Source organism: Ixodes scapularis, unplaced genomic scaffold (genome assembly GCF_016920785.2).
Source record: "Ixodes scapularis isolate PalLabHiFi unplaced genomic scaffold, ASM1692078v2 PGA_scaffold2__306_contigs__length_199485367, whole genome shotgun sequence".
Classification (NCBI taxonomy): Eukaryota; Metazoa; Arthropoda; class Arachnida; order Ixodida; family Ixodidae; genus Ixodes; species Ixodes scapularis.
This window is the reverse complement of record NW_024609857.1, coordinates 133,219,627-133,282,533: the sequence shown is the minus strand read 5'-3', so window position 1 is coordinate 133,282,533 and position 62,907 is coordinate 133,219,627. Positions and strand designations below refer to the sequence as shown.

The window sequence follows — 62,907 nt, the reverse complement described above, 5'->3', positions numbered from 1 at the left end:
TCTGTCAAAAATATCGGCTAGCCAAGTCGCACGTTTAGTTGGAAACAAAATTTAAAAAAAATGTTGCGTAATGGAGTTACAGTATAAGCGAACATCAGCATTATGAAAATATAAATATAATTACCTGCATTACGCGGACGATTGTTAATTGATGAACCGGCGCTCGCGGCTTTCCGGAAACTGGCTGCCAGAGCTGAAATAGGCGTGCGCACGCCGACGAGCTGTACGTTCCGTATCAAACGCGCTCCGGAGAGTCGTTTGATTAAACCGGTAGTTTGCCGGTCACCGGTCACGTGTCTGTGCAACATGGTCAGTGGTTTGTGCAAACATGCGACAACAATGCCAAAACGAGTGGCTCATCGGCCTAGACGAGTGACCCGTTTGCCAAACGAGTGACCTGTTTGCCCAAATAGGTGCCCGTTTTGGCTCATACGGGGGACCCTTTTGAGACATACGGGTGACCTCTTTGACAAACTGGTGACCGGTATGGCTAAACTGTTACCGGTATGAACCCGTTTACTTTCATATGGGCGCCAAAAGTTCTTTTCTTTTTAGTAGGGCCACGCAAGTTGCTTAATACCTCCTCCTTTGCAGGGAGTTGGTATGATGCCTTTTTTGTTGCCTCATTCACTGTACTACTATAATCCCTGCAGAGATTTAGGCTTCCATCTTTATGCGTACCAACACCAGCGGAGTGGCCCGATTGGAGTGTTGAGTTGGCTGCAAAATCACTTACATCTCATGTTGGTCGATTTCCGCTTCAACTGCTGAGCGAAGCGCAAATGGCACGGACCATGCTTTGAAGAACTTAGGCTTCGCCTCACTTGTCAATTCCAAATGTACGGCTGCTCTGGTGTGGCCCGTGATCTCCTCGAAAAAAAAACTGACTGAAAATCCTGTAAAAGTTCTGTAACGTCGGAGTCTCCAGTCATCTGATGAATGCGACTGACCTCAATGTCCAGCGTTCCGAACCAGTTCCGTCCAAGCAAGCTGCTTCCGGCTCCTTGGACGAGCAGCAAGGGTAGTTGGCGCATTTTATCCTTGTGTCATACGGTCACCATGGTCGTTCCCAGGACTTGCAGCTCCTGACCGGACCAGGTTCGCAGGTGTATGTCGTCACGTGTCAACTCCGGTTGGTCTGTGGGCTACACTGTTTGAAAAGTGTCATTGCTGACCATTATGCAAGCTGCCCCGTACGGAAATGTCAGATCGGAGCGGTTCCAGTTCGGATCCGCGCGGTTCTAAACTTGTGAACAGTTCGGATCCGCGCGATTCTGGGTGTAACCAGTCAGATCCAGTGAGACGCAACGCACTGGAATCGCACGGTGATACGGTGATGGGTGGATGCGATCCGCTCCCTTTGTTCCAGTAGGGTCTGCTCCCAGCCAGCAGGCGCGCATATGTGTGACTGGAGGAGGGGAGGGAAGGGTGGTTGGGGGTGGGGGGTCGAAGGCGAACTTCCGCGGTCTCTCGCAGGTCACGTGTTAGGGACAGGCACATCCGCTACGCAGGCGCTGCGAGTGGGCGTTCTCCGCGCGCGCGCCTGGCTTTCTTGCAGTCGACAGCAGCGCTTCGAGAGTTTAGTCTGGTTTAGTCAGTTTAGTTTCTTCTTCGCTCTTGTCGACTGTCGGTCGGCGCTCGCCCGGCGGCGACGTTCGCGCTGCGGGCGCACGGATACTGACGTGCCCATCGTTGTCCTGGTGGATACCCATTGAACTCGGCTTTGAATATTTATATAGTGTGAAGCTGCCGACCCATTGCACTTTGGCTCAGCATCTGGATGCGCCTGGCGCAGGTGTGCTTGGTGACAATACTTGGACAACTCGTATACCGCTTGCCCGCCGGAACTTCCCGATGCACTCAACACTGGATACTGTGCTTGTTCGTGCTGTGTGTGTGTTCTGTGACGACGCGCGCCTTGCATTGTCTGTTGCAGCCGGCCACAGCGCTTCGAGAGTTTAGGTTCTCCACTCCCGTCGGACTGCCGGCCGGCGCTCACCCGGCGGCGACGTTCGCGCGGCGGGCGCACGGATACTGACGCGCCTATCGTTGCCCTGGATGGATACCCACTGACGTCGGCTTTGGACCTTTGTATAGTGTGAAGCTGCCGACCCATTGCTGTTTGGCTCGGCATCTGGATGCGCTGGTGTGCTTGGTGACAATACTTGGACAACTCGTATACCGCTTGCCCGCCGGAACTTCCCGATGCACTCAACACTGGATACTGTGCTTGTTCGTGCTGTGTGTGTGTTCTGTGACGACGCGCGCCTTGCATTGTCTGTTGCAGCCTGCCGCAGCGCTTCGAGAGTTTAGGTTCTCCACTCCCGTCGGACTGCCGGCCGGCGCTCACCCGGCGGCGACGTTCGCGCGGCGGGCGCACGGATACTGACGCGCCTATCGTTGCCCTGGATGGATACCCACTGACGTCGGCTTTGGACCTTTATATAGTGTGAAGCTGCCGACCCATTGCTGTTTGGCTCGGCATCTGGATGCGCAGGTGTGCTTGGTGACAATACTTGGACAACTCGTATACCGCTTGCCCGCCGCAACTTCTCGATGCACTCAACACTGGATACTGTGCTTGTTCGTGCTGTGTGTGTGTTCTGTGACGACGCGCGCCTTGCATTGTCTGTTGCAGCCGGCCGCAGCGCTTGGAGAGTTTAGGTTCTCCACTCCCGTCGGACTGCCGGCCGGCGCTCACCCGGCGGCGACGTTCGCGCGGCGGGCGCACGGATACTGACGCGCCTATTGTTGCCCTGGATGGATACCCACTGACGTCGGCTTTGGACCTTTATATAGTGTGAAGCTGCCGACCCATTGCTGTTTGGCTCGGCATCTGGATGCGCAGGTGTGCTTGGTGACAATACTTGGACAACTCGTATACCGCTTGCCCGCCGGAACTTCCCGATGCACTCAACACTGGATACTGTGCTTGTTCGTGCTGTGTGTGTGTTCAGTGACGACGCGCGCTTTGCATTGTCTGTTGCAGCCGGCCGCAGCGCTTCGAGAGTTTAGGTTCTCCACTCCCGTCGGACTGCCGGCCGGCGCTCACCCGGCGGCGACGTTCGCGCGGCGGGCGCACGGATACTGACGCGCCTATCGTTGCCCTGGATGGATACCCACTGACGTCGACTTTGGACCTTTATATAGTGTGAAGCTGCCGACCCATTGCTGTTTGGCTCGGCATCTGGATGCGCTGGTGTGCTTGGTGACAATACTTTGACAACTCGGACACCGCTTGCCCGCCGGAACTTCCCGATGCACTCAACACTGTATACTGTGCTTGTGCGTACTGTGTGTGTGCTCCGTGCGCCGTGTTTGGTGACGACGCCTGGACGACTCTTTGCGCTGCCTTAATTACCGCTGCGCTCACCACTGGACTCTACAAAAGTATTTCGCGCGATGCCTTTAACCGTTACAAGCGAGAGATCGTCACGATTTCAGACCCAGTCCGGCTGCAGGCGGACTGGGTCTGAAATCGTATGTCGTTGGCCTCAAAAAAAAACCGAGAGATCGTCGCGATTTCACACCCATGGGTGTGAAATCGCGACGATCTCTCGGTTTGGAACGACTAAGGGCATACCACGAAATTCTTTTGTAGGGTCCAGTGGTGAGCGCAGCGGGAATTCCGGCGGTGCACCGCCTGGATCTAAAATTGGGGCTGGAAATGCGCGCTTCCAGGCTGGATACAAACTGGTGCCCCAATTTCAGGTCTAGGCGGCACCGGAATTTTTTATTCCGGCCTGTATCTTACATTTTCCTACGGGGCACCAGAGTCAACCTCAAATGTAACTGGTCTGGCATTCGCGTCAACGGTTACTGTGATTTTCGGGGCGGTAAACTCATTTACCGCCGTGCGGAGATCGTGTAGCGTTGATAGCTGCTGCTTAGCATGGGCTCCAGTTATGTATCCACTTCATTGCTGCGTTAGTACCTTTCCTTTGAAGCTTTTTCCTTTGATATGCAGGCTTTCTCAATGTGACCTCGCTTCTGGCAGTAATGACACTTTGAGGCCTCCAACTCTCATATCATCGGGCTGTGCTATTTGTCACAGCGCCAACAGCGTTGTCCTTTTTTAGCTTGTCCTCTGTAAAAAAAGAAAATAAAAAAAGAAAAAAAAAAAAACCCTGTTGCCTTCACTGCCGGTTGCCTTGTTAACTTCCGAGTGATCGCTTTTTATCTTTTGTTGCTGCTGGACGGCTCTCTCGGCGCGTATTACAAACTAATACCCCTTGATGAACGTCAATTCCTTCTCCGTGGAGAGACGCTGTTGCACTTTCTCGCTCCGTAGGCAGCACACGAAACGATCCCGCAACATTACATTCCAGACGAAGGACCGTTGGGTCTGTCGCTTGTTCGGCACTGTTCCGGTAATCACAGTCGGCAGCGAGCTTCTTCAGGGCTGTCCCGTAAGCGCTGACCGTCCCGCCGAACTCCTAGTCGCGACGTTGGAAACGGGATGTGCAGTAGACTTTGGAAGGCGTCGGGTCAAAATGTGCTTTCAGCAGTTGAACGATCTCGTCGAAGTTCACTTGGTTAGGCTGCTTGGGTTGTACAAAAGCGCAGACTGTATTGTATGTCTCCGCCCCGCACAGCGTTAGCAGGTGCGCACATTTCTTCGAAGCGTCCTGTATGTCGTTGGCCGCGAAAAAAAATTGTAGCCTACCGTACCGTGATTTCTAAGAGATGGAGCTGCGTTCGAAAGCCAGAATTCGGCTGAACTCAGGCGTGGCCGTGGCCATGGCGTTGCTCTGGTTGCCGCCCGCTGTCGAAGTGCCGCCTGTCATCCGGTGGGACCTGGTTCTCGTCGCCAATCCTACAAGTAGTTTAATTAGAACTTCTAGCAATAAAAGTAAAAGGAAAACATGAGTTAGGTATCCCAGCTGCCATGGTGGTGTCGTGCGTTCGTCTCGCGATGCTCGGGCCTCGTGTCTTTGATCGCGCGTCTTCGCAACGCGCAGGGTTTGTGGTTGACTGTCACAAGAACAGATGGAGGTACATTCCAGAGTGTACATATGCACTTTAGCGGACATAACAGTAAACCAATGTTTACAATGTTTATACCGAAATGGGGCTCACCCAGGGTCTCACGCCGGGGTCATTTCTGACGTTGATGAGCCGACTGGAAACGCAGGCTCGTGTTAACTCCAAGCAAAGCGGACATACATAAGGGCAAATTCCGGCCGATGCTCCTCTCTGTCTTTGACTACTATGGTTGGCACCGTCGCTGACAGTGCAAACGAACAAGCGAACAGGGCAAGTTAACACAAACCCATCAAAAAAAATTGAGCGAAGGCTACCCTTCGTGGATTCCGGATTGCTTTCAAGCTCGAAGCAGGCACCGCAAACTGCTCAGATAGGAGTGAAGGTCTCTTGTTTTGAAGAGAGCCCTCTGAATGTGATGCATGTTGTTAGGGCGCCGTCTGCTTATGCGCAAGCTTCATTTTTTTCCACTCGTTATTATATATTCTGGTGCTATGTCAAAAAAATAACACGTCGAAGTGTTGTGCACAGAGTTGTATATGTCAGGTTGTATATGTTTCTGGAACGTTGCCTTCCATTGTGGAACAAGGAGTAGCCGGTAACTATGCGCCCATGGCTGGAAAGTATCAGAACAAATACAAATATTGTCACGGGTGGTGACAAAAAACCAATGAATAAACAGGAAGAAATAAACGTTTGATGTGGCGAACTTGTGCCAAAAATAAAAGGGTACAAACGATAATAACAGAGCGTCGCGGGCGTCGAAGTCGGCGTAACAGCAGAGTCGAACGCTGGGGCGAGACTGAATGCAGATCAGCACGCGGAGTCCCTTACGTACGCGCGTTGGGTTCTGGAACAATCGGCCTAGATTGTTCGGCGACTGGAACATTGGGAACTCGATCATACGAGAATGTTCTCGAACACACTAGAACGCAATGTTGAAAGAACAAATAAAAGATCATCCCACTAACTGGAATCGAACACAGACTTCCCGCGCCGCAGTCAAGCACGGTAACCACTCGGCCACGCACGCGGTCGCTCGCCGACGAGCGTGGCATTACTCCCCCCTTTAAGAAGGCATCGTCTCAATGCCACGGAAAAGGCAATAAAACAGAGCGAAACAAACAAAAGAATGGGAACACACGGAGGCTCGCGAAACACAATCCTATCAAGCGGTGCACAAGATCACAGTTCGCAGTCTTATCGCGCGTAGTACGGCTTGAGGCCCGCGACGTGGACGACTTCCGGTCGTGGAGCGCGGCGTGATGAAGTCCATGTTCCGTCGGGCATCACCTCGTAGTTCAGATCCCCGAGTCGACGAAGTACTTTGTAGGGCCCGAAGTAGCGCTTTAGGAGTTTCTCACCGAGACCACGGCGGCGGATCGGTGTCCACGCCCACACCCTGCCTCCGGGTTGGAAGTGGACGTCCCTACGACGAAGGTTGTAGCGGCCAGTGTCGACACGTTGTTGGGCTTGAATACGGTGTCTGGCGAGCTGGCGGACTTCTTCTGCCCGTTGGGAAAGCACCTGGGGGTCTTCGCTTCCGCCGACAGCCGGTTCGTGGGGTAACATCGCGTCCAGCATTGTCGTTACTTTGCGGCCGTGAACCAGTTGGAAGGGTGTCACCCCTGTGCTCTCTTGCACGACCGTGTTGTAGGCGAATGTGACGTACGGCAACACCTCGTCCCATGTCTTGTGCTCCACGTCGACGTACATGGAGATCATGTCGGCGATGGTCTTGTTGAGTCTCCGTCAGCCGATTGGTCTGCGGGTGGTACGCCGTTGTGCGCCGATAGCTGGTGTGGCTGAGACGAAGGATTTCTTGTGTAAGCTGGGCCATGAACTATGATCCACGGTCTGAGATCAAAACTTCGGGAGCGCCGTACTGCAGGACGATGGACTCGATAAATAACTTGGCGACTTCCACAGCAGTCCCTGCAGGAAGGGCTTTCGTTTCGGCGTACCGTGTGAGATAATCTGTGGCGACAATAATCCATCTGTTTCCTTGCGTCGACGGGTTGGAAAGGACCAAGTAGATCCATTCCGATCTGCTGTGACGGTACGGTCGGGGGAGCGATCGGATGCAGGCGACCTGACGGCTTCGTCGGCTGTTTTTTGCGTCGCTGGCACTCGTAGCAGGACCGTGTGTAGAAGTGGACGGTCTTCGGCAGCTTGGGCCAGTAATACCTTTCACGAAGTCGGGCCAGCGTACGGCTGTAACCAAGGTGTCCGGACGTCGGGCCGTCGTGGCAGGCTTGGAACATCTCCGCTCTAATGTCGGTAGGGATTAGCAGCAGCCATGGCGTGCTGTTGTCTCCGAAGTTCTCCTTGTAAAGTACACCTTGTCGGAGGACGAAAGTCGGCAGGACTCTTGAGAAGACACGGGGGACAGTAGCCCCTCCTCCTTCGAAGTGCTCGATTAACGCGCGCAACTCAGGATCGTCTCTTTGACGACGTGCCATGTCGTCGGTGTTCACTGCACCTAGGAAGCACTCGTCGTCATCGTCGTTGCTGCTGCCGGAAGGTGTTTCGACGGGGGCTCTGGACAGGCAGTCGGCGTCGCTGTGCTTGCGGCCTGACTTGTAGACCACAGTCATATTGAACTCTTGTAGTCGTAGACTCCATCGAGCGAGGCGTCCTGACGGGTCCTTGATGTTCGCAAGCCAGCAGAGCGAGTGGTGGTCCGTGACTACACGGAACGGGCTTCCGTACAAATACGGACGAAACTTAGTGATTGCCCAGACGACCGCAAGGCATTTTTTCTCAGTCGTGGAGTAATTTTTCTCCGCCATGGGCAGTGTCCGACTTGAGTAGGCGATAACTCGCTCGGTGCCTTCTTGCACTTGAATCAGTACCGCGCCAAGTACAGCGTTACTTGCGTCCGTGTGAATTTCGGTTTCCGCATCTTGGTCGAAATGTCCTAGAACAAAAGGAGTCTGCAGTCGTCGCTTCAGCTCGTCGAATGCCTGCTGCTGCTCCTCGGCCCATTCGAACTTTTCGCCGTCTTTTGTGAGGTTTGTGTGCGGCTCGGAAATCCTTGCAAAATCCCGGATGAAGCGCCGATAGTAGGCACAGAGTCCAAGAAACCTTCGCACGGCCTTCTAGTCTGTCGGTACTGGGAATGCTACGACGGCGCGAGTCTTCTCTGGGTCGAAGCGAACGCCTTCGTTACTAACCACGTCACCTAGGAACTTCAGTTCGTCATAGGCGAACCGACACTTTGACGGCTTCAGGGTAAGTCCGGCAGTCCGTATGGCTTGGAGAACTGCTCGGAGTCGTCGCAAGTGCTCGTCGAAGTCGCTGGAAAACGCTACGACGTCATCGAGGTAGACGAGACAGCTCTGCCACTTCATTCCTGCCAGTACGGTGTCAATGACACGCTGGAAAGTTGCTGGAGCCGTGCACAGTCCGTAGGGCATCACCTTGAACTCGTACAGGCCATCTGGCGTGACGAAAGCTGTCTTCTCTTGGTCCCGTTCGTCGACATCGATCTGCCAGTAGCCATTCTTCAGGTCCATGGATGAAAAGTATCGGGTGTGGCGCAGCCGGTCTAACGTGTCGTCGATGCGGGGGAGTGGATGGACGTCTTTCTTCGTCACTGCGTTCAGCTGCCGGTAGTCCACGCAGAACCTAAGCGTTCCGTCCTTCTTCTTAACCAGTACAACAGTAGAGGCCCACGGACTGCTTGAAGGTTGGATTATGTCGTCGTTCAGCATCTCTTGCACTTGCTCCTATATCACCTCCCTTTCTTTAACGGAGACTCTGTACGGTGATCGATGCACAGGGCGCGTCGTCCTCGGTAATGATGCGGTGTTTCGTAACGGCGGTCTGGCGCACCCTCGACAACGTCGCGAAGCAGTCACTGTATTCGGCGAGGGGGTCACTTAGTTGCCGTCGTTCCGGGCCTAAAAGCTTGGGGTCAATGTCGAGCTGCGCTGGCGGCGTAATGTGTTGCCTGAGGTGGGAATGATTCTTCAGCAATCGCGGTGATTTCAGCGGAGTTCCGAATTTCTTCGAATGGCCTCTAGCGGCACCTTTCGTGAGGTGTTGCGCTTCTTGTCGAAAGTTCGTCACGAAGACCACGGTGCGCCCATCCTGAAGTTCAGCCACTCCTCTTGCGACGCCTATTCCTCTTCGTAGGAGTAATTGAAGGTTGCCTTCAAGCACAACTTCGCCGCAGGTAGCTGCATCGGCCACTACGGGTACGATAACACTTGATCGCGGCGGCAGGTTCACGTGGTCGGCAGCGACTCGGACGGCGGCTGACGGTGTTCGAGGTTTCTCTGAAGACGGAACAGGCTTGCGCAGCGTCAATCTGTTCTCACCAAGGTCGATGACGGCGCCGTATTCACACAAAAAGTCCATGCCGAGAATAACGTCTCTGGAACAGTGTTGTAGAACGATGAACTTCACAGGGCACGTCTCACCGCGGATCTTGACGCGAGCAGTGCATCTCCCGATTGGTGTGATGAGGTGCCCTCCGGCGGTTCGTATTTGAGGTCCATCCTACGACGCCATGACTTTTCCAAGGCGGCGGGAGAGCCTCCCACTCAAGACTGAGTAGTCTTCTCCGGTGTCCACGAGTGCTGATGCGTCGTGGCCGTCGATGACGACTTTTAGGTTATTGGACACCGTCTCTAGTAACGTTCGAGTGGTGGCCCTCCGACGTTCGTGGAGGATCTTGGCGTCGGTCGTCTTCGGCAACTCCACCTCCAGTGGTTGCCGCGCCTAGTTTCCGCGGCGTGGAGCGAGGGGCGACAGGCTTTCACGTCGGGGTCGGTGCATGGGCGAAGCTGGACGTCGTGGCGACGGCGACCGGAACTCTCGGCGGGACGCAGGCTCGGTTGACTGAGGTCGTCGCAGGTACTCGTCGATCTCAGTAGGGCGTTCACCATGACGGGGGCGCGGGTCGTTCGGGTGGAAACCACGTGGCCCGAGTCGTCGGTTTGGGCATCGGCAATAGGTGTGGTCCGCTTCCCCGCAATGGAAGCAGAGAGGGCGTCGGTCGGGCGTCCGCCACACGTCGGTCTTGCGGGGTGCGAGGCTGCGGGCAGGCGTAGTGAACCTGGTCGTCGTGGCGTCGGTCGTGCTGCGGCGCAGGAGACTGACGTCGGGGCGGCGAGACATAGGTGCGACGAGGAGGCGGTGGCCTTCGGGCCACTGCGACGTAACTCAACGTCGGTGGTTCCGGAGCGGTGCTGACGAGAACCTCAGGCTGGAGCGCTTGCTGGACTTCTTCCCTGACAATCTCGGCGATTGAGGGCGAAGCTGGGCTTGCGGCGGCAGGTAGAAGCTTCTTGATCTCCTCCCGGACGACGTCCCGGATTATCTCGCGGATGTCCGTGGTGTTGCAGCCCAAAGAAGAAAAGAAACCGACGCCGGGAACTCGGTGATAGTGGGCGGCTCGTGCTTGAAGGCCACGTTCGATGTTGGTGGCCTCCGTCATGAAGCCTTTGACTGTGGTAGGCGGGCTTCGCACAAGACCGCCGAAAATGTTTTCCTTCACGCCGCGCATCAAGACTCTGAGCTCCTTTGCTTCGGATGCTTCAGGACCAGCGCAGTTGCTCAGTCGCAGGACGTCTTCCACGAAGCTAACGACGCTCTTGTTAGGGCCTTGGATCCTCGCTTGAAGAAGCTCTTGCGCGCGTTCTTTTCGTTGTTGGTTCGTGAATGTTCTTTGCAACTCAGCCTTGAGTTGCTGCCAGGAAGTGTTCGAAGCTTCGTGGTTCTCGAACCAGTTTCAGGCGGTTGCTTCCAAGGCGAAGTACGCATTCTGTAGACACTGTTCTGGTGTCCACCCGTTATGACGGGCCACTCGTTCGAACTGTTGGACCCAGTCGTCGATGTCTTCGTGGTTTTCGCCGTGGAAGGGAGCGGGTGTCCGAGGAGCGACGGGTAGGTAGACGACGGCAGGCGTGGCGGGGTTCTGCGACTGGTTGGCCATCGTCGTCTTCTTCGGCTTGGGCTTGTCCAGCAGCAAACCGTACTCAGGATCCTCTCCCTTGGTGCGGCGGCTGGTCCGAGTTTCAGGTTCCGCGGTCAGTGGTCTTCCCACCGAGCCGGGAATCGGACTTGCACTTCGGGTCCTTGGAGGGGAAGGCCGCACGGGCATGCGGTACCCCGCACCTCCACCAAAATTTCAAGGGTTGTGACTAAAAACCAATAATAAACAGGAAGAAATAAACGTTTAATGTGGCGAACTTGTGCCAAAAATAAAAGGGTACAAAAGATAATAACAGAGCGTCACGGGCGTCGAAGTCGGCGTAACAGCAGAGTCGAACGCTGGGGCGAGACTGGATGCAGATCAGCACTCGGAGTCCCTTATGTACGCGCGTTGGGTTCTGGAACAATCGGCCTAGATTGTTCGGCGACTGGAACATTCGGAACTCGATCATACGAGAATGTTCTCGAACACACTAGAACGCAATATTGAAAGAACAAATAAAAGAGCATCCCACTAACTGGAATCGAACCCAGACTTTCCGCGCCGCAGTCAAGCACGGTAACCACTCGGCCACGCACGCGGTCGCTCGCCGACGAGCGTGTCCCACCAAATGCGTCCACTCGTGCGCTCGACATTTCCAAGCTCCATAGCCAATATTGCTAATACTGGACCGCGGCTGGCTTAAACAAATATCGGCAGTTAATATCAAGAAAAAAAGAGTACCGTGGCGTATCTGTTATCATATGTTAAGGAAAATTTGTGACAGCTAATATGAGTGAAAAACAGATTGTCATCGGATAAGCATGGTGTTAAATTCAAGTGGTAGACAACATTACCAATTACGTGTCATATTAGGTTGGACGCGACACCGCTGCGGAAGCCATGACACAAATTCGCTTGTCCAATCAGGTGCAGCTGTTTTCTTCAATCATCTCACCGAAGCCATCCGTGAATTGCGCGTTCGATGCCTATGGTCCCGGTGATGATGCTGTTCTTCTGTGTGCGAAGCAAAGTTACACATCTATGCCGGTCTCAGTCACCGTGCCAAGTATGCGCACTTTGACCAACCTCAGCTGGCAACCAGGGACGTCGACGAAAGAGTGCCTACTTAAGCATCTTCACCAGTCGGGCCAGTTGGGAAAGTACGCCGCTGCGGCAGCCATGACGGAAATTCGCTTGTTCATTCAGTTTGGTTACCTCAACCTCGTGGACACGGCTGCACTGCCACCATGAGGTCATCTTACCTGCCGCTCCACTTTGTTATACAACTGTTGCTGTTGCTGACGCTGCCTGCTGAATTGCCGGAACCATCGTGCTTTCCGTACGTCATCACACCAAGCCAGAAAACACCAAGCTCAGGCCACTATCGCGGATCATAGTTTGCGGACGCGGGATTTGACGAAGAGGACACGGTCTGGCCGAGTTTTCAAATCCTCAAGCTGGGTCGTAACGAAGCGCGAAGAACATCAACATCAAGTGAGCTTCGACCTACGAAAGAGGCGACACCGCTCCACTGGACATGTGGGCGCGGCTGCACTGCATCCATGAGGTCATCTTACCTGCCCCTCCACCTTGTTCTGAAGGTTGGTACGGTTGAATGCTAGTCTGGACAAAACGATGATTTGTTTTTCGTAGTGCGGCCGTGCCGGAAAGAAACTTTGAAGTGTTTTCTAGACCTAATAATGCTTGGCGGTAATGTCGAAAAGAACCCCGGCCCAACTAATGCGGACTTTAATGTGTTAATAACTGCCCTTCAAATTGCTGTTCAACAGTTGGAGACATGGTATGAGGCGCTGAGACATAAAGTGAGCAAACTTTCCCAGGAGCGTACAAATGCCAAAAAAGAATGATCAGAATTGACAGAACGTGTCTGCACGCTCGAAAAAGAACTCGCTGTGTCTGGGGCTGCTCCGCTAGTGACGCAAAACAACGATTCTAAGTTGGAAACTGCGCACGCCGAAATTTTTGTTCTAAAAACGCGCTGTAATGATGTCGAAGGCCGCTCAAGCAGATCAAACCTCGTATTTTTCGGACTGAAAGGTAAAGATAAAGAAACGTGGCGGAATCAGAATCTCTTATCGTGAAACTGTGCACCGACAAAATGGAAATTAAACTCTGCACCGACAAAAGGGAAATAAAACTAGATCCCCAAACCATTGATAGGGCGTGTGGAATTGGCGCGTAGAATGAAAATAAGAAAAGGCCGATTTTAGTGGAAATTTGCTTTTTCAAGCATAAAGACTCAGTACTGGTTTCCGGTTATAAACTTGAAGATAGCGGCTTCGCCGTTAGTGAAAATTTTCCTAAGCCCGTTCACTTGGCAAGATTAAGCTGGTTGAATCCACGAAAAACCAGGACTGTCGATTTAAGCTGCGGATGAACCGACTATATATTAATGGCAAATGCTTTATGTTTAAACTTGAGATTGAAAATGTCTGTGAAGTCGCCAAATAACAATCAAGAAAACCCACAGTAATTCCCTTAGCATCAAGTACATTTTGATCCTTTGCAATATGGCACCTTACAGAATGACTTATCAAATTACGCAGTGCACTTTGGCTGTTCCGGTTCAAATGGCAAATTTAAACAGAATAAAAAAAAACGCTGCTAACGAACACCTGGGCGCTGGAACAGTAATAGCTGTAACTTGCCGCAGTAATAAAAATAAGGTGGATGAATCCATGGGCTTACTTCAGAAAATTAAACCTGTGATTGTCTTAGTTACAAAATCTTGGTTGGATGCCAATGTGGTTTCAAGCGAATTGTTTCCAGATAATTATGCAGTATACAGGGAAGATAGAAACCTACATGATGGAGGTGTTTTTATTCTTGTGGATAAGAATATTCCTACCACGCCAATACTCATTCCGATGTTAATGCAGAAACATTGTGGTGCCAAATGTCGGTTAATAGTAAACATATTTCTGTAAGTGTTTTTTTTTATCGTCCCCAAAACGAGGCCAGCGAAACTTTAGAACTAACAGATCTAATCCTTTAGGGCCTCTAAGGACTATTTTTTTTTTTTTTTTGGGGGGGGGGGGGGGGAGATTTTAGTTTTCCGATTTGGTGTGGGAGAATGTCAAAGCCCATAGCTTGGGAAGCTCACTTCATACTAAGTTTAATGCCATTTTAGAAACGTTAGATTTAACACAATATGTCACAGAGGGAACACGACTTTTAAATATTTTAGGTCTTATACTTTGCAATTTGCCGGGTGCGATTGACAACGTTTGTGTAATACCTTGGATTTCATATCATAGGGTGATAACAGCAGCGCTACCTCACCTAACGGTACATAATGGGACGTGTCAAGATAGGAGAGTGTGTTATTCTGACAATAGAAACTATGATTCTATAAACAATTAACTGTTTTTTCTACCATATTTCTTAAAACAAGCACATGATATTGGCACTGATGAGCTCTGGAACAACTTTAAGCTCAAAGTTCACGAGCTTGTTGACAATTACGTTTCCTCGGGAATACAATCTTCTAAAACTAGAGACAAACCTTGGGTGACGGAAGAGGTAAAGCAGATAACTAAGCGAAAACGAGGAGCTTATCGACCATTCAGAGATAACGAGGTAGAAGCCAACAGGTCAAGCTTAGGATGAAGTGACACCCTTTTTAAAACGGCAGTTAAGGGCTCAAAAGAAAAGTGCTACGAAAACTAAGGCGAGCAACTAAAAATGCACCCTAAAGAGTTTTGGAAGGCAGTTAAGGTAAATAAAAAGTACGAAACGTCTGTTATTTCACTCCTATTAAACGAGCAGCTGATAGTGGACGAGAAAACAAAGCTACCTGTCTAAGTAATTACTTTGAATCTGTATTTTCGAAGGGTACTACGACGATCTGTTGCCCTTCTGTATGTTCTGTAATGGAACATGCGATGTCACCCGTAGAGATTACGTACAACGGCACACCTTTTTTACTATGAGATCTCGATGTAAAGAAATCATCTGGGTCTGATAATATTTTTCTACTTATATTGAAGAATTGTTCCGAGCAACAACCTATTTATGTGTGATTTACCACAAATCATTCAGGGATCAAAATCCACCACCAGACTAGAAAATCGCAAATGGCGTACCAATACACAAATCAGGATCCAAGAACTGAGTGGAAAATTACCGACCTATCTCTCTAACGTGCATATATGCTGCAAACTTATGGGGCACGTGATTTATAGCAGTCTTATTGGTCACTTGAACGTACATGATTTCCTTATCCAAGAGCATCATGGGTTTCGATCTGTAGCATCTTCTGCCACTGGTAATGAAGTAGACTATTTTTAGACTTCCAAAAAACTTTTGATCTCGAAAATCATGATTTGATAATTTACAAAGTTACCTTAGCTGCTATTGAAAATAATGTTTTAAGTTGGCTCCAAGGCTGCTTGAGAGAACGAAAGCAGTGCGTTGTGCTAAATGAGGAGAAGTCCGATTACCTTGGTGTTACATCTGGTATCCCTCAAGTTTCTGTTGTGAGACCTTTGCTCTTCCTGGTATATGTAAATGATATTATTGATGGAATACAATCAAGTATAATACTATTTGCAGACAACTGCATTTTTTATAAGGAAACTAATAATTCGAATGATATAAATTTCTTACAGGCTGATCTAGACAATATGTCAATGTGGTACAACCATTGGAAAATAGATCTGAACGTTAAATGTGTTTACGTGAGATTTACTCAAAATAAAAGCTCCATTGGTTCTACCTACATAATAAATAATGGAATAATTCAGGCTAACTGAGGTGTAAAATACTTGGGTGTCATTCTGTCTAGCGATTAAACATGGAAAGCTAATGTGGAAGTGATAACCCTGAAGGCTGTACGCAAGCTTAATTTTATACGACAAAATGTTCGACAGGGTACATGCAAAACAAAAAAACTTTGTACCTTACGTTTTTTTGCCCCTTTATCGAATATGCAGCAGTTGTGTGAGATCCCCACCACAATAACCTAATGGAAAAACTGAAAAATAGTCAAAATCAGCGTGCTAGATTTGTTCTAAATGATTATCAACCTGGGGCAAGTGTCACCACCATGAAGAATAATTCTAAAGCGGGAATCACTATTTGAATGCCGAAAAAAGTTCAGGTAAATATTTTTACATGATATATATATATATATATATATATAGATAACAATCACATTTTAATCAGTCGAGAAATGTTTTTACAGGAACCATTTTATATATCGGGAAGGGCGGACCACTAGAGCAAAATCCGCCGTACTGACGTTTTTGCGTTTTCTTTTTTTCCAGAAACTATAAGAGAATGGAATAGGTTGGTTATTGAAGGAAGTGTTTAACGTTTATACCTGTTTGTTCGTGTTTCGATTTTTTGATAGAATTTACTGTATTTCATGCACTCATCCCTGCTATAGTGCCCATTGGCAATACAGGACTCTGCGTAAACAAATAAATAAATAAATGCTAACGCAGCAATGGCCTTTGTCTGTTTTTGGTGCCTTGCCCCAAAGGCGATGTGTGCTCTGGGTAAAGAGATATTTGTTACTACTGTTTACGGTACTCGAACGTTTTTTCGGTTATTAATGTCGAGAGATGCCGAAATAAATACGGGCCCTGATACCGCCCTTGTCCACGCCGATAACCCACGCCCCGATACCGACAGGGCCTACATAGCGAGTATTTCAGCTGTCGTTTAGAGAATGAAGCTTGCACAGTCAGACATGTTGGCTAAGGTTGTGTCTATAAACAGAGGGTAAAAAGCTACCGATATATGTGTCCAACTGTTTTCTGAGATAAGTGCTGCGGAAGCTAAGATGGCTGTGACCGACACACCCACTGAAACTACGCTTCAACACTCCCAAGACATCTCTGAGGAGCAGGCGAATATCCAGAAACAGTGTTGTTTTTGGTTGCCCTGATAAAACAGCCGAAATGAAGGGAAGGGGGGGGGAGCAATCGGAAGAAAAGATCCTGCAGTTTTGCGTCCACAGCTTGGGCATTGCGCTCGGCGCCTCAAATCTTGAAAGATCGCATCGGCTGGGGAAATTCAATTCTGAAAGGAAAACTAGGCCAAACAATTCGACAATTTGATGACAAAGAAAACATTTTGCCCTCTGGTCTTAAGCTAGATGCTACCCCTCACGTTGAACGTAAAAATTTTTTTGAGTCTATGCGACTTGCTCGAAGCAAACGTTTCCATTACGTAAAAGAACTGGACGTACGATTTAAAGTGCGTTCAAACATGTTACACATTAACAACAAAAGTTTCGTATTTAACGGGAAGGTGAAACACTTGTTCGAAAAACGAGTTAGAGGGGAATTCTGACGTATTTATCCTGTGAATTTTAATATCACAATCGTTTTTCTTGAAGATATAACTAAACGCGGGAAAACACGAAAAACCTGCGATCAGTCGTGACATCATACAAGGATCATCGGGCCGCCAAGCAATTGCAATTGCAGATTCCGAAAAAAATTCTAATACGACGTCACACCCCGGAAAGAAGGGGCTTCAGTGGTACTTTGGAAATTATTTTCCGCAGCCTCGATGCACCAGACTGAAACATAACCTCGATATTTATAATCCTGGAGGCAACATGAAGATGAATTAATTGTTTTTACTCAAATAGAGAACTTCTTTATCTTCCTTTTAACCTTGAGCCTCATTCTGTCATCGAACTGACATAGCTAGTCCGGCGGAATAAAAAGAAAACGTTATCGTCATCACATCAAGCTACAAACGTGATAAAATCCAAAATGTTTCTGTCCTCTTCACAAATATTCGCAGTGTCAAGCCAAAAACGAGGCGAGCTTCATGACGTACACGAGGATAGCGCATCAGACATAGTCATTCTAACAGTAACGTGGTTGAAACCCGGTATTGAAGACAAATAAATCTTTCCTGTAAACTTTAACTAACGTTTTTTGTCATGACTGGCGTCGACAGAGGGTGGTGGTGTGTTCATGGTGATAAAAAGGCACATCCTCTTGGCGTGTGTGTATTGAAAAGTAACTCTGAATATACTCGCAAATGCGTTTGTACTTCCTCGAGTGAGATTGTCTAAGGAGTGTGTTATAAGCCACCTGACCGTGCTTCATCCATTCGTACCCATTTGTACAGTCTTCTCGTTGATATTAAAGGTGTTTTTTTCCTAAAGCCGACATGTTGTTATTTGGGAATTTTAATTTTCCTTTCATTTACTGGTCAAATCTATCCTCTGGTGGTACAACAGCATCAAAACTGTTCCTGGAAATATGTCTCACTTTAATATCCGCAAAGTTAGTTGATCAACCAGCCCGTACAGATATCCTAGACTTAATAATAACCACGTTGCCAGGCATCGTCAAACATATTCACTACTGTGAAGGGCTAAGCGATCACTGGCTTCTGCATATTAGCTTGCGACTACCCTTTACCGTAAGTCATCCTATTTCTGAAATCATTCGTGATTATAATAAGGCGCATTAGAAAGTAACAAAACGCGAGGTAACAATCTTTTTATTCTTACGTTGATAAGTTTTACCTTAGATCGATAGAGGAAAACTTGATGCTATTTAAAACAAACATGAATTAACTTGCAAAACTGTTTGTTCCTTTAATCCCTATTTGTACTGATTCGACTAACCTATGGTTTACCAAAACTGTGCTTTCCTTGCAAAATACAAAAACAAACACTTAGCGAAGGCCAAAGGTGTCGACACGACCAAATTTTGGGAGGTTTTCAACTAGTACACTAGGTGCCTAAAGCTGTTCAAAAATAAATTTTTCTGCCATGACTTACCGACCATCCTGTGGGCTAAACCAAGAAAGTTCTGGAACTTAATATCACCAGAAACATGAAAATGTCAACCTGATCCCTGAAAGCGACTACCCTGATGTACTGAACGTCAATTTTTCTCAACTTTCAACGTAGAGTGCTTAGTCATGTCCCTATTCTCACCAAAGAGCTTTACAAGCAAATGCGCCCAATCAGTATAGAAACTGCCGGTATCGTAAGCCTAATATACGAATTAATACTCACATCGTCCACTGGTCCTGAAAACATCAATTCTAGAACTCTAAATAAAACAGCCGCATTATTTTTAGTAAAGTTTTGTCACTGGTTCATAGTCAATCCTCGCTTGAAAGCCGCGTTCCTTCAGAATGAAAAATTAGCAAGGTTGTTACAGTTTTTAAACAGAGACTTCGCTCTATTTTCTCTATAGTTTACTCGCACATCATGATTCACTTAAAGAGGCACTGAAGTCAGTTTTGAAAAAAGGTCGTTTTTTATCTGATATTGTTTAAAATGTGTTAGTTCTTACATATGCCAAGTCCTATATTACGACACCGCCTATCATCTCAGGGCAATAAACCAACATGTGGACTCTTTTTTCTCACCGACTACAATCTATGGAACCAATGAAAGCCCTACAATACCTGCAGATTCCGAATGAATATATTTTAACTTGTTTCGAAAAGAGTCTGATAGGTACGCATTAGGATAAGACTCCTCTTTTTCTCCGCGGGCGAAGCCATCGCGACGCTTGCAACTCGCTGACAAGCACCCTACGTCGACCACTTCATTCGGAAGAAAATTATTCCCAAAAAGGGCGTGTCGCGATCTTTAACATGCTTTTAACAAGCAATATTTAACATGCTTTTAACAAGAAAACAAGCTACGCACGATTGTCATTTCGTGTTTGTTGGCATGCTTAGAGCGTCAAGATTGAGTTGTCATCACAAAAGGACGGTATCAGTATCGACTTCAGTGCCCCTTCTTAATCAAGTCTATTATCATTGCGCCGACCTCAATAACTTTTTGCTATCACCTCTTGACAGAACATATTCTCGTCTTAAAACTCCTGCACAATCAAATGTATTTCCGGGTTCACAATTGCATTCAATGAGTCTTTACATCATCAAGCCCCCTGCGACCGGAACAGCCTACCATCCTCCATCGTAACCAATGTAGAACCAGAATTATTTCTATCAAGCTTAAGGATTCATTTTTATTTTTAATAGTATTTTGTTTTCATTGGGCATTAATAATGCGCTTGCCCTAGATGGAATAATTAGCCTGTGGTATTTCCGTTTCTTTTTTGTCTTGATTTATATGACATGCATTTATACCCCCTTATGTAATATCCCAACGGCGACCTTAATGTGAAAACGAATGAAATAAAATGAAATATATAAGGGTTTTAAAGACATGATCCAGCAAGCGCGTTTATAATGATCATGTGCCCATCAAAAAACATTTATTACATGCTGTGATATGTAATCATTAGTGTCACAATGTATTAAGGGGCGTATAATTATCACCGTTTATTCTAGTGAACGTTTCCAGTGAGCGAAACTTGAGTCTTAAAAACGTGTATTGCTTACGTCTTTTTCCTAATGACTCAGGTATAATACCGCTTTCTTTTTTGATGGACGCAAACGGCAAAGATATGTCATTTCTGTGGTTCCTGCTATTTGTCTAAGGGCTGCTTACGTTTCGATGACGCATACACCACAAGTTAGAAAAATGAAAGTGGAATGTCAAGCACAAATTAGAGCACATGTTCTCGGTCGAGATCAGTTATAAAACCTCGCTCAAGCGCTACTGCATTTAGCTTATGTAGGTATTGGCGTTCTAACACGTTGACTACTAATCACCCGAACTATGTCGAAGGGCGTCTTTACTTTTGCCACTCTCATGATTTTTCATGGCGGTTCAGCGAATTCGAATTACCCCGAGCTCAATCCAGAGCTTGAAATGTACCAGAATATAACTAGGGTATGTGGTGGTCAATATTTTAAGCAATTAACTATATTTTTGTAAGGTATTTATTATATATTTTGTTTAATGTTTATTTAGCGCACTAGATTGTATCTTATATATTAGAAACTTAATGTGTATTACTTTCATGTCATTTCACTTCGAAATCACCTTTTTCAGAAAGACAAATATTTGGATGCCCAAATCTGGTTACACAAAGGTCATCTTAAAATTCAAGTTCAAAAAATGAGAAACCTGATGAGGATTCCGTAAGAAGTAACATGTGAACGTGTTCCATCTGAGCTCAAATGAAAATGGAATTTTAGCATGCCTATACCAAACTATGTCAGATGATTTTCCAAATATAGATTCACTTTTCTGCCATAAATACCTGCAGGTGTTCCCACTCACCGAGGCCTGGTACATGGCGTACAGGAACTACGAGGATGACCCAGCATTCGGAACTTCTAAATGTGTAAGATTCTCCCAGGTGGGACCTGAAGAGGAGGGTCGATATCCGACCATGGTTGAGTATGGTGACGGGACGCAGTCGGCGTAAGTGAAACTTCAGACGCATTTTGACCGGTGCAAACTGTTTGAAACTATTTATGATTTTATCAGCTTTAACCGATTGTTTACAGAATATATAGCGCTGAAGAAAACAGTGTATTACGTAACTCAGATAGTGTATAATTAGACCTAAGTTCAGGTTCAGCTAACTAAATAACGCACGCATTTATTCAAATAAATTATTGCATAATTAATATCTTCTAAAGGGTGTTTTTTTTCTCTTGTTAACGTGAAAATATTACACAAATGAAGAAGTGCTACAAACGTAAATTAATTCAAAAGAGTATTGAGACTTTTTTTCAGCAAATAAGGTAATTTTTTTATCTAGTAGTTTTGGCTATGCATCCGCAACGTTTAGGTAGTACATTACAGGTAAATACGTCGGGTAACAGGTAATGCATTGGTATAGCCATGTCTCATTCGCTCGTTGAATGAAGTAAAACTGGAAGGTAACAATGGAAGATATCCAACTCCCACTTGATCGGAAATCTAGTTACCCCAGGGCATACTTAAAAAAAGAGATTATCTACATTTAGCACTAGTTATCTAATACGTAATAATACGTATCGCATGGTCTTATACCAAATAATAGTTTTAGAGTTAGAAACCTTAGATTTGAGGTGGTCTTTCATTTTCGAGGTAATCTTTGTAATATGTTATTTACTGAATGAAGATATATATATATATATATATATATATATATATATTCTTTTGCTGTAGCTATCTGTTTCTTACTAAAAACTTCAATGGCGTTGCGTCAAACTGCTTTTGTGTAAAAAAATTCACTGGGTCTCTTATGTCATCCCTAAAACGACTTGAAGGCGAAACCCCAAGCGTCGATGCATTAACGACAGACATGGTCTCCGGATGTGTCGATGCGGTAACCCCCCCCCCCCCCCCCCCCCTCTTCCCGCTGTGCTAATAGGGTACGGCGTCGACAACATCCGTAAATAATATGTTTGTTTTTAATCCATTCAGATGAGGGGTACCGTGACGGACTGCTGAACGAAAGGTCGCTGTTTCGACGCCAGCCGAGAGACTAGAGCGAAAAGGTTTTCCGGAAGAATAATACATTTCGGAGATGTCACCTAAGTTTTATCGTACCTTTCGTGTAGCCTACGTGTTTTCGCTCAAAGACTTTGACGATCGACTGAACGATTAGACATATAAGGATTTTGCTTTAATAATAATACCATCATCAATCTGCCTTGGTCCACAGGAACGCGTTGATGACGCTTGGGTCATCTGAAGGATATACAGCCAAGAATAAGTTAAACTATTTCCCCGAGGGCCGTAAGTATAATTTCATTACCTGTGGCGATATACAATGCCATTTATTAAAAGAAAAATGTAATACAATTTGCATTCTCCATAAAAAAAAAACATGTTCTGTTTTAGTGGGCATATTTTGCCTCCAGCCCATGTAATATATAATGTACAGGGCGTAATTGCTTTAAAATCACAAAGGCCTTTAAGAAAAACGTGTGAGAGTCACATGAAGGGAGAGTCAAGTGTTTGTTTATGGAATACGGCAGGTCTCAGTTAGAATGATAACGTGACGGTAGCTAAAATATATATCTAAAACAATTGTCTCTTTATTAAAAGCTGCGTGTCATATAGCAAATAAAGCATTTTTTTTATTTATAAAATACTGTGGCTCAGATCAGTAGGGCATTGCAGTTGTGGTTACGTACCATTATTCAAAACGTTAAAGCCAGTCGTCACTAGAGGCTCAAGTAATTTACGCACTTTGAGAAATTACAGCGGTTCTTGATATGATTATTACGAGCCTCAGTGGCTCCAAGCCAAACGCCGGCCTACGGTTCCCCAGGTGGCAGATCTGAATCCCGGGGTTGAGATGCCCGCAATCTGACGGAGGCTTACTGCAGAGAAGGCGTCGTGTAACCGAGCCTTTGGTTGCACGTCAAAAGATCCCCAGGTGGTGGAAATTAGTCCTCAGACCTCCACTGAGGCGCTCCAGATGCCCGTCGTTGGTTTGGTGCGCAAGCCTCCTCCCCCCCCCCCCCCTCGTGAGTGGGAAGGGAGAGGAGAGGGATAGAGATAGAGGAAAAGATAGAAGGTGAAGAGGGAGGAGAAAGCGATGGGTAGGGAGGCAGAAAAAAGAAAACGAGAGGTTATGAAGAATAAAGGAAAGAAGGATAGCGAAACGAAAAGAGGAGGCGAATGGAGGAGGGTTGGGAGAGAAGTGCAAGCGGTATCACGTGTCGTGAGTGGCATATGTCTCTTGACATCAATTTACCCGCAAAAATTTAGAGCGGAACCTCTATTGATGAATAGGGCACGTGACTTTAAATACCTTGTCAGATTTAACGGGCAAGCTAACTTGATGTATAGGGTGCGGGAAGTCTATTTGAATAAACTAAATATAAAAAGAGGCCTAATTTACATTTGCTGTTTCATATATTTGTACGCCATTCAGTGTACTAAAAATTTGAAGAGGCTAGTCACCCTTGTTAAAAGTGAATGAGTCGTAGCTTGTTGCGTTTGCATTATTACAAGAAACACAAGAAAATGAAAGAAGGAATGTGCCAACCATCGGTTGGAACAACTGGGTTGGAAGTGTGAATGATGCTGTGAACGTTAAAGATTGATAACGCGAGATTAAACACATATCACGCAGGATTTTCAAACTTATATATTGCTTCAATCCATAAAGGCTAATAGAATTGAGTGAAGCATTCGCCTGACATGTCATTCAACCAGAACTTAATAAAGGTCATTGTAGATCCCATTTTAGACGAGGTAAATTAAAATCTCCAAGACTATAATATTGCGGTAGTTATCAAGATCGAATTTACCACAACACAGGCATTTTTGTTCAAAGAGCTGGTGAAACCAAGGTTTGGTGAAACACTAAGCATGCCAATGAGCAAGCTGAAGTTATCACAAGGTATTTCTACCCAAAGAGAATCAGTCCAAAATTCAAGGTCAAATCAGTCGACAGCAAGCAGCATTTCTTCGTTAAGAGTAATAATTGCACCCTCTTCCAAGTTCATGGACATGCTTTTATCATATCTGTCCCCACGTAACAGCGTCTTTGTTGCGAAAATAGTCAAATGGTGCAAAAGGGCAGCTCACACATATTTCGCATAATAATATTGTGTCATAATCACAAACAACATTTTTAAAACACGGTTTTGGACATGCACCTAGCCTACCAAAGTATCCATAAAAGCAATAAAGTACAGAAAAAAGTTAAGTTCTGAGTTGAACATGGAGTGTATTCATCAACTCTTAAGATTCCAAACAACTGCCTGTAGAACAGACCCATGTTCCACTCATTATCAACATTACTATTTTTCTTAATATAGAAGAGTACACAGTGTCCTCCGCACTTTCTACATTTCAGAAGAAGAATCACTGACTCTATACTTGGCTTATATGGATGTTGGAAAGTGCTCCGTCTTCCGGAACGTCTACGTCAAGGGTATGTCTACCTTTTTAACATATAAATTTGGATTGGGGATATTCTAAAATTAGTGTTCTAGTGCTATACGACGAGTTTCACAACTAATAAGATCAAGCGGGCACACCAGCTGGAAGGGTATATTATGTTAAATAGTTCATTACCACAAACGAAATAAAAAAAAATATATATATATTTTTATTTCCACCATTTAGAGGCCCGTACTAAATATATTATTCATTACTCTTATTTGTGCGAAAAACGTACGTAACCATTCTAAATCAAGTATTCATTTTTTAAGGACATGCTACATGATTGTTTCGTTTTCATTATTGCACGTCTAGTCAACGCTTCCGTGAAATTTATTAGAACCCATTTTTTTTAGGGGATTCGTAAAGAAATTTTATAGTTTTAACCATAGCAGTTTTGGTTTAGTCATCATTTGTGTACTAGATTTTTTCTGTCATGAAATTGTAGCCACCCAAGTAGCACGTCATAGAAAAGCCTAACTTGGCAAAATTGTGAGAAACGCCAGGTCCTAACCTAAGCTTAGTTAGGCTTCGCAACATGTCGCTTGTCAGTTCCAAAGTACTTTGCCTGACTATAGCTCTCATTGGGCGATCTTAAGCCATCCCCAAGTTCGGCTTTTCTCGTGTACAGCAGAGCAGTGGTAAAGTAAGTTTCGTACTTGAACCATACCTGCCAAAGTAAATCCTAATTAAGTAAGGATTTGGAACATGCCAAAGTTTGGTGTTTAACTGGTCAGCGACTAGAGTTCCAGATATTTTCTAAAATGACAAAGAAAGACCAAAGGCTTGCCGATGTTTGACTTTTGTCTGATTTTCCACAGGTGAGGTAATTAACGCACTCCATGACAAAAAAAAAAGAAGTTCGAAGCGCGATTGTAAGATATCGTCACCGTAGTTGATATCACTAAAGCCCCCCCCCCCCCCCAACCACTCCAATAAAAAAAAATATAGAGAAAGTAAAAAGAATTTTCTGCCACCTTAAGGGTTTAATCTAGGGTCTGCTGTGGGTGAAGTGACCGCGGCACCATAGAGCCACAACCGCATGTAGTTTTTCTGAATTTTTTATACGCCAGGCTTTAACAGTCATCAATCACACTGCAAGGCACATACACAGCTACGCTTGCTTCTGCGACGCGTCGGGCTCACGCAGCAATCGCTCGATGGCAGCAATTGCTGTAACGTTGAAGCAATCTCGCCTCGAGACGGTTACAGAATGTGTAACTCTCCGACTGGACATTGGCGGGTGTACCTATGCGCGAGCTGAAAAATCCGGCCCATTCTGCGTTTGCAAATTCGGTGTTGACTTGTCTAGCCGGGGAAAAACTTTTGTCAACTTTTAGGGTAGAGCAATTAGAGACACCCAAATAAAATATAAAGTTGTGGGAAGAATTATTCTCAATTTGTATTTAATCAAGTCGTAACCATCCCCGCCCTACCAATAACTCTTCTGTACTTTATACCCCAACACAAATAAACCAGTTTCAACGGGACCCGCCCTGATTGTCCTACACTGACATCACAGAAATATCGATGGGACAGTAAATACATTCGCTACCCCATCTCTCTTGTCTCTGGCCAAGCAAAAAAGAAATATATTATATTTTTTAAACATCGGGGCCGAAGATAAACTTCAATCTCGACAAAAGCGATGTTTTGTGGGAGCCGTATCTAGGTCACAACTGCTCAATGGGCCAACATGATGTAACAGTGGTTTTCGGTGTGGAAGGAAAGGGAGGCGCCTTGCGTTCTCGTTGTTTTCTTTGCAGTTTGTTTCAACCCAGTCGCTTGTCTAAGTGGGAGTATATATTTGGCAATAAGTGGGGAGATTCCAGAAGCTTACCGGACTACCAGAAAATAAAACATAACTCCGATTTTTCCTTGGCGATATGGGACGAAAAGGCGCCAGATTTCCACCGAAATTCAAGACACGTAGCCTAACTCTGGCATTCGTTAGGTGTTTTAGGCCCTGATATGCGAGATGACAGCCAAACTCTCAGAGAAGCCTAATGTATGCACTTATTTGGCGATCTCGCATCAAAAATGTCAAGTGACAGTCAAAGTGCCAGGCAATAAGCCTAACTATGGCACTTGTTTGGCGACCTTGACCCAAAGGTGCCAGATCACAGACAAAAAAGAAAGCAGTGAAGCCCAACTCTGACACTTGTTCCACGAATTACAGCTAAGATATACAGAGTCTTAACAAAGAATGTTAGATTTGACTCTACGTAGTTCCATTTCTCCTGGCTTCTCAAGGTATAAACTCCTCCAAAAAATCCAAACTTTGGCCGAGAGCACTTTTCTACCTGGACATGCGCTTGCTTGTCTCGAAATGAAAACCTGGAGTAGGCACTCGTCCAAAAGCTCATTTTTAACAGTGCCTGTATAATGATTGTTTGTTTCAACTTGAAATTTTTAGGAATTGAACGGGACTATAAAGGTCACATGAAGGTAGAGCAAGATAAACTATAAAAGCGAAAAAATGCAAACATAGAACACAGAGCTTTTAATCACATTCACGGACATTGTCTAACACAAATCTTAAAACGATGCAGAGGATGCCTGCTGCGTCAGCGTTCCGAAGAGCCTACTTGGACAAAGTACAATCTACTGCGATTTCGCTTACGACCTTCTGTGTGGTACCAAGAAATATAATATCTCTGACGCCAGTTGTCAAAATGAAGATTGAGCAAAATATTGGAACATGTAAAATACTTACGAGTACTTTAAAAGTCCAATTTACTGAACGTTTTGATGTCCTTTTGATGATCATGTGTTTTTCTCCTCTTTCTTTTTTTTGCTAAGTGTTGTCACCAGGTGCTCGTCTTATTTGTCCTAGCTCCTAAACTTTCTTCGTCAGAAATAAAGAATTCAATCAAAGTATCATTTCATTATGGAACGAAATTTCGCCGTAATCTGTAGAATTGTGTTTTATTTATTGTGTTCCCCAGAAAAGGCTTTGCGTTAGTGTTCAAACACGTCAGAATAAATATGACAGTTATGTCTTCCTAAGCGTCATTAGATACACTGAGCAGCGTTGTGGAGAATGTTATGAAGACAATTAAATAGAGTAGCACTAAAGAATAAATTTACTCTTGTCAATGAGCGTTTTGACTGTGTAGGCTTAAGCCCTCTAACGCAACGCTAAGCCGTCATACGTCAAGGGTAGCTGAAGGTTAAGTTTTCTTCACTCGCACAGTCGTTGGAGTCAATTTAGAAGTTACACATATCTAAACAATAATAAATTTTGATGCTGCTTCACGAACATTTTTGTGTTACCCATTCATTAGAAAAAAACTTGTCGGCCAGAGTTCCCTAAACTTACGTCTCTGTGATAATCCAATTAAACAAAAGTACCACTGTAAACAAAGCAGCTCTAACCAGGAGCCGCTGGCGTCCTGAAGCTACAAGAAAACACTAAAATAATATATCGTGTTTTATAAATACAGGCCTTCCACAATGCACGCGAAGAATTTGTTTTTCTTGTGCACGTCCTGGGGCAGTCCCAGACTCTTTCGTTTTTTACTCTATATTCATAGCACCGAACATATAGGATCACCAAATAAACCATGGAGTGATTTGTTTAGCTCCGAAATTGTACTTTTCCCCTATTATTTCCAGACGTCGAAATGTATATGTATCATGTTACGGGATGTCAGCAAGGAGCTAACAAAATAAGGTTGCGAATGATCTGAACTCAACATAAGGATGTATGAACTTTAATTCGAAATACCAAAATTCTCGACACGGTCTTGAAGTCACGCAGTTACCAAGCAGCACCAAAACGTGACCTCCAATCGGCCGACGGTTGGCCAGTGTCTGAACAGCTTGGCGCCTTGTAAGTTCGTGGCCACCGGAGACATAAACAAGGCCGGCAAGAGTCCGGCCACAAACTAGCTGTTTTTAGCTTGGCCGTCGGAGACATAAACACTGTCGGCAAGTGTTTGGCCAGCAGTGCTGATTTTCAGCTTGGCCGCCGAGGACATAAACACGGCCTGCAACTTTTTGGCCAGCAGTACTAATTTTCAGCTTGGTCGCCGAAGACATAAACACGGCCGGCAAGTGCCTGAGCTGAAGTGTTGATATTCAGTCTCGCCGCAGGGACACCCGTAATCTAAATTTTCGTCGCCTTGACGAAACTTTGGCATGACGACGGGCACCGAGAGAAGCATCATAAGCGAGTGGTTGGCAGGATTGTACACTGTTAGCAAGTCCCGTGTATTTGGTGAATATTTGGGGTGAAAAACACGCTATTTACACAAATTACCATAAATTTACACGATGAGTAACGGGTAATTCGTTCAGAAATCATGCGAGGTTGTAAAAAACGTGTTTTGGTTCGGTCATACAAGCATAACCGTGTAGCCGACCTCGATAACACGCATCAGCCCCGACGACGACCGCGGCATTGCCGGCTATCGAAGCACCGGAATGCTTGGGGACACACTTAGAAAGGACCGTTGAGACAAATGCCGCGGAAAGAAACATGTCTCGGAGACAGATATGCACCAAAAGCAATTGCGCCATGCCGCAGGACGTTGGCGAAACCCGCGCTTACCGTGCTCGCCGCCATTTTCTGGTCGATGGCAACGCGGCTTCCCTCATGTCGCCCATGTTTGCATTTAGTTTAGGGGTCTTGATAATAGTTTCTTACACACCACAAATAAAGTCATTGGTCTAATTATTCATTCCAAACAGTTAAAATGAATATAAAAAGCGTGTGCTCGATGTGAACACGTGACATTGCAGTTGGTTTCGTTTTTGCTTCACCCTTCAACTGCAAGCGATCTGGCCACGGCGCAAGCGCAACGCCGATGTACGGTGGAAGCAAGAGCCGGTTGGCTTTCGTTCTTTTTGTTTGACCGGAGAAAATCTACGCATGGCGCCGCTATTGTTTTGCCTTGACGGGACGCGAGAAGCTTCGCAGTTTGCGAGGACATAGTGAAGACGTGGCCGTAGAAGTGCCCCTGTGTTGTTCCCGGAAGACGGAAAGTACCATTCGTCGTGTGTGCTTTGAAAGCGAAGGGAGTCACAGGGTCCACGAGTGCGCAACCACAAGCCAAGGTTCACGACAGCGCTGCGTTGACTTCGGCGATCTCGTTCTGTTTGGGGCAACACGGCGATGCGAGAAAGAGCCGAAACGTTCGTGGTGTGTGGTGCGGTGCTTGGAGGTAGAAACCCGCACTAACACGGAGCTCAGATTGGTTGTTGTGGGGTTGCGTTTACGGGTTCAGCCCCGTCGTCGTCAGCTGATCCGGTCCAGCTGGTCAAAGAGGACGCAGCGAGCGTTTTTAAAAGTAAATCTTCCTTCGTTCCGTTTCAAAATGTGGAAGATTCCCGACGCATACCGTGAGTAAAATGCTGCGGGCGTTTTCAACAAAATTACGTCGTTTTAAGTGAACAATGAACTTCGGATAGTTGTCCTAAATCTGCCGTTTTTATGCTTCGTGTCGGTGGACTGCATTTGCACAGCGACGTGTTTGCACAGCGACGCACACCGCTCGAGTAGATGATTCGGTCCCGCAAACGACCGGTTATACAGAATTTCACGGAAACTTAAGTCACCACCGATGTTTTTTGTAAATCTCGTGTGAGTTTGTGGCGCTGATCATCCGGTGTGAATAAATTAGGGCAAGATTTTCTACCTGCCCACGGATGCATGAACTGAGACCAATTTTTTACGTAGTGAGCATAGTGCTTTTTCATTACTTTGGGAAGAGGCCCGAATTTGTCTCTTTTCCCTCTGGCACTGCCCCAAGTTTCAAGTTGCAGTTTCAGTAGACATACCTACTAACACGTACAAACTGCTCTAAAGCAGGTAAAAGATTGGGAAGTCAGGACGGTGTGGACACCGTGTTTTGCGCTTTTCGCGAGGTGACTGATGCGTTTGCAAGGTATGCGGAATATGCAAACGCTTTTCTTATGCCCGTCGTTCGCGTCTCCGAAAAAACGAATAAGATTATCTACAAATTTAGGCGCTTTCACAAGCCAAGATTTACGATAACAGTGCGTTCGCTTCGATGGTCCCTTTAGTGGTATTATACCCTGCTTTCTGCAACACCGTGTCATGACGAAGAGCTGGAACGGTCACGGTCTGTGCTGCGCTACCGGTTGACAGAAACCCGCATCGCCCGCATCGGCACCGAGTGCACTTGGGCTGTTGATGCTCAAGCCTCTCATCCGCGGCTTGTCGCCGGCTGATCCTGCTGCTCGACGGTGAGGAAGCGGCGAGAGTGACCTCTGAAGTAAATGTAAATCCTCGTTCATCCAGTTATCCGGTGTCAAAGTGCGGAAGATGTCCAACGTGTACTGAGGGCGGGAACTACGAGCGTTTTGCCTTGCTTTTATAACCAAAACCAGAGCAGCGAGATAATTGCCTTGCGTACTCCAAAATGACGGAAGCAATAAGTTTCAACAGGTCGAGTACGTCACCGCGGATGTAGGCGAGACGGTGCACACTGTTTAAACGCTTGCAGTATCCACGAGTGCTACCAGAAAAGCGACGTCAACAGAGGAGCTCGCGATTCAGCATAATGCAGTGCCACGGGCCCGTGAATTTGCAATGTCGCTGTAAAGATATATTTAAAAAAAACGCATCAGCGCCACATTAGTGTTCACGAATAACACCGGTCACAAACTCCAAAGCCTCGCCGCTCCACTCGACACCAACACGACATACGACAACAATCTGCATCAAAACGCCCCAAAAGTGAACGCGTCTGCTCCCGTACGCGTACTACGACTAGCGGAAGTGAAGTTTTGGGCGGATGTCCTTCACAATAATATATATAAAAAATGCTTTGCGCAAGTATAATTTCCATTGATTATTCAATACGTACTGGTAAAGTCCCAATCATTTGTTTTTCTATCTGATTCAAGCTAGTCGGACTGCTCATAACACTGATCGAGCATGAAAATAACAAAAAGTTGAACTTTTTCATGGCCGGTTTAATATTTATTGTTAGTACATCGTTGTTTTTCGCAACGGACTAATTTTACAGATTTTGCCTCTATACTTTTTAAATGCAAACAGTTCTTACATACGACTGTCCATTGTGCCGTGTTTTGTGTCTTCTTCTATAAATCTGTAACGGTCAGCGACCAAAGAGCTCACCCGCACATGTCAAGCATATATACGCCGCGGGGAGAGTACGATGTTAGTAGGAAGTGTCGGGCGTAGTGTCGGTGTTGTGTTTGTGTATGTGTCGCTGCTGTGTCCTACGTGGTGCTCGTGTTGTCTGTGATGTATGGAGAGTTGCAGTCTACTCGTGATAGTTCCCAGCGTATTAACAGACTCCTGCTTTTTTCATTGGTTGCTAGAAATCTCACTAGGTGGCGCAAGTTAACGCCCGATTCCAAGTAGTTTGCTTGAGTTATTTATCCATGTAAGTTTAATATTAGTTTTTTTTTTTTTGTCTAGCGGTTTGGTTGTAGCTGCCGACGCCACCGACCGCCGACGATGCACGTACGTACCTTTGCACGTAGCTACGTCCGCCGCTTGGAGACTGTTTACTGTGCATAAAAGACATCGACCGAGAACGAACGCGTCCTGTGTGCTTTCAGTTCGGCAGAAAGGCGCGGCTCGCTGGGCTCGTCTCTCACCTGTTTTCGGCTGCTGGCCGCCATGTTTCATAAGGAACACGTTGAACCGTGCTTCTCGGAAGGCAAGCACGGTGTAGCGTGTTAAGTTTACACGGCACCTCATGTGTAGACGAAAAACACAGATGGCTCAATGTAAAACGAACACGTTTCAACGTGTCCGCTATGGGACAACGGTTTACACGTCTGGGCGTGTTATTTTTGCTAACAGTGTAGTGCGTGCATCGCGCGAGTACTGTTAGCGCAAGCAAACGATAACCGTTTTATTCACTTTTTTTTCTTTAGATTTCAAAAGCTATTGTCTTAGCTAGCACTGTCGTGTGATATGTTCATTTGGAACATTGCCAGGAGTGGAAAAATATTGTGCCCGTCATTGTTCTTTCAAAATAGAATACAAAAACAGCACCGATGTGAACTTCGCGCTAACAATCTCTATCGCTGTGCGGCACTCTTAGCGCGAATACCACACCCGCGATTTTTCGCTTAGTGCTTCTCATATTTACTTCCCAACTGTAATCTAAGAAAAAAGAGTTGTAGTTGGGTGCATCGAACGCACGTGCTCCCTTTTCCTGCAAGACGGACCCTCTGTTACCCGGACAGTGTACTTGTACACCGACCATAAGCACCCTCCTCCACCTCAAAAACCTCTAGGTGTATCAATGGACTCAGCTTAGTAAACCGCCACGCTAGCCACGCACCCCGATCAGCTCGTGCTTGGATGGGATAAGATTGGATCTTTCGGGATTTGTGTTTTGGAGGATCCCAAACATGACATCTTTCATATATTGATTATACTTAAGCTAGTCTCAATAATGTTTTAAATAGGTGCTAGGATAATTATTTCCTGAGCCAACGTGAGCTAGTAGCTTCGGTTAAAAACGCAACGGAAACGTTCAAAATCGAACCACACGTAAAAGAAAAAGAAAATTGACATGGCGACCTAGATGTGCAGAACGCTGGTTTTGTTAGCAACATGGTTGTTGGCGGGTGGCGGGCAGCACCGTGACGCTATTGACGCTATTGACGCTATCGTGGTGATTGACGCCAGTGATGTTCGGTGTACTAAAGTGAGCAAAATGCTCGCATTCAAGTCGCAACGGTGAACTGCCGACGCTCGTAGTCTGCCAACAGGCGCCGAAAAAGTTGCGAGGATGCACGGGCTGTTGCTGACAGGCGCTGCTGCGTAGGGCACGCCTGGCACGAGAACGTTTTCGCGTTCGTACGGCAAAGTATTATCAATGATAAAGCAGCGTCTGGCATCAAGAGCAAGCCAACGCTGCTCGAGAGTCCCACGTTCAAATTTTAGCGGAGCGAACGCGGTCAATCAATCTAGCCGCGGTCAACGGAGTCGCGCTTTATTCTTCATTTTATAATATAATGTAGGTTATACGGCGTAAAAATATATAGGATCTTCAAGCTTCCCGTTTTGGGGGCCATTTTCGGGCTCCGGAGTTCCTTTGGAAGTATGGAGCTCTCCTGCTACTGGTATTGACAACAGAGTAGACGCTATGCTTCTTTTAGGCCAGTCGTGTCTCCGGGTGGGATCACGTGACTACAGTCTCCAAGGTAGAGAAAAGGTAGAGCACGGCACCTGCCTGAAGGCGAAGGCCGCGAAAATTATTGGAGAATACTGACTTCCTTGCTCTCCCGGCATTTCGGGGAAACATGTTTCATAGGCAACGTTTCGTGAATACACGTTTCATGGACACGTTTAGACGACACTAACATATCACGGGCACTCATTACGCGAATTGCACGCTGAAGGGACATTTTTTCGCGGGTGTGTCGATCACCGGCCGGCAGTCCCGTCTACGCAGCTTCGCAGCGACATTCTGCGACGGCTTTTTACAGAGACGTTAACCCGCGTGTCCCACCCTACAAGAAATTTGCGCAAGATTCTAAGGTGACATGTCACCAAGAAAAACAAAAACTGCAACCATGGCTGTTTGTAGAATAATCTGTCGATGAAATATCCTTCGATGAACTGATTGCCACCACCAATTAGAGGCGTCTGCAGGTAGATTTTCGTAGAAATTATTTTTTCCAGTTGGTGGGGAGAATAGACAATATACCCAAGAATTGCCCCTGTTCTTGTTTTCTGTGCAATCTTCTCAGCGGTATGAAAGCTTATTAGTATCTTCTTTTTACATTTCACAGATCGCTTGAACGTTTGTACTTCTGTACAAAAAAATGCTGTGCGTAAATAGTTGTAGGAGATTTTAAAACAATATTTAGTGTCTGTCGTCCCGCCCGTTTACAAACACCTGCACTAGTGACTTTATTTACGGGTTTCCTTCATGTTTTACGTAGGTTACTTCAGTTCGGGACATCGTTAATAGGTTTGGGATATTCAACCTTCCAGATGGTGCCCATTTCGGGCTAACGAATAATTCGCCTGGGTGCCAGAGGCTAGCTTGAGAGCGATTAATTTCAACGAGCATTGGTCAGCGAAGGGAATGCCGCGGCTATGCTACTGCTAGAGCAAGTGAGCCAACCCTGCCTTTCGTCGCTTGATCGCGTCTGTTCATTTGCTTGTGCTTCATATATTCAGTTGCATAGTTCAGAAAGGACTGATGGTGGCGAGTCATCCTTGACGTCACGACGACTTGGTTGAGGCTGCAGAAAACCTTCTAGTCTATTGTGAGCCAAGCTCTTCCGAACAACGCGATGTTACAGAAACAAGTGAAGTTATGTAGAGCCTTGGACGTCATCACCTTCTGGGGAAGAAAATTTGAGTCGTCGTTAGAGTTTGATTACAAACAATGCTCGAGAAAGAGCGGTATGCGTGTGTGCGTGCGGGCATGTCTTTTTCAAATGACAACCCGCATGCGGATATTTTCGCATCGGTAAACGAGACCTTGGGTAAGTGATTTTTAAGTACGGCTAATTATTGCAGCAATTGCGTTCATTTTTGTTTTGCTTAAACTTTATTCAATAAAGAGAAGCGGCCCTTCATTCCAACGTTACCTTTAACTTCTTGATGTGCTAGGGGCGCCAATAATATAATTTTTACAGTAATAGCTTGTATTACCCTGTACCATGTTCATCTTGCAGCAAGCTGCACCACTTGTGTTACAATCGTGAAAAATATCAACACTATCAGTTGTGAGACTTTGGGAATAAGAAAAATGTTTAATGAAGGAAAATAAAGTAAATATTGGAGGAATGGCTGAGTGAAGGCTGATGGCTCGTCATGGCTGGCAGGCGTTCTTCTACTTCTTCGTCTTTTCGTGTCTCTGAGGCCATATGAGGCACGTTTGGCGCTGTGGGCAGGCACGCTGCTCACATCCGACTTCCTTTTTTTTTTTTTCTTTTTTTAGGGTTAACAAAGTCCTTTTTGTCAATAATTTTAACGCTTGGACTGGGCTTGGCATGGGAGGACGGAGTTTGGCACTTGGAGAGGGGTCCGAGAGGACGAAAATCTTTTGGGTACTGAGTCCGAGAGAACGGCCGGGGTCCGGCCGGGTCTCTTATGAGTCAGTCTCGGGCTCCGCTGTTGCAGTAAAATCGTTACGGGGACAAATCGTAGTCCTGTAGTCATTTCGGAAGTTTCCGATGGCGCTGTGGTCTCTGGTCTGTTGGGTGGGCTGTTGAGTGAGGTTCGGTCAAAAGCACGACGGGGCGTTCAGCGGCGGACTCAGCAGGATCTTGAGTGGATATCTGGTCTTCAGATGTAGGATCGGACAGTATTGGATCAAAATACGGTGGGCAGTATTTTTTTATCTGGCGTACATGAGCGATTCGAACGTCTGGTGTGGACGTTGTGGAGTTTGTTACGCGTCTAACATCGTACGTGACTGGGTTTCTTTGGCGTGTAACTTGGTATAGACCCTTGAACTTCGGGGCTAGCTTTTCGGATCCTTGTAAAATAGGTTGTTGTCGTCTTATCCATACAAAATCTCCAATGTTGAAGGATGCATTTCTGTGTGATCTTTCATATATTGTTTTCCGAGCTTCTTGAGCTTGTTCGGAATTACACACTGCTTCACTTCGCAGGTTCGGAAGTGTAAGGAGCCTATCGCTGATGTCAGAGCCTTGGCGCGGGCGGATTTTCTGCCGTGGAAGTTTTGGAATAAACCCAAACAAAAGCTCAAAAGGAGAAAATCCGGTGCTTCCGTGGCGCGTGGTGTTTACTGCGAACGGAGCTTCTTCTATTTTTGTTATCCAAAGTGACTGGTCACCATTGCACAGTTTCCTAAGTACTGTCACAAGAGTTCCATTGGCTCGTTCAACAAGTCCGTTGCTCGCTGCACGATATGCTATTGAAAAATGCATGTTCACACCATGCATATGCATAAAATTCTTGAATTGGTGCGACTCAAATGACTTAGCATGATCGGAGAGGCAGTCGTCAGGAGCTCCAAATCGGTAGAAGAGTGAGTGCAGATGTCTCAGTGCATCTTTTGTTGATGTCGTAGGCACAGCGGCTGGGACAGTGTATCCAGTCGTGAAATCGATGACGTTGAGGATGTGCTTTTCTTGAGTTCCGGACAGTGTAATGTGGTCGATTGCTATGGTGCTGAAGGGAACGTCTGTTGTGGGCATAAAGCACATAGGGCCTACTGATAGGGTAGTGGGCCGGTTATGCACTTGGCAAACTTGGCAAGCCTGGACGTACTCTGTTGTTGTAGCAGCCATCTTTGGCCACCAATAGCGTTCTCTCACCTTAGCGAGGGTGCGTGAAGCGTCCATTTGTCCATTGGCATCATGGGCAAGTTCGAGGACCTGCTGTTGCATCTTGGTTGGGACCACTATTGTGAGCAATTCTGGGCTCACAACCTTGTACAAGATGTCGTCGATCACAATGAAGTCCCGTGACTCCTGTCCTGGCAGAAGTTTTGCGTGGATGGCCTTGCATTGCTCATCTTCAGTTTGCATAGTAACAAGGCTGTCGATCTGAGACACGGCGGCGCCCGAATATCTTGAAAGCATATCAGCCACATGGTCCTGACGACCTGGTTGGTGTTCAACCGAGAAATTAAATTCTGCTAGATCAAGCAGCATTCCTGTAAAGCGTCGAGAAGGCTTGAAACTTGTGGTTAAGCAGGCGACCGACCAGTTATCAGTTAGGAAATGGAACCTCCGTCCCAGTAGGTAATGACGAAATTTTACTGTCACTGCCCAATGCACAGCCAGGGCTTCCCAAACGTTGCTGTGGAGCTTGCGTTCTGGTTCAGTGAGGGCACGGCTTGCATACTCAATGACAATATCTTTGCCATTCTGCCTCTGAGAGAGGACAGCACCACGGGCTGTGGCTGAGGCATCTGTAGCAACAGTTGTTGGCGCAGCTGCATCAAAGTGGCCAAGGATTGGTGCCGATGTGAGGGCTGCACGAAGGGTCTCAAAGGCTTGTTCACACTCCGGTGTCCAATTGAACTCAGGGCTTCGAATCACAGCTTGCAGGGGGGCAGCGATCTTCGAAAAGTTGCTAATGAATCTCCTGTAAAAGTTGGCTGTCTGAACCCAGGAGAGCAGTTGCTTTGAGGTCAATGGTGTAGGAATGCGTAGCATGGCTTCAACTTTGGAGGGGTCCGGCTCTTTTCCTTTTTCGGAAATCAAGAAGCCAAGAAACTTTACAGAGGGCATGGCAAACTTGCATTTCGGTAACGAAATCTTGAAGCCGGCTTGTTGGAGAAGACTCATAGTCTCATCCAAAAGGTCCAAGAATTCCAAGAATTCAACAGCAAACACAATGATGTCATCCAAGTATGTCCTGACTCCTGACTTGGTCCGTCTAGGTTTCAAACTTGTAAAAACTTTGTTCATTGCCTGTTGAAATTTTGCTGGTGCGTTTTTCAATCCAAAGGGCATTCGGGTCTATTTGAAGGTACCATGATGTGTAATGAACGTAGTCTTGTCTTGGTCGGACTCCCTGACACAAATTTGCCAGTAGGCAGAGCACAAGTCCAGGACTGCGAACAAAGAGCATCCCGAAAGATCGTCTAGGATGTCGTCGGCCCGGGGAAGCGGTTGCAGGACGTTAATCGTCATCTTGTTTAATGGGATGTAGTTGACACACAGTCTCTTCTTATTTTTCTGTGTGACCACATTGGCTGGAAATCCCCATGGTCCCGAGGATGGCTTGGCGATACCCTTGTCGAGAAGCGTGACGACCTGTGTCTCGAGGAATTGTCTATCCGTCGCCGGTTTTGCCTCAGGTACAAGGTCGATTTGATGTTCAATGCCTTCATAGAGGCCAAGGTCGAGAGGGTCACGTGGGAAGAGGTCAGTATGAAGGAGCAAGATTTGTTTCACATCGTGTTGTTATTTAGTCGTGAGCTTGGTGCCGATGCAAACGCCATCAAGAGTAGTTTCACTTGATACGGATGCACATGAATGTGAGCCATATGTGAGACTTTGATTTGGTGATACGGTTGCCGCTAGTTGTGGCGGAGCAGAGGTGGGGGGCTCGTGACAACAGGCTGCGTTGTTCAGCTCACTCCATAGTGGTGCATCCTCGTCGGGCTCATGTTTGGTCTGCCGAAGCTCGGCCGTAGCATGCGGAGGATCAAACTGCGAGAGAGCCGACCGTGTGAGGATCACGGCGTTGGACATCCTTGGTAAAAGTTCTTCTCTACATTGTACAACCGTGTTTCTGTTGGGTTGGCAAATGATAGGCAACTCTGGGGGCCTAATGTTAAGCTCGGCTTGTGCGACACGAAACCAGTCTTCTCCCAATATGAGAGGTAAGGCGTTTCTTTCGAGGACTGCTGCTTCGACTGTGGCTGAAATTGGTCCAATTGCAATCAGGAGTGGGACCACACCTTTTGGAGTGACGGAAGCGCCGCCAACGACGAGCAATGGTCGTTTTGTCCATGGCAGTAGGGCGAGTTCGTTGACAAGGCTTGCGGTGATGACTGTTATGCTGGAACCACTGTCAGGAAAGGCGCTTACTGTGCCAACCCCAGTTATGTGAGCTGGAACGACTGGGCACTTCGGCTTAGAACCAGTCAAGACGTCTAGTTGGCTAACTAGAGCTGTAGGTTCATGTGGTGGTTTTGGCTTGGACTGATTTGGAGGCTGTTTTGGCTTGTTACACTTGCTTGCGAGATGGCCAGGCTTTTTGCAATTGTAGCAGACGGCTTCTTTGATGTCTTGTCCCGGTCGGTATGCTGGGGAACCATATTTTGTGGAAATAGTACTGTACCTGGCTTCCTGTTGGTCGGGAGGCATATCCGCAATGCGCGTACGGCCAGTTTGTGATGTACTAGGCGTACAATTGAAGTGCGTGGTTGAGCCGCTCGCTGAGAAACGTCCATCCCGGGCTGGCTTTAGGAATGTGGGCGTGTGGGCCAGGCGGGAATGGTCTATCGTTCGGTCCACTTCGGACACAATGTTGAGGAAGTCGTCCATTGTTCGGGGTTGGTGGACAGCAATGGATGTGGCGATCTGATCATCACGAATGCCTTGAACAAGGTATTCAATACGTTCCTTGTCAGTGATGGGGACTGGACATCGCGACATGATCTTGAGCTTGGCGAAGGCATACTGCTGTAGGCTATCGCCAGGTTTCTGGGTGAGGGCTGCTACCTTCTGTTTCCACTGAATGAGTGAAAGTTGTTCGCCGAATTGTTCTTTCAGTCCGGCTTTGCAAATGGTCCAGGTGGTAAGTTGTCGCCCTGTTGACGCATGCTAGTCAGCTGCGACACCACGTAGCTTCCCTTGAGCGATGGCTAAAAGAGTTGGGTCTTCCCATCTTGCAAGGCGCTGAGTGCGTTCAAGCTCTTTAATCCAGTGCTTCAACATAGGAGTGCCGCCTCCATTGAAAGTGGGCAGCGAAGCTGATAGATCTGGCAGAGTTGTCACGTGCACTTGGTTCGCTTGATTGGCTAGCGTCGTGATCATTACGGCCATGTTCTGGTGAAGGAATGCGGCCATGCGCTGCATGTTCTCAGCTTCGTCTGTGGTAAACGCTGGCATAGTCGGGAATAGCGTTGCAGGAGCTAGTGCATTTGGCGGGTTTGGGTGGCATCAGTCAAAAGCCTATCAATAAGCTCTTCCTTGTTTCCGATTGTGCTAAGGTTTCGGTTTTGAAGTTCTATTTTGAGGAACTGAACGCTCAGGGTCGCGAGATCTTCGGATGTAGCGTTACCCCAGTTGATAAGTGACATCGTTGTTCTGGGCGGGCGATGGGCAAAGGGGAGGCGGTAGGCTTAAAAATGGCTTCGAGTTCGGCTACGCGGATGAAAGCGGGAAGGCAGGCTTACGTGGCGATTAGGTGGCGAAGGCAGGTTGACGGCGTCGACTGCGCGATATGGCCATATCTTGTCGACTGCGCCATATGTGAGACTTTGGGAATAAGAAAAATGTTTAATGAATGAAAACAAAGTAAATAATGGAGGGATGGCTGAGTGAAGGCTGATGGCTCTTCATGGCTGGCAGGCGTTCTGCTTCTTCTTCGTCTTTTCGTGTCACTGAGGCGATATGAGGCACGTTCGGCGCTGTGGGCAGGCACGCTGCTCACACAGTAAAAAATAAAGAAATCAAGCTGCTTTGATTTAGTTAAGAATGAAGTGAACCCTTTCTTGACCGGTGTCGTTTTCTTGTTTTATTTTCGAATAGCACAAAGAAGTCAATGCACAGGCGTTATTTTCATTATCTAATGGGAGCACATGCAGTACTTTCGAGCTGTTCAGATTCACAAGCATCGAATGAAAATATTGAGGTTAAGAAGTTTTTCGCGATTTTTATATTTGGTTTTATTTTAACGCATCCATTTCCTCTACATTCCGGCAGTATCAGACTCCATACTGGAGGTGCACTGTAGAAGTTTGTATACATTTAAGGGTGTAAAAGGGCTGTTGTAGGAACTGTCACCGGTCGGCTACATACTTTTATCACCCTTACATCTAGTAATACACCCTCATAATATTACCGAATGGCGTGCTGTTTTGTGTTACACCCTCCATTTAGTGAAGGGTGTATAAGAGGGTGCTAAATAAATAATACGAAAAGATGTTGGAAAGGTTATATGTGGCTCTCTGCATAATGTACAGGTAAGATTTCTGCTTGAACAGTAACGGTTGTTAGCAGTGTAGTTTTTTATAATGTCAGTTTTAATTCATGCATATTACAGCGCAGCTCTTAGGCGCCCGTTTCCGGCTTGAGCGGCGTCGCCGTCGCCGTCGGGGTAACCGCGCGGTCCATTATGAGACGCCTGACGTCACTGATGACGTCATCGGCATCCGCATCGTCATCGTCCGTGATGACGATGCGGATGCTTTATGCTTCGATTTTTTAATCTTAGGTTTTCTGGATTATTTTTATTATACTTTATTAGTGGGTGAGTAGGCATGCCATTTTATTTCACTATCCGTAATGTGCGCTGGTCTCTCGGGAGTTCCAATTTCAAAACCAGTCTGAACGTTCACGACCGTAGCTGTGACCATTTTGAAAATCGCTTTCGGTAACTACGCAGCAAAAACATTAATCAAAAATATTTTACTTGCACGCCAGCCCTAATTATTGTTAAATAACGTTTTCCAAGCCTTTGTTTGAGTAAGACTTTATTGATAGGGTACTAACTCTACCATTGAAGTTACCTACGTTGTCGCGTTGCCGGCCCGGAACTCGCTCAGCCAGCGATCAGGGCAACACTCGCTGTCCAACACAAGCTGCTGCTGTTTTTGTTGCCGAAAGCTGTCATACCGAGGCAACATTTTAGTTGTCGTCCATGTTGTCGTGCTGTTGCCGCGGTGTGACAGCTTTGTTGGACAACACGGGGAGCGAGCAACAAGTTGCCCGACTGTTGGACAACGTGTTGTGTTGCTGTTGCCGTCGTGTTGCCTCAGTGTAGGTTCAAACAATCGCAAACAAACAAACAACCGAATAGGTTCAAACAATCGGTCCGGTCGTTGCTTAGGACTAGCATATAATCAAACCTGTCTCATGCAAAAGGTAAAAGTTAATTTCGAGTTACTCTTCCTTTGATACGTTATGGAGCTGCGAGTTGAGTTTTTCTGGTAATTCGTGGAAGCGCGTCTTGCACTTACGACTAGGAAGTTTCTCCTGGGTTCGCGTCAGGCGTAGAGCCGTCCAGGCGCCTATTCGCTCAGTCAAGCGCGTGGACGTAATCAATAGAATCTCTGCGCCTGACGGCCAATCCTCACGTCACCTTGAAGAATAATGCATGGACTACAAAAGCATTCCCTGCACTCCATTTATTCGTTGATGCAAGCCAATGATGCCGAAAGAAAGATAAAAAAAACATGGTTATGATTACTTTTAAGAGACAGAAGCTTGTTCGACATTTCGATTAGCTCTGAAGTTTCGAATAGATTCGAAACAAAAAATGCATGCGCGACCAAAAGCGTCGCTGCGATGTCATTAGTGAAACGTAAACTGTCACATTTCCAAGAGTTTTAGCGACTATGACGCCTAAAGTCACAACACCCGCAGGCAGAGCGCCCGAAAGCAATCGCCTCCAGCCTTCAATTTGATCTTAGCCACAAATTCAAACAGAGCATCATCGACAGAAATAAGAGTATTTGGCTGTACACTCCGACGTTGTCGTGTTGAGTGGGTGATGAAAACAAGCCGTGCTATATAGGAATCATAGAACCGGCTTCGCAATTCAAAAGTGACATTACGACAAAATTCATGACATCACGAATAGTAACCATATGCTTGGAGAGCATTTGTGCGAGTTATGTGTTAGAGGATGTATCATGCACGCAGCTCGCGCAAGATCATACAAAGAAGCGAACTGGCAGGCACGGCGATTCTCTTAATGTGAATCCCGAACTTGCTTGTGCCATATGACATTACATTGATATTAGAACAATCGTATGTGGCCATGTAGTCCCACAACCAGAGTGTACCGAAAATAAAACGCACTTTCGGTTTACTACGCGCGCAAGCCCGTGTGCCATGCGTGGGAAGGTAATCCTTTTTTACGAACAGAGACGTGGCAGTGGCCAGATTCTTAGGTCATTTTCACAAATAGAGCGCAACGCTAGCTCAGAGCTGCTGCGACCCCGAGCCACCGCCTCATTCGTGTCCCGTGTCTTGTGTTCAAAGTCGCTCTGTCAATGTTTTTTGTTTGTTTTTTTACTTTTTACGCTTCATATAAAGCAGGATTACCCCGGTTTGTAATGTCGATTCAGCACTCAGGTAGCGCTGCTCTGAATGTGTGACTCGATATCTGTCTGTGAAAGGGTGGAAACATCTTTTGTTTACCCAGTGCCACCGGCGCGTGCCGAAGAAAACACATAAGTTAACCTTGGGTAAAGGAATGGCTTCAAAGGTCTGGCCAAAGCTGAGCGCTCGCGCCGGGAGGCGCCGGGGTGCGTGCACTTGCTAAAAACATAGAAAATGACCATACCAGCGCATCTGTATGAAGGCACTCTATGCGTGACTAGAGTGCCTCAATGTCTACTTGTGATTGTGAAGAGTTTACTGTCAAACGCTATCCAAGCTGCTGCTGCGAGCGCATGGCCTCATCATAAGTTCCATGTGCTCACGTCAGCAGCTTTGACATTGCAAGCAGGACGTACGTCGGGCTACGCCATTTCTATGCGCTGGCGTGAGTTGACCCAATGTCCTAACAAGTCGCAGCTAGTGCACATGGAGTGAAAGCTCGCGCTGCACAACCCAAGAATTCCGGATTTAATCTTTATCCCTGCTTGTTTCGTTGTGCGTAAGCATCATAGCGGCATACATCATTAGTCCGTTTCACCTTCAGTTCGAGCGTAGCGGACGCTACGAGTAGTCCAAGCCAATCCAGCGTGATAAAGTGTCATGTGATCTAAAGCTTCACGTGTCGCTCCGCCCAACTAGATGATCACGTGATACTCTCGCAGCGCTGAACTGGCTGAAAGCTTCCGACGTCCTCGGACTGAAAATGTCAGGGACCCCAAGGTAACAGCTGTACTACTTTTAATCTAGAAAAAAAAGCAATTCGGCCTATAGCATGCTTGTGCTATAATGATTGATCACACATACATTTATTTTGAGCATAATTTATTCACTATCCAACAGTTAATATTTTCCAACTTTGCAAAAGTAATCTTCAATTTTCTTAAAAACAATACGGAGTCCTTTGTTACTCAATTTCCCTTAAAAAACACCCAATACAACTTGAGACGTATGGAATATGATAGAGGCCAAATACGTACTTATTATGGTGAACAAACATTAAAGCAGCAATTAACACGAGTTTTAAATATGCATCCACAAATTCCCGATATAGAAACTAAATCAAGACCTGCAGATATATTTAAAAAAAGAATAAGGAATTATATTTCGAGCATATATAAAATATTGTGTATAAATGCTGACAGACATTTCATTGTGTTAGAAATGTACATATTTCTTGTTCCTTTTTGCTTTGTTCTTGTGTTTCATTTGTACATATACTGTGTGTTTCCTTGTAAGAGCTGCGCCGCTCTGAAACCTGTATGGGGTACGGGACCTGGTTCAGGTGTTTTAATGCACCTTTGGTCCCTGCCACCCCAAAATTAAATGGCACATAAAAACAAATACAAAGTGCATTGGCTAAATCCCCCTTACACAGCGTAAAAGGAAGGGGGGGGGGAGGGATGTGTTAGAGATCAGGCGTCACTTGAGTGGCCATCTAATTTCGAGCTGCCTACTCCAACTAAACCAAATTCTTTATGCGGCTCACGCAGAAGCTAAAAATATCTACATATCTATATATATAAATGCAGTTGTCTGGACCAATTAGGATGTACCGAAAATTGTAAGCTTTCTTTCTGTCTCTTTATTTCCGTGATCGTTTATGTCCTCATATTCAGAAGTCGAAACATAGCGAATCACTCTATGAGCCCGAAGACTAAGACAAGAATTAAAATATGTTGAGAGCAGCTTTACGAAAAAACATCAAATTTATTAATCAGGCTACCTCATAATTTTTCCTCGAATGATCTAACAAAGAATGGACGTTGCACACCAAAACTGTAAATAGCTAACAAATATAATAAGTAGTAATATCTCGCAAGATTTCTTATGTGTGTGCAAACTAGTATTTGCATTCACTTTCGTGATCTTCGAGCTCGTCCAAAAGAAAGGACAGGGCGTTGGAGATTGCGTCTGCGGCAGCAATCTATATCCAGTTTTTTGTCGTGACCCCACTTTCTGCGCGCAGTTGGCACAGAGAGCGTGATCACGTGGTCACCTTTGCGCTCCACCATCAGTCCGAGCGCAGCGGACGATACGAGCCATCCCAGCCAATCCAGCACTCGTGCCGTGTGATCTTGAGCTCCGCGTGCCTCTCCCAACTCTTCGCTCAACCAGATGGTCACGTGACACGGTGCTGGATTTGCTGGGATTGCTCGCAACGTCCACCGCAAGCGGAGTGCCGTTGAGACGGAGCTTTTTCTGGTCGGGGTGTGCGTAAATCGGTCGAGGGGCACTCATTTTGACAGCCTCTCTTCAAAAGGATTAGGATCATCTTTCCGCGGCATCTTTCTTCTGCGTCCACGCTTCCCAAGAAATATCGTGGAGACAACGTTCCCCTCCTTCTCCCTCACCCCGCCCGTCTAAGGCCCCTGTAGGGGCCTTCCGCCCGTCGCTGTCCGAGAGAGCTTACAGCCCCTGCAGAATGACCAAAACGTAAAAGTTTTCTGGCTGGGGAGGCGGAAACAGACGGAATGCTGAAGAGGAGGTTTCCTCCTCTGCTCTCCGGCATTCCGTCTGCTTTCTCCTCTCCTGCCCTCCTTTCCTTCAAAATTGTTTAACCTGACCTTCTAACCCCCCCCCCTCTTCCACCCACACACACGCACGCACACACCCTTACTCCACCCCCTCCGTTCTTCCCTGAGCGAACCGCGCCCGCCGTCCATTTGTGAGCACCCCCCCGAGGACATAATAATAATAAAAACAAACTTTAAGACAAGGTAATAACGCTTTGTTAATATGTACAGCCCTCAAAACCAACAAATGTATTGAGTTGAAGCACTGCCATCACGTATAAATAGGTCATGCTTATGAGAGAATACTAAACCTTTGCGCGGAGGAAGAAAAGGAGGGGGATTATCTGACAATGCGAATTATGGTGTCAACATTCATTTTGTTCTGTTTTGATCATTTGTGTTTCCGCGATTCCGCTCAGATATGTATGTGTGTGTGTGTCCGCGCGCTCCTGTCTGCGAATACGCATGTGAGTGCCTATTCGTGTTGTAGCGTGAAAATAAATGAGTTGCCGATGGTGGTACGCGGCGGGCCGCTTGCTGTGCTCCCCTTCCCTAAAACCGGTCGTCGTCACAGCGGAGACGGGCTCGACTCGCTCCGGCCTTGGGGGCCCGCCGGTTCCTGAACACGTGCACCGCGCATGCGACGAAGTCCCCCGGGCCGGAGGGAGGAGGGAAGTGGTTTGGCGAGTTTCGCCGCTGGGACAAGGCAGTCGGGACTCGGGAGGCAGGCCGGTAACCGGACCGTCGTTCCGCCAGCGGAAAGTTTTGTATCCCCAACCATTGTCATTCAGTGTCCTACACTTACGGTTGTTACAAGTGGTGGAGATGCGGGGTAGGTCCAAACTCTACGATATGACAGCGGTTTCAGAGCTGGTGGGGCGCCTTCAGTCGACGCCATCGACACCACGGACGGCCTAGAAGGAGCGGCCGACTCCCGGGTTCTGCGGAGCGGGAGGATCATCAACACGGCGGCGATGGCCACGAACCAGACCCCCCCAGAAGCCGGAACACCGGGAGCTGCGGCGTTCAGGTCTATGTTTACGCCACCGGTGTTTCAAGGCAATCCGGAAGATGACGTCAGCGACTGGCTGCTGTTCTACGAGCGGGCAGGGGATTTCAACGGTTGGGACGGAACGCGCCGTGAGCAGTACCTGTGCGTTGCTCTTGAGGGAAATGCTCGAAAATGGTACTCCACGACACTGCGAGGGACCAACGCACCAACTACCTGGGAAACGTGGAAGGCAGCGCTCAAGGAGACCTTCGGGAACCGCAGCATGCGGGAGTGGGCCCATCTGCGGCTCAGCCAGCGGTTCCAGCTGCCGTCGGAGCTACCGGAAGAGTACTTCTACGATGTACTCCAGCTCTGCGCTCGAGTCAACGAGGCCATGACAGAGGAGGAAAAGCTCCGACAGCTGACCCGCGGCCTCAGGCCAGAAATGCTGGAACGAGTCGTTCTGGCCAACCCGCAGACCACGGCCGACTTCCTCGGCACACTCCAGCGTCTGACCCAAGCAACCGAGATGGCCAAACATAATATGTGGGCTATGCCGTCCCATCCACTGCCGGGATTTAACACTCGGCCGTCGCAACACGCGAGTCAGGAGGTACGAGCCAGCCAAGCTTTCTCGGACCCCCAAGGAGCAACGCCACAAGGGATGACAGCACCGGGCTTCTACCAACAGCCGTCTGCGCCACCGCCTGAGGTTACGTCGTCGCCACATCTGCAATCGGAGGTGGGCAACTTCTTCAAAACTCTGACCGAAGTGCTTAGACCGCTCACCGAGTACAATGCCAGAAGGCCCACATTCCCCGCGCGCACGACACGCGCCGCCAACGGACAGCCTATCTGCTTTAAATGCGGAAGAGTCGGACATATCCAGAGGAGCTGCCCAAGACGCGACGTTCAGTCGGGAAACGGACCCGCCCGGGACTAAGGCCGCCTCCCGGGGAAGCAAAGGGTGAGCCACTTCTCGCGACTCTCGCAAAGAGCCACCTGGCTATGCTGCCGGCAACAGTGCATGGCGAGAAGACGTCTCTCATTCTCGACACGGGATCGGCAGTTAATGTGATTTCGAGAAGATTTCTCAACACGATCAAGGCCCCTTTGAAGTGCAGCCCCTCGGGTATAAGTGTGAGGGTGATCAGCGGCGCAGTTATAGTGCCGCGAGGCGAAGTTGAACTTGAGATAACAGTCGGGGTCAACAAGCTTTGGGAGCGTTTCCTCGTAATCGAAGGGTTTGACTACGACGTGCTATGCGGCCTGCCATTTTGTCGCACTGCGGGCGTGGTACTGGATTTCCCTGACAAGTGCATTTATTTGCTGGGACAAAAGTTCGGGCTTACCGGTCACGAATCTACCACTACAGGAGACGCGACCGTATACTGCTGCGAAGAGGTTTGCATACCGCCACGCTCTGAGGCCGTGGTGTCGGTGAGAGCTGACATGAACGGACTGGCCGTGATTGAACCTGTGACTGGCAACCACTCTAAACAGCGTCCAGTGATTGCTCGTACCATCACTGAACTTTCCGGAGGTATCGGATGCGTGCGAGTGGCCAATCCTGGCGGTTCTGAGCTTTTTATTGCCAAGGGCACAAAAATGGGAAACGCGATCCCTATCGCGGATGTTCAGCTGGGCGTCGCCGCTCCACTGACCTCGGAGACACCTGGAGCCAGGGAAGGCGTGTCGTTCGGAGAGACCTTGGAGCCAAGCGAAAGAGAACGCCTGCAGAATCTTGTGAGTGAGTACAGTCATCTCTTCGCATCGCCTGATTCTCCGCCTGGAAGGACTCATGTCGTGACTCATGGCATCGACACAGGCAGCGCGACCCCACTTCGACAGAACCCGTACCGGCACTCCCCGTATGAGCGAACTGTGATCCAGGAGCAAGTCTACGAGATGCTCGGGAACGGCGTGATTCGCGAATCGTCCAGCCCTTGGTCATCACCAGTGGTACTCGTCAAAAAGCGGAATGATACCTGGAGGTTTTGCGTTGATTTTCGACGAGTGAATGAGCTCACCAAGAAAGATGTTCACCCGTTGCCAAGGACCGACGACATTGTTGACGCCCTGCAGGGAGCAAGGTACTTCACGACGCTTGACTTGGCCAGCGGATATTGGCAGGTCGCCATCGATGAAAAGGACAAGGAGAAGACGGCGTTTTCGTGCAGTTCAGGCTTGTACGAGTTCAATGTAGTCCCATTCGGGCTCTGCAATGCACCGGCCACCTTCCAACGCATGATAAACAAAGTCCTGTCGACAATGCTGTGGAGGGTGTGCCTCGCATATCTGGACGATATCGTGGTCTACTCCAGGACGATCGAGCAGCACCTGTGTGATCTTCGGGACGTCTTCGGGTCCCTCCACGGGGCCAACTTGCGCCTACAGCCCTCCAAATGCACATTTGGTGCCGAGGAGATTCGATACCTCGGACATGTGATCAACGGAGTGACTGTTCGACCTGATCCTGAGAAGCTGAGAGCTGTGAGCGACTTTCGAGTGCCGAGGTCAAGGCGCGACGTACAGAGTTTTCTCGGCCTCTGCAATTACTACAGACGATTCATACGTGCCTTCGCAAACATCGCTAGACCCCTCACCGACCTCACGCGAAAGCAGGTCACTTTCCATTGGGATGATGACTGCAATCGGGCATTCGAGGCTCTGAAGAGGTGCTTGACCACGGCTCCCATTTTGTGTCACTTCGATCCAGACTTGCCCACTGAGGTTCACACCGACGCCTGTGGGTATGGGATCGGCGCGGTCCTCGTTCAGAGAAAGGACGGCCAGGAGAGGGTGGTGGCGTACGTGAGTCGACATCTCAATCGAGCGGAGCAGAACTACTCTACGGTGGAACAGGAGTGCCTCGCGGTTGTGTACGCCTGCCGACAGTTTAGGCCGTATATTTTCGGAAGCCATTTTACGATTATCACGGATCAGTCTAGCCTGACGTGGCTAATGAATGCCAAAAATCCTAACGGAAGACTCGTCCGATGGAGTATTTTGCTGCAGGAATACAACGCAACCGTGACGCACCGCCCGGGCAGAAAGAACATGAACGCCGACGCTCTCTCACGACTACCAGTAGAGCAGCAGACCAACGACGATGAGAGCGAGCACCCGCTGCTGGCCTTGCGAGAAATCGACGTGCCAAAAATGCAAAGAGAGGATGGTTTTTTCAAGACGCTCATCGACCACCTCGAAGAGCCGGAGGCACCCGTCGCAGCGAAAACCAAGCGCGTTGCCCGGGCCTTTCACCTCCTCGATGGAGCACTGTATCGCCGGGCAAGAGGGTTCGAGAAGTTCCAGTCAGCCTTGGCTGTCCCCCGCCAGCTACGTAAAGAAGTCTTGTTATCGTGCCACGATGATTTGACCAGCGGGCATTTGGGAGTCAAGAGAACCTGGGAGAGAGTGCGCCAGAGGTATTACTGGCCGAGGATGTTTCGAGCCGTGCGCAGCCATGTGCGGTCATGCCCTGATTGTCAGACGAAGAAGACGCCACCCTTGATGACTGCAGGAAAGCTGCAGCCGATACCCCCCAGCCCCAAGCCATTTCAGCAGGTAGGGATGGACTTTCTGGGGCCCCTTACCAGGACGACTGATGGCAATCGCTACGTTCTCGTCATCACGGACTACCATACCAAATGGGCGGAGGCGGTCGCAACTCCCGATGCGACAGCGGCAAGCGCCGCAACACACTTTTTGGAGCGCGTCGTGCTTCGACACGGAGCTCCTCTAAGCCTGATCACCGACAGGGGAAGGCACTTCGTTGCGGATATGATAGAAGAGCTCTTCCGATTGACCGCCACGAATCACCACCGGACCGCTGCCTACCACCCGCAGACGAATGGGTTGTGCGAGAGATTTAACCGCACTCTCTCGCACATGATAAGCATGTACGTGTCGGCTGATCATCGGGACTGGGACCGTTTTCTGCCATACGCGACCTTTGCCTACAATACCTCTGTGCATGACACGACGAAGTTCACGCCCTTCTTCCTTTTGCACGGACGAGAGGCAACGCTACCCCTTGATGCGGCACTAGGAGTACAGTCCGACGAGGTGCGGGCCCCGAGCAACCAAGAGGTGCTGCAGAGGTGGCAAAGAGCCAGAGAGCTTGTTTCCACTCGTGAGCTGGAAGCACAGCGGAAGAACAAACAGAGGTATGACGTCAGCAGAAGGGAGGCCACTTTTCGCACAGGAGACCTGGTCTACATTCGGACGCCCATCCGCAAACGCAATCGGACCACGAAGTTCCTGCACCCTTTCCATGGACCCTTCAGACTGCTGCGCCAGACCGGAGCGAACAACTGGGAAATCGTCGACCGCACCGGGCGCCGGAAGGACATCGTGAACGTGGCACGGCTAAAACCGTACTACGAACGTCCGGGAGACCCCGACGGGGACGGTGAGATTGGGGAGGATGGCTCGGCGGGGCTTGACCAAGCTAGTGATGAAAGTTCGGAGGACGAGTTCTTTGATGCCGTGGACGTACCGAACACTCCGGAACCGCCGAGAGCTCAAAGTGAAAGTGCTAGTACAGTGACCACAAACCCGGCAGATCATGGACTCCGACGCAGTGCAAGACTTGAACAAAGGAAGGGTCAGGTGTGACAATTGTATGTGCACTAAGTCCTCCGTTGCCGCTTATTTCTTCTGGCATGAAGTGCTTGTGTGTTCAGATGCTGCGCTTGCGGTTTTCTTTGGTGTATAATTTATGTGCGTGAAATTCTTGGTGTGTGTCGCGGATGTTAATGCTGAGATTGGGACCTCTTCAGCTGAACAGGGAGGAATTTGTAGCGTGAAAATAAATGAGTTGCCGATGGTGGTACGCGGCGGGCCGCTTGCTGTGCTCCCCTTCCCTAAAACCGGTCGTCGTCACAGCGGAGACGGGCTCGACTCGCTCCGGCCTTGGGGGCCCGCCGGTTCCTGAACACGTGCACCGCGCATGCGACGAAGTCCCCCGGGCCGGAGGGAGGAGGGAAGTGGTTTGGCGAGTTTCGCCGCTGGGACAAGTCAGTCGGGACTCGGGAGGCAGGCCGGTAACCGGACCGTCGTTCCGCCAGCGGAAAGTTTTGTATCCCCAACCATTGTCATTCAGTGTCCTACACTTACGGTTGTTACAGTGTGTATGTGAGCCCGCGTGTGTATGCGCGTGTGCGTTTCTGTTTGTGCGTATATTTGTCTGCGAAGATACAAATGATACTAGAGCCATTCGTGTCTTCGCATCGCCGGCCTTGCGCCTCTGTACGTGTGCTAACTTTACACTCTCAAGAAAAAAGGGTGTCAAAAGGTGTATCCTTACACCCTTTGTCCCATATAATACACTCCCAAACTTCAATTCGACATACAGCGCTCTACAGTCAAACAGACGGCCCCGAAAGTTTACGAGGGGCTTGATTGCCGTGTGGTACAACTTATTAAAATAGCTAATGTACGTTTTACTGAACACGAAAAAAAAAATCCGGGTTTTCTTGGCCCTACTGTAAAAGCTCGGTGTTTTATTTATGTGGTCTTTGGTACGTACTTTAGCTATCTTAATAAGTTGTACCACACGGCTATCAAGCCCCTCGTAAAGTTTCGGGCCCTGTGCTCGACTGTAGGCACTGTACGTCGAATTGAAATTATGGGGTGTATTATATGGGACAGGGTGTAAGAATACACCTTTTGACACCCTTTTTTTCTTGAGAGCGTAGCGTACTCCCGCGCTTTCCACGCGTCCTCAAATTGCCAGACTTAGGGATTTTCGGTGGCGCTCAGAAAGTTTGTAATAGAAACCAAACGTTTAGAGGGGCGGTGCAACCATTTTTTTGCATAGTGCGAATACCGCTTAGAACACATCTCTAACGTTTATGACCAATGAAACACGTGCTCCTTTTTTCTCCTTACGCAATAAACATCGCAGAAAAAAATAAAGAAAACGGAGCAGCGTTCACCCCCTCAACTCACAGTCAAAACAAGCAGCCACCTGATCTGGAGCCGATTATATTCCGCCAATGTTGTTCATAGCCACGCGCTGGGTCTGGCGAAGCAGAGGACAGGCGCTGAGTTCCAGACATTCATTGCAGCGATTGGACATGGGCCAGAACCCGAATGCTTTTCGAGCTATTTCTTATCATGAGCCCAAATCGAGTGCTCACGCAATGCCCGGGTCCAATCTATGAGCTGCATTCAACTACCAGCACTGCGATCCCCTAGCTACCTCATAAATTTTTGGGAAGGAGAGATTTGGGAGTTGTAGTACTTCGTTTTGCTCTCCGCTACGGTATCCCCCAAGAAACATGCGCGCCGCCAGCCTTGTCTGCATAGTTCAAGGTCTTGTGGCGGATTACGGAGCGCTATCCGGGTGCTTAGCGGGCTGCGGAAACGGTCTACTACAATACCCTATTGAAAGAAAATGCTCGATTTCGCCCTTAAAATTACACCGGAACAAAGAGGTTTCTTGGTCAATGGCGTTGCATGCGAGTATGCTTGGGTTTCACTATTGTGAGAGTAAGCTCGTGTAAAGTAAAAAACAAAAAAAACAAAAAAAAAACATTCCAATTATATATCGTTGCAATACCCCTTTAAAGGGAAACTGAGGCAGTTCTGTATTTGAGGAAAAACACCTATATCGCTTTCATTTGGCCTTCAGAATCACAAGTATCGAGATAATTTTTTTTTTTTTTAATTTTGTGCTTGGAGGTTGCAGAAATTAATTTTTAAAGTACCGCTGAAGCCCCTCCTTCCCGGGCGTCAGTTCATGCAGGGGGTTTTCGGAATCCCTGCTCTCGCGCATCTTCAGCGCCTGTCAAAGCTATGCTCGTGCACGCTTGCTATTTTCGAAAAGGTCGTAAAGACCGTGTTCCAAAATTTACTCGATCCTACGCCAGGTTAAGGGTTTTGTAACTTGGCGTTGTAAAACCTACTCGCGTCCAGCGTTTTTCAATCTTTGTTGTCACGTGACATGACCCGCCGGAGTAACTCGGATCCGTTTGCGTGAGATTTGGAACACAGCCAAATAGACGTCACGACTAGCGTCAGTGCGAAAAAATATACCTGGCAAGCTTGCAATTGCACGCGCTGCCAACAGGAACGACACGTGCTTGGCGGCCCAAATATTCTAGCATGGCGTTACGACTTGTTGGAGGTTTTCGTGTTTTCTCGCGGTTCGTTACATCTTCGGGGAAAAAAAACATGATATTAAGATTCACGAGATAAAAATACGCCAGAATTCACCTCTAACTCTTTTTTTTTTTTCAAGAAGTGTTTCAGCTTCCCTTTAATCTTAATTATTAAAGAGTCAATTGGAAAAAAAATAGCTTGCTACGATCCGTTGCAACTCAAGAAGGTAGGGCGAGGGCAAAACGGGCCGGGGAGGAGGAAGCAGACGGAACGCTGAAGAAGAGAGGGGGAAGCCTCCTTCACTCTTTAGCGTTCCGTCTGCTTCCTCCTCCTTCCCAAGTAGCACAACACGCCGGGTTGGGGATGGGGCGGTATTGGCCTGCCGGGATAGCGATACCGGCCAGTACCGGAAACGCCCCAAGGGGCGACATCGGCCGGGCCCAATGCCGGAATCCGGCCGGTACCGGGACCTTATTGGGAAACCGGGATGCCGGGAATAGGGGATGTTCCCAGCGAGCTCCCGACACAGATCCCCGGCATGGAACCGGTGGTACGGTAGGAAACCATCAGTGTGCCAGCGTGATTCCGGGTCAGAGCCAGTCCAATTGCGGATTAGTCCCAGCGTAAAAACAGATCAGTGCCAGCGTAATTGCGGGTCAGTGCCTGCGAAATTGCGGATCAGCACCAGCGTATGCGTCATTCAGTGTACCCAGCATAGAACCAGCAGAATGCTAGCTGTGTCAGGCTTTAAAGCCCAGGAATGACATCCTACTGCATTTTTGAACAGCCAACTTCTCAGTAGATCAAATTGACTTAAACGTGGAAATGCTAAATTTCTCAGTCCAAACCATTTTATTGGTTTTCATATCTTTTATAGGTGCTGACCGTTTTTAACATGTTTTTCGGACTTGAACTGAAAAAAGCCGGTTTAGTATTTGTGCAATTTTAAGAAACAATTCTGTGTGAACAATTGACTTTCTCCATGTATACAGTATACTCATGGCAATTACTGTATACTCGTTGAGACGACATGTCCCATTCATCTGTCGCCCAGATGCATATTGTGGGTAGTACAAGAAGGGAACATACAAAATGTTTTTTACCGTGACATTCTTTATTGTGACTCGTGCATCCATAGCAGCTAGCTCCTCAGCCAGAGTGTCCCTCATCGTCAAAGGCGGTTGGAACCACCAGTGGAGTGTCCGTCTCTTTAACTCTATTGCCCTTGCCCGCCTCCCTGGCCGTCAGCCACTTCTGCACCGCGTCCACGCTGCATGAGTGCGACTTTGTATGGCACCTGTAAAGAGAATTGTCAGATCACACAGATTAGTTGAGGGATAGGGGAAGCCAATATCTTGCATATTAGCTACACACAAGGTGCTGTTCAAACACTGCAGTTTGCGAGCGTTTCCTTTGTGTAGATATGGGTGCCTCACCTAGCCTGCAATTCAAAGGTGACAGAAAGAGAGCACCACAGAGGTGGAGACTGTGGGTTTGGCTACCACGCTAAGGTGCAGATTCTACGAAGGCATATGGCTATTTCACGCAACATCCTATTAATCTGAAATGGGGGGCGAGACGGGGTGGGGTGCAGAGATGAGTGGCTAAAAAAATAGCAAAACTTCCCCAACTGACACTCTACAGACCAAGGCCTCTAAATGGTCGTCATTAGATTTTCAACCTGGAAACTAGCAGGATAGCAAAACAAGACCAACAAAAACCTTTTTTCACAGTTCCTTCAAAACGCTGCTTTTCAGTATGAAGGTTCCGAGAATGCTAACACAGGAGATACATAATAAAGAATGCAAGTCAAATTAAAAAAAAAAAACAAAAAAAAACGACAGGAATTGACAATTTAAATTTTGCATATTGCAAGACTTAACGGGAAACTGAAGCTGTTCTGTATTTGAGGAAGAACACCAAAATCGTCTTGATATGGCCTCCAGGATCACGAATATCGAGTTTATTTTTTCAATCTGGTGCATGGAGAAGCAGAAATTAATTTCTAAAGTACAGCTGAAGCCCCTCCTTCCCGGGGCGTGACGTCATGCTGGGAGTTTTCGGAAAATTGAATTTGTAAAAAGGTCAGAAATAAATTTGTAAAATTTATTTCTGACCTTTTTCTTGAATTTGAAAAAAGGTCAGAAATAGACGCCACAACTGGCGTCAGTGTGGAAAAATACAACTAGCAAGCTTGCAATTGCATGCGCCGCCCACACGAGCGACACGTGCTTGGCGCCCCAAAGATCCTAGTACGACGTCACGGCTGCTCTGAGGTGTTTTGTGTTTTCTCGCGTCTAGTTACACCTTCGGGGGAAACGAAAGCGATATTCAGATTCAAAGGACAAAAATACGCCAGAAGTCACCTATAACTCGTTTGTTTGTCCAGAAGTGTTTCAGTTTCCCTTTAATTGTCAACATATTTCAAAGATTGTGCTTGTCTATTGAGCTCCAATAGAGATACCATCAATTTAATAGCTAGTAAAGAATATGCATTACCGATGACCACCTTACACATCATGGCGTCCTTGAACCTTGACTTTCCTTGGTAGCCCAGAAGGGCCGGAGAACTGCTCCTGGACTTGCTTTGAGAACAGGCGTCCCATCATCTCTCGCACCACCTTCTGCAGGTTCTTGCTGTCTCCTAGAGACACGAGCTGCGCCTCCTAGAAAGACAAAATGTGTTCTCAATATGTCAATAAGGTTATTTATATGCAGATACAATGGTATGAACTTGTCTCAAGTAAGAGAATGTGAATGCCCAGGTAAATGCAGCAAGCCACACTATACATGCATCAAAATTTTACAATATTTACTAGAGAGAGAATAAAAAATATTAGAATATATGGCAACTCTACTTGTCTTAGACAAAACCAAAAAGATTAAAATATTTCTTTCCATACTCTGCTAAATCTCAATAGTCAGTCAAATTCGTTGCAATGTTCAAATTGTGCAAACGTTTTGATGGATCCTCTTTGCCCATCAGCATCCACTCAGTAATTTTAATAATGTATGTGGTTCTCAAAACAGTGCATTCAAGACCCTGTGCATCTTGACTTTGTTAAAGCTTAGCCTAGCTGCCGGTTAGTCACCCTGCAAATTTATCACCTATTTTACGACTTTACGAAGACTGGAATTGAAAAAGGCATAATAAGGCAGGAATTGACCAAAACCGTCATCATAGTTGCAAAAAATGGCAACAGCAGCACAGTATGAGTAGTTACCTTTCCATATTCTTGTTTAGTGCTGACTCAGTGGTGGCCCTGTAGGCCAATGAACCAACTTACTCAGCTCAAGCTCGCCTCGTGTAATAATCGCTCGTGCGACTACCGTATACTATGCCTGGAGACACCCCCTGAATAAAGTAGCGGATGCAATGACAGTTACTCTTTCAACATGGAAAATTTGATTTCCTCTCATAGGGTGACCTTCGGTTAGGACTGGTTAACATGTCATTTTGGAAATGCACTACTATTGTAAAGGAAAGATGGAATTAAGATTTATCTGGCCACTCCTTACAAATTTGTTTAGGCATACGCATATGGTGGGCACACTCAAAAGCGATTTTAGACCAGGCTAAAAGTTATTTTCAAGCATGTACCTTTACTTCTGTAGCAGATGCCGAAAGCGCAAATGAATTTATCGCCCTAAATATTTAGATCTCTTGACTATAGCCTCAAGTGAGAACAGGAACAAAACCAAAAGAAGCCCATAATATACTACAGCATCTCGATCCTTCTGTCAAGCAAGCATTAAACACAAAAAGCACGCAGGCAGGTTTGTGCGTGCTCCGCAGACATACTCACGGCGAGAGTAGTTGCAGGTGCGGAATTTAACTTCTAAGGATAAAACGGGCAGAAGTGTCGTAGCAAATCAGCATGATTTATGATTATTTGCAGGCCGACATATTGTAAGCACCCAAAGGCAAATGTGTTGGGAGATTTTACTTCCCCCGTTGTGAAATGTTTTACTTAAAAATATTTCAAGAAGCGGCAGTTGAAAAAGACTTAAAATGTCGTTCAATGAGGATGCACATGAAGGCCTCTTGTCTACACGACCTTCGGGTGGAAAGAACTGTTCAAAAATGTAAAGATGCACAAATATTTAATTTTTCGTGGCCACCGTCCATCATTTCTCCCTTCAGTAGCCTCTATGAAACGCAGTTTAACAATTGCAAAAACTTTACGCAGGCTACTAAAGCTGACTTGCAAAACGTGCAACTGGCGTTGCGTCACCTTGACACAATTCTATCGCAGGGTTCAGTTTAAGGGTACCCCTTACAATAAATAGCCTTCCGATGTGCATTGGCTGTGCATGTACTCTGCTGTTATAAATAACAGAAGGCTCGTAATGAAGGGACGGCAACTTCCTTATTTTTAATTTGCCACTGACTGTGTTTAAAACATAGTTTGGGTGGGCATCCATTTGAAATATTACGGTAAAAGGCTTCAGTCCACATTCCAACCCCATTTGCATAAATCTTAAAATAACCCAAGTTAAACCACAAAGTAAGAATCGCAGCCTTATACCCGTCAATATTGTGAAAGAGAGGACACATAAATACCGGCAGTGTCCTGTTGGTGAAGTTCTTCAGCTGCGCTTCTGCAGCACTAAGCTGTTCTATGTTGCGGAGAGGCATCAGGAACAGCTCGGGTGGTTCAGGCCTGGCCAGTTCCTGGGGCATCACCTGCTCCCCAGGCCTCGCTTGCTCTCCCTGGTGCTTGAAAGACACCACGTGCCCGAGCACCTGCCCAACAGACTTGCAGTTCCCTGTTCTGCTGCTGTAGGTGCCCATTCTGGATGTGCAGGTCTATCACGGCCTAAGCAGCTGAGCGTCGAAGGCTGCAAGATAACCAAGGCATAAGAAAGCATTATCCATTTTGCTGATCAACATTATGCACTGATGATGCGAAGAAACTTTTTAAAAAACTTGGGTTTCGGGAAGTTTCAGAGAAACGCTTGAACCTTCAGGTGTTTCGGATGGTTTGGGTAGCTTTGGAACGGTTGCCAGACACACTGAGTGTTTCAAATTTTTGTAAAAATTTAAGAGACATTATAATTTGTATGCAATATTCATAAATGTAATAAAAAAAATGTGTTAATCAAATAAACTTTCTGAAAAGGAGACACGGCCCCAATTTTCAGAACGCCACAGTTTTGGCTTGCATGGTCAAAATGAATGCTCCCACAAAGTTTTATGATGTTTTTTGACAATCAAAGGAAATAAAAATACTGATTCGTCGGCGACGCACGCGAGACGCGCTGCGCTTGGCTGCGATAAGCACCAGTTTAAAAATCGGATATATAGGTCCGTGCCTATTAGGCCTAGCTTGGTGCCTGTACCCTTGTTGGAACTGCCATTTTCTGGGCTTTCAGGACGGCCTTCTTTTTTTAACTATCAACCGTCTAAGAATGGGAGAGAATCTCGTTAAGAACACTTGCCCTGGTATAGAAAACGAAATTGGCTGCAAGCGGCTGCTCTGTGGTCACATGATACCTCACGCCTAGGCATATGACGCTTTAGAATGAATTGGCACTTCCAAGTAAAGCACAGGTCATCAATTGCACCCCTTGTTAAATAGCAGAAGTTCCCAAAACAACTTTGTTTTCTATCGTTTCACTTGCAGCATACAGTGTGTAACAGATGATCCACCTTTCTTCGGTTCTGGTAGCAGACGACGCAGCGGCGTCTTGTTTCCCGCAGCAAATGACACTCTAGGGCAGACAAACCCTCCCTCTTTACTCACGTTAGCAGGCGACGTGTCTGTTAAAGAAAGGTCAGCTCCGTCAGTACAAGCCTGCCGAGATCTCAATCTCACAAAACACCAAAATCGGGCCATTGGTAACATTTCAAGGTACAAACAGAAGCTGCACAGCACGGCGCCGAAGCGAACTTGCTGCACCTAAAAACAACACTCTAAGCTGTCCGTCGAACCTCTCCAGAGTAGGACAGCACCACGGCCGTTCTTGGCAGCATGCAATGCTTTCCCACAGCATTACGAGAAAGTTTTGTGACCAGTAGCGTATTGAAGAACTCGGTCACTACTGTAATTGTGCATGTGTCACTACGAAGATTATGGAGCTAACTAAATTGAGCAACTGCCGCAAGCTAATCTGGTCAAGCATGCTAACAGAGGGCAGATCAAAAACGTGTGCTAGCACATTATCAGGACTTTAGATGAAAAGGAACAGTACAAAATAATACTTACTGTATTTCTGCAAACTTGATGCTCTGAACGAAAGCCAGTCAGAGTCTGGTGCTTGGCCCGGTCGCACACGAGACAAGATGTCCGCCTCAGGCATTTTGCTTGGCCACCCGCCGTTGTTTCATACTCAAATCGAACCACAACAGAGGGACGGACGCCACCGTTATTTCGTCATTCTCTTCGATGAACTGTACTCCTCCTCACTAGAACAAAAAGGCGTGGTCAGACATGATGTTCATTTAAGTAACTTCACACTGTCAGGTCTTCGCAACCTTTAGCATATATTATAATAACTCCATGGCTATATCCCCATGCACGGCCACATTGAAACACGACGGCGTCGCATTCCGGTATACGCCAAGTAATAAAAGTAGCAGTAAAAGAGAAAAACGGTGCTCATTTCGCGTAAAGGTCTGTTTACACCATGCTTTGTAGCTTTTTACTTGCAACGGTTTCGTGATACCGCCGTTTCGTGCAATTAGCTTATTTACATCCAGTTTTTCAAGCAATGGCAATGGCGTTTCGACTATACTCCGTTCATTTTTAAGCTGAGACTAGAAGCTCCGCCTTCAACGCAAGCTTTCTGCCCTTGCTAACACAAGTGCGATCATGCAGGCACGCAAAACCAAAGCACTACAGAAGCCAGCGAGCTCGCACTTAAGGCGGAGATTCTAGTCTCAGCTTAGGGGCGAACGGAGTATACATTCCTTGCATATGACGACATGCTAGGTAAGGACGGGGCCCTGTGCCACGCCGGTGGTGGACTTCACAACGCGCGGTTGTGCTTACCAAGGCGTAGGATGCCGCTAACTGCCTGGACATACCGTAGAATACCGTGCATCCGCCCATTCCACATTAAGCGCCCATTACCAAATTTGTGAGATCTGAGAAAATACGCACAGTACATTTATATGTAAAATTGACGACCGGACAAGCACCTATCCCCCATTTTTTTGCGATTATTTCCAAAGTTTGAGTGCGCGCTTGCCCGGTATTTAACGGTACACCGTATTTTCATAGAAGGAACCTAGTTTTGTTTGATGTGAACTCGGAAAAACGAGTCGAGCTTACGATGATGACGGTTAGCCAGTACGTGCGGAATTTTTCAGCATTGGTGCGATTGCGCTACGAGCAGAAAGTTTCGATATACCGCTAAGTTATAATAAAAAAAATGTTGTGTCCAAAAAAAAAAAAAAAGTTGTATTGCGTGTTGCAAAATTTGACGAGCGGCTCTAGGAGTCGCCTGTAGAAAAATTGTTACGACTTTGCGAAGTATGGCAAACAATGCAAATTTACCGTCAATCTAAAACCTGATGCAAGGATAAATAAAACAACGGACAAGCGTCTCGCGGACGGCACAACCCGATGCCCCGCCAGCAGCGTCTCGGCGAGCTAGCATGCCTCCACCAACACGGCGCGGTCGCCCCCGGAGACCGCCTTGATCACCGGACACCGCGCGGTGCCAGCCACCAGTGCTAAATCCCCCCCCCCCCTTCCAACACACACACTCACTCACGGATTAAACGCGACGATGGGATGACGAGCGAGCGGGACGGTGAGACGACGCTCCTGACGCCCGACTCCTACTTCTATCTTCTCCCCCACTTTTCTCCCCTCACCCTACCCCAAGTCAGTGACAAATGCGCCTAGCGCGCGTACACGATTGACTCTATTCCCTTCCCCCCCCCCCCCCCCCCCCCTTAATTTTACTTCAACGCTTACAACACACGGAGGCGATCGCCGTCTCGCCGGGCTAGCGGCGCGACATTCGTCCATACTCGGCCGGGAGTCCCGAAGGTGCGCTCGAAGCGTGGAAACAGCGCGATGCAACGAAAGGCAAAGGGCATCTACACTACGAATGGGCAGAAGCCGATGCAAAAACGTGCGCGAACGTAAACAGAAAAGTGCCGCCGCTCGCCACTACGAAATAATACGCGGTCGCATCCCTTTCCTGCTGCTCGTACTTTCTCTTACTTGACGGCTACTCTGTCTTGCGGGACATCACGACGAAACGATCGTCGGGATACGGCGAAAGGCCGTCAACACCGTCGAGTCAACCACCAGCAAGCGTTGTTGAGCGGAAGCTGGTTCACTAGGCCTACATACGACGAAACCGACAGAACACGAAAATCAAAATCAAAGCACAGGCGGTAACTTCGAGCGACTTCTGCCCCGCATAGATTTACATTCAGCGCTTTCACTCGCCACCACGGTCACATACAATTTTTCAACCCTGGAGCCACCGTACCTGAACCATGCCGCGAACCACGCCAACGCCCCGCTCGCCATTTGTGTTTGCTTACCTTGTCCGGCTTTGGATTGGATGCTGGATCGGCTTTCTAGCGAAGTCTATCAACAGCTGGCTCGATGCTGGATGAGGTCTGTTCTAGTCTAAACACGAAGTCGGAAATATATAATTGTGCTACTGTGCTACTCTAAAACAAAAAAAAAAAAACAAAAAAAAAACGGGGGCACAAAGAAGTACACGACGCTTCGACAAAGTGCCCTCTGGGAACTAGTTGGCCACTCAGTTTCGGTTTCGATTGAGCAGCTTCCTTTCATGCTATCACGCCGTGACCGAATGCGCCGCTTGAGTTTTCGATTATCTGACTTTTCACGAACGTACAATACATTCATTCTCGAACGATACAAAACGAAACGAGAAAAGAGTCAAAGTA

At 47.3% G+C, this 62,907-nt stretch overlaps 2 protein-coding genes and 1 pseudogene across 2 annotated transcripts; all 3 read left to right on the top strand.

The window, feature by feature from the left end:
* The first annotated feature begins 4,686 nt into the window (after nt 1-4,686).
* On the top strand, nt 4,687-13,307 carry LOC115321951 (annotated as a pseudogene).
* Nucleotides 13,308-20,552: 7,245 nt separating this feature from the next.
* On the top strand, nt 20,553-27,360 carry LOC120840744. The gene is made up of 5 exons (XM_040211398.3): nt 20,553-20,666; nt 21,046-21,203; nt 22,438-22,511; nt 24,589-24,666; nt 27,227-27,360. Exons 1-5 carry the CDS (start codon nt 20,553-20,555, stop codon nt 27,358-27,360), a joined length of 558 nt encoding a protein of 185 aa, XP_040067332.1.
* A 19,536-nt stretch (nt 27,361-46,896) lies between these two features.
* Nucleotides 46,897-47,856, top strand: LOC115320703. Its single transcript, XM_040211397.3, has one exon. It carries the CDS (start codon nt 46,897-46,899, stop codon nt 47,854-47,856), a length of 960 nt encoding a protein of 319 aa, XP_040067331.1.
* Nucleotides 47,857-62,907: the final 15,051 nt, after the last annotated feature.

Coding starts and splice junctions, on each gene's coding strand:
- LOC120840744 (XM_040211398.3), top strand. CDS start 20,553: ATGTCGAAGGGCGTCTTTACTTTTGCCACTCTCATGATTTTTCATGGC. Junction 20,667..21,045: donor TGTACCAGAATATAACTAGG/GTATGTGGTGGT, acceptor AAATACCTGCAG/GTGTTCCCACTCACCGAGGC. Junction 21,204..22,437: donor GGTGACGGGACGCAGTCGGC/GTAAGTGAAACT, acceptor CTTGGTCCACAG/GAACGCGTTGATGACGCTTG.
- LOC115320703 (XM_040211397.3), top strand. CDS start 46,897: ATGGCCACGAACCAGACCCCCCCAGAAGCCGGAACACCGGGAGCTGCG.